Source organism: Protopterus annectens, chromosome 16.part0 (assembly GCF_019279795.1).
Source record: "Protopterus annectens isolate FY-2018-M chromosome 16.part0, PAN1.0, whole genome shotgun sequence".
NCBI lineage: Eukaryota > Metazoa > Chordata > Ceratodontiformes > Protopteridae > Protopterus > Protopterus annectens.
The window spans coordinates 686,518,986-686,591,074 of record NC_056750.1 but is presented as its reverse complement, the minus strand read 5'-3'; positions in this window follow the sequence as shown (position 1 = coordinate 686,591,074).

The following is a 72,089-nucleotide window of genomic DNA, read 5'->3' as shown; positions in this document are numbered from 1 at the left end:
GAGTTTTTCTTCTCAGACCTCCTATAAGAAATCCTCCTTCTCCTTGGGACCTAAATTTAGTACTTGCTTCTTTGATTCTTCCCTTCGAACCTGCAGTCTCCTGTTCTTTAAAATAGCTATCATGGAAGACTCTTTTTCTGGTAGCTATTACTTCAGCTAGAAGAGTTTCAGAGCTTCAAGCACTCAGCTGTCGACCTCCTTATCTATTGTTTCATAAGGACAGAGTATCCTTACGAACTAACCCGTCCTTTTTGCCTAAGGTGGTCTCGACGACAAATCTAAATCAAAGCATTGACCTCCCTGTCTTTTTTTCCAGAATATTCCAATAGGTCTGAACAAAAATTACACTGCCTGGATGTTCATCGTCAATTGAGGTACTACTTGGATAGAACAAAACAATTCAGAAAATCTGATCAGCTGTTTGTCTCCTATGCGGAAAGCAGAAAGGGACTTTCAGTTTCAAAAGTATTATTATCCAGATGGCTAACATCTCTAATTTCCCTTGTATATGAAATTAGACACCAAAAACTGCCTAATAAACCTAAAGCCCATTCCACCAGAGCTTTGGCTACTTCTTTAGCCTTCCAAGACAGACTGCCTATTGACACCATTTGTGCAGCGGCTACTTGGGCTACTCCTCACACTTTCATTTCTCATTACAAGTTGGACTTAGCTTCTAGGCATAGAGCTAACTTTGGTTCCACTGTTCTCAGGAGTCTGTTCCGTTAGGCCACCCGGGACAAGGTGCTAGGGACGCGGTCCCATCCAGCAAGAATGAAGGCGAGATAGACAACTTAACATATAGAAGTTATGTTCTTACCATAACGTTCCATGTTAGTTGTCTTCTTCTCGCTTCTTCTTCCCCACCCTCCTTCCCCTGGCCTGGACAGACCTAGAGGAGTTGTGATTGTGACTTCTCTTTCTACCACCTCTTTCTTAGGCATATGCTGTTGTGCATATTTCCTGGTTCAGGATGTAGGTCACCCTTCTTTCTTCCTGTGGTTAGAGGTGGACTCTGTTTAGAGTTATTCTTTTACTTTTATAAGCTGGGGTTAGCTTACAAACGAGATCTGAGGTAACTCTCGCCTAGCATTGTGGGATATAAGGGGTGCCTCGAGCCGGTGGAACCAACTCTCGAGCTTTTAGAGTGGCCGAGGTCGGCTCCGAACCCATCCAGCAAGAAGAAGGCGAGAAGAAGACAACTAACATGGAACGTTATGGTAAGAACATAACTTCTATTTTCTTCTGACATTCCATAACACTTTGAACCAGTGTCTACTTCAAGCTCTGTGGGTTTACCATTGATCAGGACAGTACAAAATACTTCATTCTTTGCCAACAAATCTACTGCATTGACCTTTTCACCGACCACTGATACACCATCTACACAGAAAGTAGGGCTGCAGCTTTCTGCATGATCAACTTGCTTTTTTGAGTGACTTTTCTAAACAACTGAATGAGGCTTTCTTGATTTACATAACTTGAAAATGGTTCCATTTTTTACACATGTGGCTTTGCTGACTAAATGCTAAGCACTTTTCTCTTTTAGACTCACGGTTGGTACCACAATTACAACAGTTAACAATGAGACTTGGGTTTTGTTGACTCACTCTTGTATTGTACTGAGCATGCCGTTTTCACTGAGCTAGTCTTGTAACTTGCTAGAAAGCTCCAGGTTCTTCCTGCCACACCTACAGGGGTTGCTGCTGCCATGTACTTAGGCCTGCCTCTGCTTGCCATGTGCTGCATGCTGTCTACGCTTGCTCTAGAGCTGTTGAAACCATGCTCTTATCACTTACAAGCATACTTGTGTGTCTTTCTGCGAGCTTATGGATTTGACAAATCTCTATGGCTTTGCTTAACATTAAATCACTGTCGCAAAGCAACATCTTTCTCACTGCATCAATAACACCACAAACAAGCCTGTCCTTTATTAACTCATCTTTCAAGTCACCAAATCTGCATGTTTGGGCTTTGTTTCTCAAGGCGGTGATATAAGCTGCAAAAGTTTCACCTGGCTTTTGATCTCTTGTATAAAATAAGTGCCTCTCTAATGTAACATTTGTGTGGGGTTGCACATTTTTCTAAATTTGTGTTTTAAGCACTCAGAGTCTTCTCTTGATTCAACCAGTGCAACAATATGGCAGTTTACCCCCTCTCTTGCATATACTGCTGATGCACACACAAAGGAACACACACTTTCATTGGTCTCTGACCCAACTATGTTAAGCAAATCAATGCCCTTGTATGTGCATCTTTGTCAGAAAAAGCTGTTTGTATAAAAATATATTCCTGCTTAAATACTCTCCAATTCTCTGCTATATTATGATCAAACACAAGTGGACTGGGTCTGTGAAATGCCTCTGCCATATCAACACACAGTAGTGAAGGTGCTTGAAATTATATATGAACATACACACATAAATATGCCATAGTTGTATGCAAGAACTTGTAATTATGCTCAATAGCATAACAAACTCTTTGAAACAACTGCACTTTGCCAAATAAGTCTCCATAGCATAAGAACACTTTGAAATCACTGTACTTTATGAAACCACTCCTTATCAGTGTAACAAATTCTTCAAAATGACTGTACTTTGCAAATAACTGTGTAGAGTACAAGAAACACTTTGAGATGGTAACCCTCTGCCAATAAATGCACACAGCACAAGAAACTTTTTGAAATTGCTGTACTTTGGCTGCACTTAGCAATATAACTGTACTTTGCACACAGCAAACTCTTGGAAATAATTGCACCTTAATAAAGCACACACTCTGCAAACACTTTGCACATTCAGAGATACTTCGAACAGCTCTAGTTATGCTTTGAATGACTTCAGTCAGTGCGAAATAGTAGTTTGTGCTCAAATACGGTCTTTTAATAAAAAACATGCAGTCTCCTTGCTCTTTAAGCTCAATTTGTCCTTTTGTTGTACTCGTTATGCATTTATAATCTCTATTCATGCTCTTTGTACTTTTCTTGTGCCTGTTTTACTTTAAACATGATCATTATGCAAGCCAAAGGTAATTCTGAACCCCACATGAGTAGTTTTGGTAGTTTTATCAAGCATCATAGTTTCGAACATTTCATTTAATGTGTTTTGTGCCTTTCATTTGATTAATATGTTTTGTGCTACTCATTTGATTAATAATGCGTTTTGTGCCTTAACAAGTGCTCTGTTTCATTTTCTTTGCAAAATAAATCTTTTGTGGAAGTTTTGGTTACCTTAAGTTTGTTTCTGGCCCTTTTTGTTTATCTGAGCTCTGTCTCACTCAACCTGCTCAGTCTGCCCTCACCTTCAACTCTGCACCTCATGGCTTGAAGAAGTTGTTCTCTTAATCCCAGTTCTGACACAGTGTGTCTCGTCTGGTCAGGATAAAACAGACGAACATTTCTGGGTTCTGTTCAAGCAGCTTTATTATACACAAACACATTAGAAATAAGGCTTTGTAACTTAAACTTAAATAAACTTAAACTTATAATAAACTGACTACCACACTCATATATGTTAACACTCTGGCTGTTCTCTCAAAATGGCTCTGCTGCCTGCACGTGCTCAGTATTTAAATGCATGTGCTACATATGGAAATGCTTCTTAAAGGTACATACACACACACACTCTGATCTACAATTTGCAGTTCAGGAAGAGACGGTCTTTCATCCCTCAAACCTTCTACTCCCCCATATTTAAAAGTTCATTCATTAAAGCCACAGTATTGGCATTGCTCATGCTACACTACCATTATCAGCATTAACCAGCAGTATAGCGACCCATGCCCTGTGCCACCATCCCACGCTGTACCTTATTGCCATTTACCACACAAGTGTGACAAGCAGCTGAATAACTATTACCCTCCATTCACCACCAGTGGTTTCTGCCAAATGTGTCCCTAATGCCAGATTCATGCTTGTGCATTGTCAGATAACTTTGGCCATTCCACAGCACAGCCCTTGTTTAGGAACTTTAAGTTAAACTTGTTAACTTTAACATTCAACTTGTTGTTAAACTTGCCATGTTTAGGAAGCTGCTCATTTAACTAACTTTATTTATCACATTACAATCAGTTGAACTGACTTGATTACCTTTTGGTGTTTTAGGTTATACTATATAAATTATTGGATTCAGGCTACAGCCTTTCTCTTATTGTAATAATCAACACACTATTTATTTAACTTTTGTTAACCGGAAAAGTCCGACTTGGAACAAATCCAATTTTCAACAGAGGCTCTGGGAGAAATATTCTAGACACATGTCTTTGTAATATGGGAGGAAACCAGAGCACACAGAGGAAAACCCACATAAATGCAGGGAGGACATGCAGACTCCACACTCAAGGCACCCCAGGCGAGAATCAAACCGGAGAACCTCTTGCTGAGAGGTGACAGCATTACCACTGCACTACTGCGCCATCCATATCCGTGTGTATATCTAGCATGGACAATTTACTGAAAACCAGTGTGATTTAACAATGTGGATGAAGCCTGTATGGGTAAATTTCACAGGAAGTGGGTAAATCCAACATTCAGAGTATTATATAATGAAAAAATTAAAAAGCATGCATGCCTTAATGTTTTTAAATTAATCTTTTGCATATCAGCAAGTTTTGTAGTGTGGATATCTCTACAATGAAAAATTGCAGTGAAGTTTTTTTCTAGCTAAGACATGAATGGGGTTGTGCAAGGTTTATCAATTGGCCTGTCCAACAGCACACACAATTTCACAGAAGAGCTCTTAAATGACTACCTGGAAATTTTCATATCAAAATTCTACACAATTATAATCCTCCATGGCAATCAGTTTAATGAACAGAAAACTATGTTATATTAACATACACTACAAAACCTGTAATTATCATACATAAACTACTAAATGTAAAATTCAGACTTCAAAAGCAATGGCTGCCATGAAATAATGCACTTGTGGATGTGTACGAGCTTTTGCCTACAACAACCCTGGGCATATGGTGAGGTACCATGTACATCTTTGTGCTTTATTGCATGCATATGCCTACCCATGTGCAGTACACAAGAAAATTCCACTCCTGGAAGCCAGAGAGTTCAAATGGTGAAATACACAGAATAAGCGCAAAAGGACCAATAAGTCAACGTTCAACATTTAGAAGTTTTAATCCAAAAGCGAGCAGCTAAAATAATCAAAGCAAGCAGCAAAGCATTCAAGTACAACTCTTTTTTTCATTGTATGATGCAATCAATTGTACGCTTTCCATTTTATACTAAAACCAGTCGATCAAAATAGTCATAAAACACGACATAATTAGTAAAAAATAAAATAAAAAATCCTAACAACATAAAATTGATTCATCACAGAACATAGCCCAACAATAAAGGAAATATATTATGAGTATAAATACTCTAAAATTAAACATGAATTATTAGGGTGAGCATACAATATTCTAAAAAATATGCATCTGTTATTGTTGGGCTCTGTGATGAATCATTTTTTTAATATTTTGTGTGTTATTAGGAGTTTTTTTTTTTTTTTACTAAGTTCTTGGTTCTTTTGTGCTTAATCATGTGCAGTTCTCTGGAAGTAACATGTATTTAATAGTAATAAATTCAACACAGCAAGGTGAACACAGGATACAATAGAGGCAGATGTAGCTTTAGCGCTTTCTTTCACTTTAATTAAAAAACGTGAACTTCTTCAGAAACAAAACATGTGCCCTCCCCAACACATGTCTTATAAACCCTTCAACAGGATATGATGTCATGAAGTTTCCATAATTATTTCATATGTACTTAATACAAAAATATAAAAAGTATATAAAAATATATAAAACATATATAAAAAATATATATATACGTGTGTATATATATATATATATTACAATACAATATACTATCCTAAAGTTTACAAAATAACTTTTTAACATTAAAAATGTTATTATCTGATGTGTTCTTATTGTTCACAGCATCTAAACTGATTTTATATTTGTATAAATGAAAGTTCAAACTATTATAAACCTCCTAATAAATTTCTTATTATCATGAACTGTGTCTAATCAATATTATACATGCTTGTGTAAATTGTAAAGCATTATAATACTGTGATGCTAACAGTTGTCATAATGTTTATAAACTTGAAAACATTTATCCATAACTAAATAAACTGATGTAAACTTGTAAAAATAAAAAACTTGGATACAAGTAATGCACATAAATATATACATATACACATCATTGTCACTTGTATTTCTATTCATTCATACTATTTTACCTATAAATCAAAAAACATTTTATATTAATTACTTCATTTAGGCCTGGATATTGGTCTGCCCCTAATAGTAGTTGCCAAAGTGCCTCCTTTTGCTCTAATTTATTATTCACATCCCCCATGAATGACATTTTTTCTATGTGGTCTAAAACGAAAAATTAGAACTTTTGAATTCACTACAAGACAAAGAATGCCTTGCAAGTGCATTGTTTTATCTTTGTTCTTTATAGCTAATGTGTGTTGTAAATTCTTCGCTTCAGAATTCTAACAGTTTACCCACATAGTAACATTCACAGGAGACACAGGAGGCTAAATAAACCACACACTCACTATTACAATTGAAATATTTCTTTGCCCAGAAGGTTCTTTTAAATGTTTCATAGTGACAAAAGAACTATTACTGAGGAATCTGCACTGTCTGCAGTTGGTACATCGTAAGTACCCTTTTTAATTAAATCTCTGGTCCTAACCACTAAAGATGAGTCAGTTTTTCCAAAACTTTTTTGATATTATTGACCGTTTTATAGGTGAATTGTGGTCTGATTCCCACACAACTAACTAGTTCTTTGTTGCCCAAAATGATCCTCCAATTTCTTTCTATGACGTTTCTGATTTCTTTTAACTCATTAACTATGGGTAGTGGGAATGCTGTATAAAACATATTTAAATCCTTCCATTTTGTTAATGTTTTCTTGTTGGACAATTCTTGGTGCTTCTACAAATATATCTGCAGATAATAGTATAGGTTTTGCTACACCTTCCCTTAGTTTTTTAACTTCCTTTTCTAACTTTTTAATCCAATTTAAGTTGTAACCCCTCACTAGAAACATTTGTCTTAGATGTAATAACTCTTCCTGAAATACCAAGTCCTGTGTAGTGAGTCTGCTGAGCCTAATCATTTGTCCCTTCACAACACTCTTTTTCATGTGTGAAGGATGTAGGCTGGCTTTATGGAGATATTGGTTTGTGAAGCAAGATTTTCTATAGATCTTGCTTGTGATGTTACCAGACGTATCATTAATACTAAGATCTAAATCTAGAAAGTGTATACCTCTACCAAATTCTCCAATTTTGAACGTTAGAAATGTAGTAGTTGTGTTTAAATCATTTACCATGTCGGTAAATTCCCGTTGATCACCTCTCCACAGAAAGAACAAATAGTCAATGTACCTATAGTGCATCAACACCTTTCCAAAACTAGAATGAAGTTTTAGAAATTTCTGTTCCCATCTAGACATCACTATATTAGCAAATGCTGGGGCCACTCTGGCCCCCATTGCTACTCCAGATGTCTGTTTGTAAAGTACGTTGTTGAATCTAAAAAAATTATTCTCAAGTACTATTTCCATGAGGGTACATAGTGTGTTGACCTTGTGACCACTCATGTCTGTATTGTTTACAAGATGTTCCCTCATGTACTCAATGCCTTCTACTTGATCTATGGAGGTATAAAGACTCTTGACATCTAAAGTGGCAAAATTCACATCCTTCTTTGAAATTCTATTCCTTCCCAAAATTTCCAAAAGTTGCCAAGAGTCCCTGAGATAATATTCTGCCTTTTGTGCTACAGGGTTTAGTATGTTGTCAAGCCAAATAGAAATGTTCTCTGTTTTCGAATTTTTAGCTGATACAATCGGCCTAAAAGATAGATCATCAAGACCATACTGTAACTTTGGTATACCGAAAAAGTTTGCCATAGTCCACATCTGGAGTGTTGATCCGCTCTTCAGCCCGATCTGCTCCTGGTGTGGAGTGTATGGTTAAATCCAGTAAGATATCCGAGGAGGATGCCTCAGTAGCCATAGTATCACCAAGCACTGTGTAACCCAAAACGAACAAACTGAACGGACAAGCCACAAACTCGAAATAATAAATTCAACACAGCAAGGTGAACACAGATACAATAGAGGCAGATGTAGCTTTAGCGCTTTCTTTCACTTTAATTAAAAAACGTGAACTTCTTCAGAAACAAAACATGTGCCCTCCCCAACACATGTCTTATAAACCCTTCAACAGGATATGATGTCATGAAGTTTCCATAATTATTTCATATGTACTTAATACAAAAATATAAAAAGTATATAAAAAATATATAAAAAAATATATAAAAAAATATATATATACGTGTGTTATGAATACAATAGATTATAGTAAAAGAGTACTAGGTATGCTAAAAGACACCAATAACTACTGTAAGGTCACAGCAGAATTTGTTCACATTAGTTTCAGAAAGATAGATGTTCTTCTGTTCGATATGTTTTGCCAGGGAGAAATAGAGAAGGTAGATTATGATTTTCTTTTAGTAGAGCATCCGACTATGGCAAACTTTTTCGGTATACCAAAGTTACAGTATGGTCTTGATGATTTATCTTTTAGGCCGATTGTATCAGCTAAAAATTCGAAAACAGAGAACATTTCTATTTGGCTTGACAGCATACTAAACCCTGTAGCACAAATGGCAGAATATTATCTCAGGGACTCTTGGCAACTTTTGGAAATTTTGGGAAGGAATAGAATTTCAAAGAAGGATGTGAATTTTGCCACTTTAGATGTCAAGAGTCTTTATACCTCCATAGATCAAGTAGAAGGCATTGAGTACATGAGGGAACATCTTGTAAACAATACAGACATGAGTGGTCACAAGGTCAACACACTATGTACCCTCATGGAAATAGTACTTGAGAATAATTTTTTTAGATTCAACAACGTACTTTACAAACAGACATCTGGAGTAGCAATGGGGGCCAGAGTGGCCCCAGCATTTGCTAATATAGTGATGTCTAGATGGGAACAGAAATTTCTAAAACTTCATTTTAGTTTTGGAAAGGTGTTGATGTACTATAGGTACATTGACGATTTGTTCTTTCTGTGGAGAGGTGATCAACGGGAATTTACCGACATGGTAAATGATTTAAACACAACTACTACATTTCTAACGTTCAAAATTGGAGAATTTGGTAGAAGTATACACTTTCTAGATTTAGATCTCAGTATTAATGATACGTCTGGTAACATCACAAGCAAGATCTATAGAAAATCTTGCTTCACAAACCAATATCTCCATAAAGCCAGCCTACATCCTTCACACATGAAAAAGAGTGTTGTGAAGGGACAAATGATTAGGCTCAGCAGACTCACTACACAGGACTTGGTATTTCAGGAAGAGTTATTACATCTAAGACAAATGTTTCTAGTGAGGGGTTACAACTTAAATTGGATTAAAAAGTTAGAAAAGGAAGTTAAAAAACTAAGGGAAGGTGTAGCAAAACCTATACTATTATCTGCAGATATATTTGTAGAAGCACCAAGAATTGTCCAACAAGAAAACATTAACAAAATGGAAGGGGATTTAAATATGTTTTATACAGCATTCCCACTACCCATAGTTAATGAGTTAAAAGAAATCAGAAACGTCATAGAAAGAAATTGGAGGATTATTTTGGGCAACAAAGAACTAGTTAGTTGTGTGGGAATCAGACCACAATTCACCTATAAAACGGTCAATAATATCAAAAAAGTTTTGGAAAAAACTGACTCATCTTTAGTGGTTAGGACCAGAGATTTAATTAAAAAGGGTACTTACGCATGTACCAACTGCAGACAGTGCAGATTCCTCAGTAATAGTTCTTTTGTCACTATGAAACATTTAAAAAGAACCTTCTGGGCAAAGAAATATTTCAATTGTAATAGTGAGTGTGTGGTTTATTTAGCCTCCTGTGTCTCCTGTGAATGTTACTATGTGGGTAAAACTGTTAGAATTCTGAAGCGAAGAATTTACGAACACACATTAGCTATAAAGAACAAAGATAAAAACAATGCACTTGCAAGGCATTCTTTGTCTTGTAGTGAATTCAAAAAGTTCTAATTTTTCGTTTTAGACCACATAGAAAAAATGTCATTCATGGGGGATGTGAATAATAAATTAGAGCAAAAGGAGGCACTTTGGCAACTACTATTAGGGGCAGACCAATATCCAGGCCTAAATGAAGTAATTAATATAAAATGTTTTTTGATTTATAGGTAAAATAGTATGAATGAATAGAAATACAAGTGACAATGATGTGTATATGTATATATTTATGTGCATTACTTGTATCCAAGTTTTTTATTTTTACAAGTAAGTTTACATCAGTTTATTTAGTTATGGATAAATGTTTTCAAGTTTATAAACATTATGACAACTGTTAGCATCACAGTATTATAATGCTTTACAATTTACACAAGCATGTATAATATTGATTAGACACAGTTCATGATAATAAGAAATTTATTAGGTTTATAATAGTTTGAACTTTCATTTATACAAATATAAAATCAGTTTAGATGCTGTGAACAATAAGAACACATCAGATAATAACATTTTTAATGTTAAAAAGTTATTTTGTAAACTTTAGGATAGTATATTGTAATATATATATATATATACACACGTATATATATATTTTTTTATATATTTTTTATATACTTTTTATATTTTTGTATTAAGTACATATGAAATAATTATGGAAACTTCATGACATCATATCCTGTTGAAGGGTTTATAAGACATGTGTTGGGGAGGGCACATGTTTTGTTTCTGAAGAAGTTCACGTTTTTTAATTAAAGTGAAAGAAAGCGCTAAAGCTACATCTGCCTCTATTGTATCCTGTGTTCACCTTGCTGTGTTGAATTTATTATTTCGAGTTTGCGGCTTGTCCGTTCAGTTTGTTCGTTATGTATTTAATAGTAACTATGCCTATACATTTGTGCATACACGAAAATGAACAACTAGAATACGGCCATTTAAAGCTTTACTATATTTTGTTTTCATTACTTTTACCATTTTTTTGGAAGTAATACTATGAGAAATCTATTTCAGGGCATCAGAGATCTGGTGAGATAAAATGTTTCAGCCTGTTGATAGTCTAGTAAAGACAGTTTTCAATGGAGCCAGAGATGCAGTGTCTATGCTAGAAAATAGGTTGTAGCTTCTGTAGGAAAAGCACTGGTTTCGCAGAGAGTGATACAGGACTTGGCTTAGGCACTCACCTGAAGACTTAACTCTGGAGCTGTGCCAGTGAGGAGCCTTACTGGGGACCTAGGCAGAGACAGAGTGTGAAACTCAGACCCTGGGCTGAGTGTTGTTTCCTGTGTGCTCTTAAGGAAAATTGTGCTTGATGCAGAGTGGCCTGTATTTGGAAATACTAACTGTATCCATTTGTATTCCAAGTCAATGTCCCTTTCCATTGTCAGTGGTAAGGATTCAGGCTCTTGATTACTGGCCCAGAGTGGGGACATCACATGTTTTACCACTTTTTTGTGTTTTTGTCAAGCCAATCAAGTAGCTGAGTCAGAGAACTTTTTATTTTTAGTATTGTGGATACATTTAGATAATTGGCAGAATGCAAGAACATTTGTCAACTGTACAGGTAATGCCCAGTAAAAAAAAATCCACCATCTCACAGCAATGCAACAAACTACTGTTAAGAATTTGGAGGGGGGGGGGCTGGCTAAACATGTCTGAAATGCCATGGTAAGCTAGTTTGAAGAAAGTAACTACAGTTGCTTTCACAAAGATGTGCTTTTTCCCCATCCTCACACTATGAGCTTCTTAAAAGCCATAGTTAGTGAGCGCGGTAAAAAATGAACAAAGAAAATAACTGATGTAAGTGCCTAGTCAAGTATATGCCAAATGCACATTGTACTCGATTATTGGTCTAATGAGGGCTGAGTATAGCATGACTAATTTCCTTGTATTTGGATGCCATACCTTTACTTATAAGTTGTGCCACATAGAAGGGCTTCCTCACCACTGTAGACACATGTCAGTCAAAGTTCAGGCTATCTGTCAGTGTAACTAGATCTCTCATCTCTGAGTCTACTCTTAGGGGTGTGGTGATGTAATTTGCAAGGGTTTTTGACTTTCCAAAGGGTATGATGATACATTTTTTCAGATTTTTAGAACATGGTCCTGGCACCAATTTTGTATGCCATTCCAGTCTCCACCTATAAGTAATATTCCCTGACAAAAGCTGATTATCTCTCCCAAAATTTTCTTAAGCTCCATAATAGGAATTTTAGTGGAAGATATGCCAATGGTAATCTTCATTTGCCAGTAGCCCTTTACTACCACAAATCTACCATTATCTTTTTTTCTCCTGTATCACTATTAGAGTTCTTCTAGCAATTAATATAATGCTCCTTTTTTCCTTTGTCCATGATATTCTGCTGAATATCGATCCTGAAATCCTTTCTTTATCAATTCATATGCTCAGTTCTTTCCAAATGTGATACCTGAAGTATTACTATTTGCACTTTGCATTTCTTAATATAATTCCGTGTTCTTACCTTTTGGTATATACCTGTGAGACCATTCACATTCTGTGATATGAAAAGTGTCAACATTATGAGAAGAAGTTATTTCTACCCTTTATATATGATGCTTTCCTTCCTTTCTGTTGCCCTACCAACATTTTCAGTATTCTGGACCTATATAGAACAATCTACTTTTACTTTCCACAACTGTCTTCTATCTCTTCTTACTATAATCTAAGGCTACAATTGATATCTTCATCAATCCTCTTCCCAGGCATAACTAAAGTTAGTGGGTATATGCATCAAAAAACCTTTCTTGTACAGCCATATTTCACAAATGTGATTATTGCTTTGTAATCATTCAATAATTTGTGTGCTGCTGTTCATCTCCATCTCCCAGCTCCATACTCTGGTTTAGTCCCATGGTACTACCAACTCTTCTACTCAACTCCTGTGCTTTACTCTCTATCAAGCATTTTCCTTTGGAAAACTGGAAAGGGTTTCACTGGCAAAGTCTCTGTCTGAGATCTATTAGAAAAAAACATGCAGAGTCCCCTTCTGCTTGATGGCTTATGTTTTGCTGGACGGATTTTTATATTTCCTCTTCATCTTTGTCTGCATCAAACGTTTTGATCCTCAAGGAATAGATATTCTAAAGACAGTTGGACATAGCTTGAATCTCGCACCTGCCTTTCAACATTCTCTGATTGCTGAAATAAATTTACTTCTCTTATGCCTGGTATACAGTGAATAATCCTTTCCTTTTTTAAATTTTAATAATTTGCTCTTCTGCCACAGTTTTGTCAGGATCAACACTTTCTGCTGGTAGGATTGCATCTTTAGTAATGCAGGTCTTGGCCGCTTTCTCATGGTTAACTTTAAAGTATGCACACAATGTGCCCTTTCAATTAACAAATCCTGCTGTGGAATACCAGTCCAGTTGCTTATCTGTGCCTTTATAAGATTCATACAATATGTTCCTTCCAGTTTTTCTGTATTGCAGAAAATCACAACTTTTCCCTGTGAGCTATGACCTCATTCTACCATTTTTTGAAACATATCGTCCTGAGCAGTCTCATACCCAGCCAGCCTTTTCTTCATTTTGACCACTGATTTTTGCTATTTTACCATTTTAAAGCTGCTTCCATTTTTTTCATACTTTCATTATCTGAGTTGATGTACTATTTCAGTGTTTCATTTATGTTAATCAGCTCTAAGCATACTTGACTTCTAGTTTCCCTCTAGGTTACTAGAAGCCATGTCTTGCTCCAAAGCTGGAGCTTTATCTGCTTTTTGCTGAACAGCTGCAGGATTCTTCCCAATCTGTGTTTTCTCTTTGCCTTTTCTAATTGATTTTTTTCAGGATCTCTGAGCTGTTTCTTTGCTAACACCCAGACAGTGTACTTAATAGCTAGTAAATGAATTTACTAAAAATGTCAGAGTTCCTGGCCCTTATCTTAGTTTCTTTTCACACTGGGAGAGGTGAAGTTAAGCATCTTTGGAAGTCCAAAACAATTGAATTTCTTGAGCTTTAAGTCCAACAACAGTTACCAAATTGTTCCATACATATCTGTTAGACTCCTATTTTGCTGGTATTACAGTTGGCATTACCTTCTTTTTAAAAAACATTTAACTTTTTTGCTGCTTCACTTTTTTACATGCTGTCACTGCTGCATAAGTTTTAACTTCTGCATTCCCTGTTGCCATATCACCTGGTTACTTCTCCAAATAACTTGTAAGTGTTAAGGATGGTAATGTGCCACCTCACCCTATGATTCAGCAGAACTGACACCTGGATCATCCTTCTCACTCTTCAACAGAACTTCATCTGCAAGCCCTCTTGATGTAAGTTCTGTTATCTCCATGAGTCCAATGGACTTGCTTACTTCATTATCCAATGAGACAGCTGTCTAACTCTGCTTATTTGTATCATCCAGTATGCAGTAATCTTTATCTGTATTTTGATTCTCATTATGAAATAATTTTTTTCTTCAAATTCTCATATTCCTGCCCCAAATGCTACACAGCTTTTATTTAGCTCTCCATGCTGCTGCTTCTGTTAGGCCTCTTCCAACTAGCGTTTCTAAAGAGAGAAGGGTTGGAGAAGTTCATCAGTGCTCAGGCCAAATTTCCCTTAGTATAAATAACCACCCAGTCAATTAAGGATAAATATGAATAAAATACTGTGTTTTATGTACTTCTCCAATCATTTTGTTGCAGTACATCATCTGCAGACTACACAGTCAATGTCTCTGTAATTGCTGCATATGTGTCTGCACTCTGCATCTGTGTGTAAGATTGTGTTTGTTCGTGTGTGTTGTGGGAGTTGTAATTCTTTGCATTGTATTGCTATTAATATGTATATCTTTGCTTATATCAGTATGACTTCTGAGGTGTACACAGTCAACATAGCTGTAATTGTAGGTACACGTGTGTTTGAGTGTGTTTATACATCTAGCTTCTCTGCATTTATCAGTGTATGTATCATGTACATAGACAATATTAAATATATAACTTAGATTTTGAATTTAAAATACTTTTTACAGCAGCAATTGGGTATGCTACAGTAACTTGAAACATTAAACAGAAGAACTTTTATATCAGATATAACAAGTACACACACAAAAATGTAACACGGTTTAACATCCAGTTTTCTAAGCAATCACTAATGACTAACAGGCTGGATGCTTCATGGAAATTGATTTTCTAGGGCTGGTCCATTATTTTCCTATAATATCCCTACTGTATGACATTATTACTTGCTTATAAAATTGGCTTTAAAGAAGTAGAAAGCTAATTGACCAATGAAGGCTCAACACAGAGACATTTAGTGAAATTGAGAGACTATAAAAATTAAGGCACATCCTTGTGCTAAATGCAAGATATGTTTGAAAGTAATGTTCTGTTTTACTCACTAAGCAAAAATCTTAAGTACTGGAAAAAAAAACATGTACTGCTACATCTGTCCGTCTTTTCACTAACACGTTTTATATTGGCCCTAGTGACCTTCTTTAGAGAAGTAACACTATTTCACTTAGTAGAGCTTTTACTCCAAATGTTTTAGGATGTATGAAATCATCATCTTTCAGCTGTTCCTGTTAGGGGTCACCACAGCGGATCATCTGTTTCCATTTCTTCCTGACCTCTGCATCTTGCTCTGTCACACCAACCACATGCATGTCCTCTCTCACCATATCCATAAACCTTATCTTAGGCCTTCCTCTTTTCCTGTTACCTGGTAGCTTCATCCTTAGCATCTTTTTCCCAATATACTCTGCATCCCTCCTGAGCACATGTCCATACCAATGTAATCTTGCCTCTCTGGCTTAGTCTCCAAACCTTCCAACCTGGGCTGACCCTCTAATATACTTATTCCTAATCCTGTCCACCCTCGTCACACCAAGTGCAAATCTTAACATCTTTAACTCTGCCACATCCAGCTCTAACTCCTGCCTTTTTGTCAATGCCACTGTCTCCAACCCATATAACATAGCTGGTCTCACTACCCTCTTGTAGGCCTTCCCTTTCACTCTTACTGGTACTTGTCTGTCACAAATCCCTCCTGACACACTTCTCCACCCACTCCATCCTACCTGTACTCTCTTCCACACTCACCATTACTCTGAACTATTGATCCCAAGTATTTAAACTCATCCAGCTTCGCCACCTCTACTCCTTGCATCCTCACCATTCCTCTGTCCTCCCTCTCATTCACACATATATTCTGTCTTAGTCCTGCTGACCTTCATTCCTCTTCTCTCTAGAGCATATCTCCATCTCTCCAGGGTCTCCTCCACCTGTTCCCTACTCTCACTACAGATCACAATGTCATCTTCAAACATCATAGTCCACAGGGAACTCCTGTCTGATCTTGTCTGTCAACCTGTCCATCACCATTGCAAATAAGAAAGGGTTCAAAGCTGATCCTTGATGCAATCCCACCTCCACCTTAAACACATCCATCACTCCCACCGCAGACCTCACCACTGTCAAACTACCCTCATACATATCTTGTACCACTCTTACTTACTTCTCTGACACTTCTGACTTCCTCATACAATACCACAACTCCTCTCTAGGCATCCTGTCATATGCTTTCTCTAAGTCTACAAAAACACAATGAAACAACTTCTGATCTTCTCTGTACTTCTCCATCAACACTCTCAGAGCAAACATCGCATCTGTATTGCTCTTTCCCAGCATAAAACCCTACTGCTGATCACTAATCATCATGTCCCTTTATAACCTAGCTTCCACTACTTTCTCATAACTTCATGCTGTGACTGATCAATTTAATCCCTCTGTAGTTACTACAGCTCTGCACATCACCCTTATTCTTAAAAATCGGTACCAAAACACTTTTTCTCCATTCCTCAGGCATCCTCTAACTTTCCAAAATGTCATTAAACAATATGGTTAAAAACTCCACTGCCATTTAACCTAAACACCTCCATGCTTCCACAGGTATGTCATCTGGACCAACAGACTTTCCATTCTTCATCCTCTTCATAGCTATCCTTACTTCCTCCTTGCTAATCCATTGCACTTCATGATTCACTATCCCCACATCATCCAACCTTCTCTTCATTCATCAACCCCCTCAAAATACTCTTTCCATCTGCTCAACACACTCTTCTCGCTTGTAAGTATGTTTCCCTCATTATCCTTTATCACCTTTACCTGCTGCACATCTTTACAGCTGCGGTGGTGGTGCTGCAGTAGCATCGCCTCACAGCAAGATGTTGTCCCATTTGATTCTCAGCTAGAGTGTCTTTGGTGGAGACATGCGTGAATGGGCGTACCTTCGTTGAAGGTTGTGCATTAGGGCCAGCAACTCAGCATGTAAAAATCAACTGCCAATCATTAGTGGACCGGAGTTCCGCTGTGGCGACCCCTAACTGGGAAAAGCTGAAAGACACAACAACCTGCTGCACATCCTTCCTAGCTCGGTCCCTCTGTCTAGCCAGTTGGTACAGGTCCTTTTCTCCCTTCTTAGTTTCCAACCCTTCATACAACTCTTCATATGCCTTATCCTTGGCCATCTCTCTCTTTGCCATGCACCTCATCTCCTTATACTCCTGCCTACTTTCTTCATCTCTCTGACAATCTCACTTCTTCTTTGCCAACCTCTGTTTCTGTATACTCTCCTGTACTTCCTCATTCCACCACCATGTCTCCTTGACGTCCTTCCTCTGTCCAGATGTCATACCAAGCACCTTTCTAGCAGTCTCCCTTACTAGCTCTGCTGTAGTTACCCAGCTATTTGGTAACTCTTCGCTGCCACCCAGTGCCTGTCTTAACTCTTCCCTGAACTCCACCTCACAATTACCCTTTTTCAATTTCCACCATTTGATCCTTGGTGCTGCCCTCACACTCCTCTGCCTCTTCTTGCTCACAAAAGTCATCCTGCAAACCACCATCTTATGCTGCTTAACTACACTTTCCCTGGTCACCACTTTACAGTCTCCAATCTCCTTCAAACTCGCCCTCCTATATAAGATATATGAAATTGATGCTACTAAAATGTATCCCTATGTCAAAGCTGCTCCCATGCAATACAGTATAATCACTCCGTTTCTGTGCACTAATGTATAAGCTGTCAGATGACCACACCAAATAGATATAACTATTTCAATTCTATGAAATAGTGGTATTATGCTTTGCAATAATTTCCTACCAACAAACTCCTGTGAAATGTTACAAACTACAGAATAAATGAACAAAAGTAGGTTTAGTAGGTTCACTGAAAATGGCTGACATCATACCATGTTTGAACAAGCTTACAGGAATCTGATTTCACATCAATACAAGGCCAATATGAGGAACAAGGGTAGGAGTTTGGTTGCATGGTAGGTTTGAACTCCTAAGTGTAATATGATTCTTGCAGGTCCTGGAAAGCAAGGCAGTAAACCTACCATTGAAAAATAGTATTGTTTACCAGGAGCTTAAGCTGAAAAGTCAGACATAACTAGAGCTTCAAGAAGCAGGGATTCAAAATATTAACATAGTTAATCCCTGACAACAGATATCCTGGGGTATGCAAACTACATTTGTAAATTTTATTTTCACAAAGTCTTAAAAATGATAATACTTGGTTACATTACATACATTTTTTGAATAATGCAGATGTAAATCAGAAATTTATTTTTTAGTTTATTTCACATTTGTTAACTGGATTAGTCCAACTGAGTTTGCAAACAAACCTATTTTCAGTGGAGACGCAAGGGGAAAGAACACCAGCAAACATAAGCAAAGATAAACATACAAGACAAAAACTATTAAAAACAACACTGCAAATACAAAATTAGTTATAAAGAGAAAAACAAAAGAAAAAAATTATGAACATTAAGGGCTGCATTGATAGTAGTGGTCTAAAATTTACTACATATGAGAATAAAAACAAAAAGATGATCATTGTTCAAAAGAAGGACAATGTCTAGACATTGATAGGAAGTGGGGGGAAAGATAGTGTGGAGAATTTGAGGGGGTTATAGTAGTATAGCTGAGGGTTTAGGAGATTAATTTAAGCAGAAGTTACTAATAAAGAAAGTTAGGAGATGTAACAGGTTATACAGTGGGAGAGACTAACGCTGTGTGTGGTCAATGCAGGCATAAGTTCAAGTTTAGTAGGTGGGATTTAAGCTCCGTTTTAAAACAGGGAAAGGAAAGGTTGAATCTAATATGGAGAGGGAGTTTGCTCCAATTTAGTGAGACAGAGTGTTTGTAAAGTAGTTTGCCAATATTCCTTTTGGGTTTATAAACTGACAGAAGATGCTGATCAGCACTCCAGAGAAATAATTGATAAGCTAATAAATAATTGATATGCTGTACATATAAACTAATCTAAAATAATAAATATATGTATTCTGGTAGTAGCACATCACTTGTACTTACTATGATGAGAAATTGCTGAGTAAACCTAGCAGAAATACAGTTTTAGATCAATACTTTTTGCTGAGCAACAGGATGGCAAAATGATGAGGTCTGTCACTTTCACCTGTGGTCTGTGGAGGTCAGAGTTACCCTCCAGTTACTGAAACTGAGATTTTCACTGAAATATGCTGGTCAGTTGTCTACATTAAAACTGCCCTGCATTACATTTGCCTTTACCCTTGTGTCTGAAAATGGTCTTCAGATTAATGATTTTACTTGGTTAACTGGCTGAAGTCAGTAGAGGCCATAATGTCCTCCTTGTGATGCAGTAGGACTCACGGAAACCTCTAGGCAGTCATGGTATGTGAAACCCAGAAGTAAATATTTTAAATTGTGCAAATACAGTCTGTCTCTCACCCATATTAATGAAAGCTACACTTGCGTGCCAAAAGATGATACAGACATTTGAACAGTTATTTTTCTCTGAAGTCTTTTAAGCAAGTAATTGTATATAAATATACTCAACTTGAAACAGCCATAGATGCTTTAAAAGGATAATGGAGGAGAAACATTGAGAAACAGGTACCAAGAGGCATATTTTAATAAGGCTCAAGTACAGAAAGCAGCAACATGGCTAACAAGGTGACCGAGCAGAACAGCACATGGAGATCATGCAGAAAAGTGCTTGAATGATTGACAATACTGTACCAAGTAGAAACATTTAGTCAGTGCAGGAGAGTGAGTGCTGAGGTATCAGTAGCAGTTTTAGATGCAAACAATCCTACAAGCTGCCAGATGTTAAACATACAGGGCAGCACAATAGTTAGCATTGCCTCCTCATAGCAAAAGGTTGTCTGGTTCCATTCTCAGCTGGGGTGCCTTGTGTGTGGAATGTGCATGTCCTCCCTGCTTTCGCGTGAGTTTCCTCTGGGTACTCCAGTTTCCTCCCACATTCTAAAGACATGTCTGGACTGTTTCTCCCTGGGTCTCCACTGAAAATGGGCTCTGTCCCAGTTGGACTTTCTCAGTAAAAAAACTGTTAAATAATAAAATAAAAGTCCAAAGTTAAATCCTATGAAGTGAGTTTTGTTAAATCTATTTTGTCAGGTTTGTCAGACTTAAACTCCACATATGGAGATAACTTAGGTCTTCCAGCTCCAGAGTATGTTTTGTTTGGGGAATGTAATGGTCCTCTACTCAACCCCCACAAATATTCCCCCACAAACACTCCTCCATACATGCACCCTTAGGGACTTTTTTCATTTTTTTTCTTTTTGGTTCCCTAACCTCTGCAATGTCTGTCGAGCCTCAACCTTGGCTGCCCTATTGACCCATTCAGTCGTCCTAGGGTCAAGAACCATTTGAACCTTTGAAAAATGAATTAATCTCCAAGAAGAGTATTGTCATCCATTGTGGGAGTTATGGCTTTTAGGTTATTCATCTAAGTCCCTCTGCTTGTTAATGTTTGATTTCCCAGAGTGTTTCTTCAGAAGGCACGTGTGTACTTAAATGCATGACTCCCTTCCCACTTTGTAGCAAACTGCTCATATAAATGTAAAGACCATAGTATTTCCAGTGGAGTGACTGTGTCCACCTCCATCTGAGATTAGGGACGTAACAATTGCTGCTCTTCTATCACCTCCCCATGCCAGATCCTTAAGTACCTGGACTGCCAATCCAGTCTGGATCAATGATAGAGAAGTTGGGGCTTGGTTCCTTTTTTTTCAGCAGAGCTGACCAAACTCACTATGGGGCTTTTCATTGTTAGTGTAATTTGTGAAGGGTAACTGTTTGACTTTTATTCTGTCTCATATAAGTTTAAGCATCTGTAGAGGACCTTGTTGGATTTACGTTGATGTATTGTGCTTTCATGTGGATGATAGTTTACTTCCTGTAACATATGGAAGTAAACAGCCTAAAAGTAACAAAGTGCCCATGTATAGTATACTTTCTAATCTCCCTCCACTGTTGCAGAAAACACGAAATGCTAATTCACAAATAAGTTTATTGTATAATGAGCAAGTTTTTATTATTATTATTATTTTTTTTTGCTGTAGCATGGTTATAAGTCGAAGAAATGAGGAAAAAGATTACAGATGTTTGTAGCAGTGACCAGACATGCAAAAAAATGAAACTGCAAAAGTTGAAAAATCAAGGAAACAGGGAAACTCATGGACTACACATGCCATCACCTTACTTAGCAATTTCCCATGAAGTATACCTGCCAAGAAGAGATGTAAGTGGCAACATTGTGCAAATGAGTATTAGATGAGGTGCTCCAAAGTGCATTAGTATCCTGTTATGAAACTTGTGGCATGGTTTGCTAATTTATACTTTAAATGTATGTTAAAAGAAAATGCTAGTAATTTTTCTGCGACAGTGTCATTTCTAGCTTTGAAATTCTTCCTGTATGTCATATATATATATATATATATATATATATATATATATATATATATATATATATATATATATATATATATATATAGTATTTCAAACTAAATGTGAGATTACACGTGACTGTATGAGCAGAGGTTAATAAATTGGCATCATGTTAGACTTGCTGTATAGAGGTTATACAGTTCTCCAAACACTGCAAATGATGTTTGTCAGAATATGAAAGATAATATTGACATTGTTGAAGGTTTAACCGGGGGAAAATTCTTTCATAAATACAGTAAAGGAATCAAAGAAACTTCTGTTTTATGGCATAATACGCTTTTGTATGTGGCATCCATTGCTTTGATGAATTTAGCCTGACTCACCCAGACTTGTTGATTGCCTCTAGATATGTCATGTATATAACTCCATGTAAGTGTGAGGGTCGGACAGAAAGGAATAGTCTGTTTCTCTGAGACAAGTCAGAGACGTAGCTCTTAGACATGTCAGATTAAATACCAAACCTTAGAAGTACTGCACAAAATGTACAAGCATACAATCATAATAAATAGAATATGTATAAAATCTTGTATACATGCACAGGAAAGTAAGTTTGAGTTTATAGATTATATAATATAATTGTGTGACTACATTCAGACATGCACACACCTACTCACAGCATAAAAATACCATCTTACTGCTTGTATTCTTTAGTTCAGAGCTGGATTGTTTTTGCAAAATACTGACCATTTTCCTGCTTATTCATCTATGTGTATTGAGTGCTATTCTATTTTAATAGGCAAGCCTAGTGCTTCTTTACCAAACTTAACTGAAATTCCTGTGTGTGTGTATGTATGTAATGTATATTGCTGATGTGTATGTAGCAAACCCAAGACTTCTAAAGTAGACTTACGTTAGATATGCGCGCACACACACACACACACACACACACACACACACACACACACACACACACACACACACACACACATACACAGTATTAGTATACATCAATATATTACATAAACAGACATTGTTGCCTATGACATCAGTTTACTGCGGAGCATTTGGGGCACTGTATGTCATTAGGCTGTCATTGGATAATGTTATTGTGGTTATAAAGCTGCATTACAAGGGGGCAGTGCATTTATCCTATGATTTCTTAAATTCTGGGCATGTGCACACTGTCTTAGAGCATCACTTGTCAACATTCCCATACAGACATTGTAACAGCCATGTGCTGATTGTGGGGATGCCACAACAAGTTCTGTAGTTTCTGCCTAAGGCACATAAGCATCCAGTGCCTGTGAATGCAAAAAAACTTGAAACTTGGCATGCCTTGTGGGTGTCAACCCCAAGATTTTCTGTGTAAATTTCTGCCTCCTGCTCAGACAAACCAGTAGCTAAGTTTGGGAAATATTGCTGCATAGTGTATTGAACATGAACCCACACCAGACTGTGTCCCAGGAGCACTGGACACTGTCCCTTAGTGACATCATTGAGAGGCTTGGCTCCTCTATCAGCCTTCATAGGTTTCCTGCCATAGACTTATGCAGGTGACAGTATTGCAATGGCTAATTATGTTTACAGGCACCAAACGATTCAAACCAACAGGTGCTTGACCATAGCTCACATTCATCCAGTGAATCATCATTAACTTCAGGTTGCAAAATACACAGCTGAAAATCTTACACTAACATAACTGATAAAATGACAGCATGCAACACCACTATTTCTACTGAAGATGAGGCAGCCCTGTGCTCTACATAAACATCCATCAAACTGGCTAAGAAGAGGCAGGAAGACATCACCTGAAAAGGTGAGACAGTACAGGTAAGATGGAGATAGGCAAGAGCATAGGAAGATATGAGCAGAGGCTATAATAGGAGTACAGGCAAATAAGTCAGCAGCTAGGAAGATGGAGAGAGCAGTTCAGAGAGGTAGCTAGCAAAGGGATGACAGTGCGAAGGAAGCCAGTGTTGGGCGGCAAGAGCTAAGAGCAGTGATAACTGATGACAAAGACTGGGAAGCAGATGCCAGGAATGAGGAAATACCACACAGAGGAGGAAAGCAGACAGGGACAGTCAGCCAAAGGTGAGAAACAGTATGGTAAATGGACACTGAATGGTGCTCAGTGAGGACAGTCCACATAAGATATAAGTGGACAAGGAAAAACAATATGAAAAACAAAAAAAAAAGTGAGTCATGCAAAATAGAAGGCAACTAGCCCCTGTGGCCATTAATGCATTTGCCAGAACCCTCCTCAGACTTTACCTCTGCTTTCACAGAGCAACAGGACAGCCAAACCAAGGATGAATTTGTACATATCCATCCAGTTGTCTAACTCCTTTTCGAAGAAAGACAGTGTTCCATTACTTAATATGGAATAAATGTTTTTTTTTCCTGAGAAGGGATAATCATTGTGTGACAAATCTATCTCACTGATGTTTTATTTGCTGAAGCGGGTTTAGATGCCTGGTTCTACTGTTGCTGTGGACTGTCTGATTTGTGGCGCTATAAGAAATCTTGGACCACTACTGGATTCCTAATAATCTGAAAGGCAAGGCACAGATCACTGCTAAGGAGTCTATAGGACCCTGAATAAAGGGACAGGGCTGCCAGCTTCTCCTGGTAGCACTTGTCTTTTAAGCATGTGTTCTTTAGTTAGGAATATCTGGGGTCATTCCAGTTGCTCAGTATTCCTAGTAAGATGTACCCCAAAAGGGGCATTGTATTCGATAATAGGTCAGACTAATGTGGAATACAGAAGAGAACTTTACTGGATTAGATATAATATATTTTACAATCAGCTGTGCAGGTAAAACTACACTACCTACAACCAATGGCAATGGCTGTACAAACATGATGGCCAATGGCAAGGGAATGATCTACCCATGTTGTAATGTCTCTCACCACACTTATTTTGAAAGCAGGGTGTTGTCTATGCTATAAGGTTGAACAGGGGATCCTTTACCAGGTATTACAATATTGTACTTCTTCACATTTAGGTTTCAACCTGTTTTTAGCAACACTTGCTGATGTGCAAGTTTTAGGTAGACCTTCTGTATATCAGAGGGGAACTGAGTATACTCCGTATGCAGTCATCTGAAAACTTGGTTAGATAAAGATCCCCTTTTGTAATTTGGAGATCAGCAAAGTAGATATTCAATAGTTGAGGTCCTAGCATGGCACCTTGAGGAACCCCACTGATCAGCTTTACTGACGGAACACTTGCCAGCCTCTCTTCATATCCCTTTAACTAAAAGAAACAATCTCAATACTCAAGTAGATGGTGAAATGGTGTTTAGAAAAAGTTATTCATCCTATTGTCCTCGCCTTAACCCATGATATGATAGTAGGGAATGACTTATGAAGACATTTGCAAGGATCTGTCTTTGGTAAATCATTATACCAGAAAGGGAGCGGAGTTAGCAAAGGACAAAGCTTCTAGATACATTTTTGTTTAATGTCAAAAACGCTGGAAGCAACCACCTAATGCCTTAAATTGTATGGGACCTCCAAAGACTTAGAAATACTTTTAGAAAGCCCTAAGTGTACAAAAATATGGCTAAGGACTTTGGAGAGAGAGAGAACTATGCTCGTTAAAAGCATGCCAGCATCAAATGTTAATACAGCAGCACAGACATATACCTTTCAAGGAAAGAGGAAATGACAAATAAGGTAATGTTACTGGAAAATACAACAGAGAAGATAAAAATGAATGTTAGAACCAGTGAAAGGGAGCCATTAACTAAAAAATGATACACCAGGAGCAACAGAGAAAAGGTACCTCCTTAACAGAAACTGAGCTGTGTGTCGAGTCAAAACAGAAAGTCCCCAAGGTGGATAATCGTAACTGATAAATACTGGAAGCAGCAAATTTGTCAAGTAGAAGGATCCTATTAAGGAAGTTGTTCTGGGTCTATATTACTTTCTCGAAGACTGACAATATCGAAGCTGATATTGTTGGCATGAAAACAGCGAAGGTGCAGAACATCGAACGGATAAACGGAAATCTCCGTAAGGGGAGATTTCCACTTACTTCAATGTAGTGCGGTCTTGGAGTTGGTATATTTGCTATATATATTTAAGTAGCAGGGGTGTGGGGGGTGCAAAACCATAAAAATGTATAAACAAAAGTTATAAATACAAAAAACACAAATTAATGTTTAAGTGGACATGCTTTCAAAAATGGTTTGAAGCTAGATACCCCATTTAAACCAGGCGGTTTATCTGCATTGAGACGCAAGATCCATTTCTGTTCTGCTGTCTCTGTTTGGTTAACCACATCACCACCTCTAATCCCCACATCCAGTATCTCAATTCGAATTAACACAATTAGATAATAAATATAAGTAGAGTAGAAAAATTAAATTAAGGAAAGAGAAGACAGTTAAGTGAAACACAATATATACATATTTACATGGGTTCTTGTTTTCAGAAGAGTGGAGAAAAGAAAAAAAGAGAAAGCTAGCAGTAATTCAGGTATAGGAGAGAGTAATTGTTAGGGAATTGATGGTAAGAAAAGATGAGGAAGAGATTAGGTATGGACCTGACAGTGACAAGACCTAGAGGCAAGTAGAAGTTGTTTTAGCCTTTTTTTGAAGAGCAGGGGGATGGAGATGGTTCTTGTGCATAAGGGGACAAACAGCGCTTAACTCGCTTAAAAAAAAAAACAATTTTTTACAGAGGGTACAGTGAGAAAGAAATATATGCCTGTATCAATAATGCCTGGAAAAGGAGATGCAGGCATATTTTACCAATGGATATATACCTGATACTCCACACACACCATCTGGTGTGACTGAAACTTTGAGTTTCCCTACCATATTACAGTTATATTAGCAAATATTGTGATATTATAAAAGAACTGGAATGTTTTACACATGGTAGAATAACTGAAGGGGGTTCTAGATATAACACCACACTTTACGTTCAAGAATAATAAGTCCTTTAAACACCTGTGTTACAGATCACAGCATTGTAACGAGGGGACTCTGTCAAGCAGGCTGGGCACTTTCTCTTGTAGGTCTTGTTCATCCTGCAAATATATTCTTACAGGTTCAGTTTATATACACCCATAGCTCAATTTTAAAATTGAGCTTGACTTTTATATAGGCAAGACTAATAGGTCTTTAAAAGATAAAATCCTTGAGCACTACAGGAACATTAAACTAAGACAGACACTAATGTGCACATCCTATTATTCAGCATGGTTCAGAACATACCTTCAAGTTTTGTGTACTTCAGATACTGGATGTGGGGATTAGAGGTGACTATTTGGTTAACCGAACAGAGACAGCAAAACAGAAATGGATCTTGCTTTTCAATGCAGATAAACCACGTGGTTTAAATAGGGTATCTAGGCTCAAACCATTTCTGAAATCATGTCCACTTAAACATTAATTTGTGTGTTTTGTATTTATACGTTTTGAGGCCCGGGCTAACAATGACCGCCACCAGTACTGTTGGCCAACAGGGTGCTGGCAGAAATTGGGCTACTGTTAGCCGAAGGAGGAGAAGAGGGAGAAGGCAGGTAAAGGCTAGGACTGTGATAGTGAGGGTCGGAACTTTGAAGGTTGGCAGTATGACTGGTATAGGGAGAGAGCTAGCTGATATGATGGACCGAAGGAAGGTTCGTATATTGTGTGTGCAAGAGACCAGATGAAAGGGGAGCAAGGCTAGGTGTATTGGAGGTGGTTTCAAATTGTTTTATCGTGGTGTGGATAGGAGGAGAGATGGCATAGGCATTATCCAGAAGGAACAGTATTCTAAAGAGTGATTTGGAGGTGAAGAGTGTCAGATAGAGTGATGTTTATGAAGCTGGAAATTGAGAGTGTAATGATGAATGTTAGTGCATATGCTACACAGGTTGGGTGCGCGATGGATGAGAAAGAAAAATTTTGGAGTGAGTTGGATGAAGTGGAGATGACTGTACCCAAGGGTGAGAGATGGGTGATTGGAGCAGATTTCAATGGGCATGTTGGTGAAGGGAACAGAGGGGATGAGGAAGTGATGGATAGGTATGGTGTTAAGCAAAGGAATGCAGAAGGTCAGATGGTAGTGGATTTTGCGAAAGGGATGGACATGGCTGTGATGAATACATATTTTAACAAGAGGGAGGAGCATAGGGTGACATCCAAGAGTGGAGGAAGATGCACACAGGTGGATTATATCTTATGTAGAAGGGCCAGTCTGAATGAGATTGGAGACTGTAAAGTGGTGGCAGGGGAAAGTGTAGTTAGGCAACATAGGATGGTGGTTTGTAGGATGACACTGGTGATCAAGAAGAGGAGGATGAGTGTGAGGGCAGCACCAATGATCAAATGGTGGAAATTGAAAAAGGGTAATTGTGAGGCGATGTTCAGGGAAGAGTTAAGGCAGGCACTGTGTGGCAGTGAAGAGTTTCCGAATAGCTGGGTAACTACAGCAGAGCTAGTAAGAGAGATGGCTAGAAAGGTGCTTGGTATGACATCTGGACAGAGGAAGGATGACAAGGAGACCTGGTGGTGGAATGAAGAAGTACAGGAGAGTATACAGAGAAAGAGGTTGGCGAAGAAGTGTGATTATCAGAGAGATGAAGAAAGTAGACAAGAGTATAAGGAGATGAGGCGCATGGCAAAGAGAGAGGTGGCGAAGGCTAAGGATAAGGCGTATGATGAGTTGTATGAAAGGTTGGACACTAAGGAGGGAGAAAAGGACTTGTACCGACCGGCTAGACAGAGGGACCGAGCTAGGAAAGATGTGCAGCAGGTAAAGGTGATAAAGGATAATGAGGGAAACATACTCACAAGCAAGGAGAGTGTGTTGAGGAGATGGAAAGAGTACTTTGAGGGGCTGATGAATGAAGAGAATGAGAGGGAGAGAAAGTTGGATGATGTGTGGATAGTGAATCATGAAGTGCAGTGGATTAGCAAGGAGGAAGTAAGGATAGCTATGGAGAGGATTAAGAACGGAAAGGCTGTTGGTCCAGATGACATACCTGTGGAAGCATGGAGGTGTTTAGGTGAAATGGCAGTGGAGTTTTTAACCAGATTGTTTAATGAAATTTTGGAAAGTTAGAGGATGCCTGAGGAATGGATAAAAAGTGTTTTGGTACCGATTTTTAAGAATAAGGGTGATGTGCAGAGCTGTAGTAACTACAGAGGGATTAAATTGATCAGTCACAGCATGAAGTTATGGGAAAAGAGTAGTGGAAGCTAGGTTAAGAAGGGAGGTGATGATTAGTGATCAGCAGTATGGTTTCATGCCAGGAAAGAGCACTACAGATGCAATGTTTGCTCTGAGAGTGTTGATGGAGAAGTACAGAGAAGGTCAGAAGGAGTTGCATTGTGTCTTTGTGGATTTAGAGAAAGCATATGACAGGGTGCCTAGAGAGGAGGTGGTATTGTATGAGGAAGTCGGGAGTGTCAGAGGACAGGTTTAGGAATAAGTATATTAGAGGGTCAGCCCAGGTTGGAAGGTTTGGAGACAAAGCCAGAGAGGCAAGATTACGTTGGTTTGGACATGTGCTGAGGAAGGATGCAGAGTATATTGGGAAAAATATGCTAAGGATGAAGCTGCGAGGTAACAGGAAAAGAGGAAGGCCTAAGATAAGGTTTATGGATGTGGTGAGAGAGGACATGCAGGTGGTTGGTGTGACAGAGCAAGATGCAGAGGACAGGAAGAAATGGAAACAGTTGATCTGCTGTGGCGACCCCAATGGGAGCAGCCGAAAGAAGAAGAAGAAGATAAGTTTAATTTATACATTTTTTTGGTTTTAGATGCTTGAATATAGTCATATTTATCTTGTGAGTATACCTTTAGTTTTTAATTGGTTTAACTATCTTTTCACAGCTGATTGGTTAGCTTCTCTTTAAATTGAATGTCTTTTATCTTGTAACTAGTCTGATGAAGCGATGTAATTGTGAAAGCTCTTACTTTTTACCTTTATTTGTTTAAATTGTTTTCGGTTTCTAGCTGTGTTGGTGTGGCATTTATTATTTTTGGTTTCACGTATTTTCTTATACCGTACCTTACCCTGGTCCTGAGTTTTTATTTATTTATTCAAAAGTCAACTATATAGGTCATAAATCTGTATAATCCATTTGTTGCTACTCCCCGTCAGTTACTATGCAAATTTTACATCTGCTATCACAATTATTTGGAGGGGTACTGGATTTTTCCTATATGAAATTAAGTGCCAGTATTAAATCTGTGTATGTTTCCTTACAATAAAATAGATTTCATGAAATTAACTTCATAAAAGAAAAATGGAACAAATATACATTAAGCCCACAGATCAAAATAAACTTTTCCACTGTGCTGGGTTCCATCCAGTTCATATTTAGACAAATTCTACTAAAGGGCCACTATTAAAGATTAAAGACTTTTTTTATTTTATAATCTGAAAATCTCAGTACAGCTAAAAAGATGATTAATACATGTTAAAACATGTGGTTACCCAGGGCCTCAGGTCCTCAGTAAACAAAGTGAAACCAGTGATGCTAGTAAACTTTGTCCATGATGATACACCTGTTCTTGTTGCGGAGTTTGATATAGCTGCTCCTGGCATTTGGAGATACCATAGCAAGCACTGGGGGATTTTCTTAGTAGATGATAGTATGTATGCAGGGTGTGTAGCAGAAGGCCTGATGTTATATTTAAAAGGGCTAAACCACCAGCCATTATTACTTCCATGTCAACCATGAACACGAACATTCTTAAAAAACTTAGCATTAGTGGTTTGCCATCAGTGGTTTCACAACCATGTAGCAGATGTTTATAATATCAGTTTATAAATGTATTTTTTAATTTAACAAGGATAGAGCACTTATCCACATGGACAGTTTTCAGGCTCAACCCAGGAGCCAGCTTGATAAAATGAACTTACTTTAAATCATCTGTTCGGTGAATGAAGGCTAAGGGAATCAAACCTGTGGGATAAAGGATGCTTTCAAAGGTCTGGTGACAAAGAGCTATGAGGCCTAAATTTCATGATATACTTTATCAAAATATTGAACAGTGCAATATCTGGGTTATGCTTTTGTTGACTGCCCTTCATCCTGGATTATTTTTTACCTGTTGACACATGAATGGCTAAGGATTGGTAAATTTGAACCAAAAGATGAAAGGCTAACAGAAGCTCAAGATAGGAGGATTATGTATATGCTGGTTTGTGCAAGCTATAATACCCAATGGATTGTGTGTTGACGGGGAATTTATGCCTGCCTCGTGGTGGTCTGAAAGTTGATGGCACAGGCAGAAGGCCTTATTTCCTTCATAATGCCCACCTTGAAGAGCATTAATGCACCTAAAATGAGCTATCTGTTAATTTTTTATTATATGCACCTTTTTATTTTTGATGTAAAATAGTTCCTTTGCCTAATGTTTGACTTGCTGCAGCATATGTAATTGTTACAGGAAGTATTTTACATAGGATTATAGTATCATAGGAAGTTACTAGGCTATTAGCCCAGAGGCCCTTACAAGCCTAGCCAGGTATTTAACCCATGTTATGATAAGTCAGCACCCAATGCCCCTGTCCAGCAGGAACACAGGGGGAATCCCAGGGGTGTATTTTCTGTTTCTCATCCAGTTATCCAGGTTGTGCTTAAGAAGAGTTAATGAGGTACTCTGCTTGACATGGAGAGGGAGTCTATTCCACAAAAGGGGGAGTCTCTGGGACACAAATCTGTCCTGCCAACAAGTCCTATGGATGTCACAGACCAGGTTGCGGTCACACATGGGTTACTCGAGTGGAGCTTGACTTGCGGATATGCAGCAGTCCCATCAAAGTGGGGTCTGAAATTGCTTTGTATGCCAGACAGAGGTCATCTCTGAGGAGTCTGTATGAGGCTGAGTAGAGGGATAGGGCTTTTAGCTCATCTGTGTAGGGTAGATGTTTGAGGCCTTGGATTCTCCTAGTGAGGAACCTCTGTAGTCTCTCCAGCTGTTGCATGTGCTTTGTGAGGTATATGCTGAAAAAGGTATTACACTCAATAATGGGTCTTATAAGGGAAGAATACAGGGATGTTATGACCTCCTTGTCCCTGGATGAGATGCCCTTTCTAATGAGGTGGGCCATGTAGAAAGCTTTCCATACAACTGAGGCAATATGGTGGTCAAAAGTCAGCTTGCTATCAACCTGGGTACCAAAGTCCCTCAAAACTGATTGCATGCTTAGGACCTTGCTATTAATGTGATGATTTGTGGGGACATCACTCTCCCCAATAGGGATGATGATGCATTTTTTTGGCATTCATTTTGAGGCCATGTTTCTGGTACAAGTCATTTGTTTGGGTGAGACCCTCTTGGAGGATGTCCACATCACAAGAAGAACTGATAATAGCACCTAGCTTGCAGTCATCTGCAAACTTGATCAGCCATAACCCTCTGGTTTTGGCTTGCACCTCAAAAAAGTATATCCCAAACAACTGAGGCCCCCAGACAGATCCCTGGGGTACACCACTCATTACGGGTCTTGTGCTTGAGGTGGCTTCCCCTATTTTGACTAGGTGGGTTCTGTCAATGAGCCGATTTGCTACTCATCTGGTAACATAGAGATTGATGAGAGAGTTTATCTGTTATACCTGAGTTGGAGAATAGTATTGAAGGCTTTGGCCAGGTCAAGGTAGGCAGTGTGCACCATCTTCCCCTCCTCCATGGCTTTAGTGACTGTTTCGAAGAAGTCAACCAAATATAACAGGCATGACCTCCTCTTGACAAAATCAAACTGTGTGGGATCGAGTGTTAGGAGGTTGCCAATGTCCTTGTTAATGAGGTCCATGATTCATTCCATGGCCTTGCAGATCAGGCTAGTTAGGCTGATGGGTCTAGAATTTCTGGCATCGGTGGATGCTCCACCTTTGTGCAAAGGGATAACTGTGGCTGTCTTCCACTCAGCTGGAATGAAGCCAGTACTCGGGCGTTAGTTGAATATGGTGCCTAATGGTGCTGCAAGTTTTTGCTTGAGTTCATATAGGATACAGCCTTGGATGTTATTGGTTCCCAAGGAGGCTGTATTTCTTGCCTTTAAGAGGGCAGTGATGACTTGCTCCCTAGAGATAAGGGGAGGAGGGCAGGTGCTGGGGATGTCCTGACTTACTGATAGAGAGAACAGAGGGGTGAAGTTTTCACTGAACCTGTCTGCCAGTGGGTTGGCTATATCTACAGTGTTTGTGTATGTGTTGTCCTTGACCACCAGTTCTGAGCAGATCTGAGTGCTTCCTTTGAGATTGCAGATGTATGTGAAGAGGGCCTTATGATTGTCTTTAGTAGATGTGGCCAGTTTGGACTTGAAGTTAATTTTGGAGGATTTCACTAATGCTCTTATTTGCTTGTTCTGGCTAAGAAGAGATTGCTTCCAATTAGGCACCTGGTGGGACTTGGTCCTGGACAGCATTTTTTTTCCTTTTAGTATAGTTTGTTTATTGCAGATGTCCACCAGAAAGGTTTACTCTTCCTTGAGGAGGATTTTGTCATGTCTGTTAATCCTAATTCCATGCAGCTACATAAATGCTTGTATAGTACTTTGGTGTAAGTTTGGGGGTCTACTTCATTTGCCCGATACCCATTTGCCCGAGACTAAATGACTGACACTTCATTTGACCGACAAGTATTATTGGCAAGAAAATGGGATATGCCCCCTTCCCCACTGTAGTGCGACCATGGAGTTGGAATATATAGTTAGGGGGGTGGGGGGGCACAGTCTCCCACAATGGGGGGTGTGGGGGGAGAAGCCCCCACTTAATTTCATATGATATTGTTTAGTTTTGCTTTAATATTGCTTAGTACAACAAAAGTAAGTTGGGGGCTGTGCCCCCCACACCCCCCCAACTATATATTCTAACTCCAGGGTCGCACTACAGTGGGCATATCCCATTTTCTTGCCAATAATACTTGTCAGTCAAATGAAGTGTCGGTCAAATGGGGTCGGGCAAATGGGTGCCGGGCAATTGGAAGTTCGGGCAAATGAAGTAGACCCAAGTTTGGACATATGTGCCAGTTCCTATGGATGGTGAGGGGGCTGTGAAGATGTTTATACCTTCCCTCAGGAAGTTGCAATCAGTTTTGGAGAAGTTTTTTGTTTGTTTGTCCCTAGCTGGGGAGGTGGGGTCAGGGGAGATGGTGACTTCAAAAGTGACCTCTTTATGGTTGGATCTTACCAGGGAAGTTGACACTGCAGGGATGCTGCAGTGGTTACTTATGTTGGTTAATACCAATCCAAGATATTATCACCTCTTGTGGGGTTGTCGTCCAGCTGGTCCAAGGCATTTGCATTGATGAAATCAAGGAATCTCTAGCCATTTGAGCTTTGGCATGAGTAGTTCTTCCAGTCTATGGTTGGGTAGTTAGTCACCCAAAGCAGGATAAAGGGTTGAATCTCGATAGATTTGAAGAGGTCCAGATAGGTACAGTGGACATCCTGTGTCAAAGCTTGGGGGCCTGTAGCTGGCTATGATTTGTATAGGGGACTTGTCAATGGTTAACTCCACCTGGAGTGTCTTCTTTGCTTCATACTGTTTGACCAGCCTTGGAGGTGTGTATGTCTTTAATATATCTTGCAACTTCACCTCCTTTTACTTTGCTGCCAAGGGTTTGGGGTCTGAATGTATGATAGGATGAGTAACCTGGTATGGCTGGGGTGCTCTCCACAGCTTTGACCCAGGTTTCTGTAACTGCACAAATGTCAGCATCTACCATGGTTAAGAATGCTTGTAATGAGTACGGTTTCATGTTTAGACTCCTAGCGCTTAGTAGCATGACCTTTGGTTTGGGTTTTGATGAAATTTTCATGTTGGTAGTTTTGACCTCATGGTATTGCCTAAAAAAGTACTCTGGGGGTGGCAAGTCCAAAATAGGTTGTGTGCGTATTTAATGCATGTGTGTGTGCATGTGTACACACATGCTAAATAGTTTCTGCAACTTTGTTGACAGAATGCAACTTAAATGTCTCATTGTAATCGTGTTTACAAAAAAGTCATGGAATGTGAGGCATTGCAACTCCTAAATCTCTTAAATGTGCCTGATTTTACAGCATAAATCACTCACTGAGGGTTATAGTCTGTCTCTGCTACCAGACATTAGTTTTATACTACTAAGTGTTTAGACAGGCAATTTGTATTAACGGACTCCCTGTTGCAATGAAAAGAAGCTGGTATGAGCTCTCCTACTCATTCTTTCACTCTCTCACACACACACACACACACACACACACACACACACACACACACACACACACACACACACACACTTCAAAGACTAAAATAGCAAGGCCACATTTAGTGAGTATAAAAAAGTGTCAACCATTTGCTTTTCTTCACTTAGAGCTCCACAGAAGTTTAGTATGATGTTGTAAAGCAGATGACTTAACTGGGCTTTACCTGTACATTGTTTAATATGTACAGTTTACCCATTCTCAAAAAAAAATCCGTAGAAAAACTGGGAGATAGACAAATGCAGGTTCTATTATGCTGAACTAGAAATAGTTGCGCATTTTGTTCCTGGCTACAATATACTCAGAGGAGAGTCTGTAAACTGAAAGGCCTAATACTGTTGCAAGATTGTTACACTGGGGATTATGCAAACACTGCAAAATACAGAGAGCTGAGAAGTACTAGAAACATGACCCTTGAAATATTACTGAAAATGAAAATGTTCTGATAAAGGGGGTTCATCCAGTACAAACAGTCAAGTACAAGCAAGAAAAATAGATATTGTAGTTGAAATAAAAATGGACAATTATTGAAATAACTAATCATGGCTGTTATAGTGCCCTTCATAATGTGAGGCAGTCATACTAAGATATGCAAACAAACTATAGATTAATGTAGAATAAAGATAATGGGTAGCTAATGGAAAAGATTGTCAAGCATGCTTAAAATATGCCACAAATATGTGCATTGTCATAAATATTGAGGGAGCTGGCAATTCTCAGCACTAGCCATGTATTCTGAATGGCATTATTCATGAAAACAGTACTCATTTCATGAACTTTAATAGTACTCTGATGTAGGGATGTGGTCTGTTCCAGTCATGGTATTAGAAACCCAAAACATATTAAACTTAAACAGACAAAAAAAAAAAAATCAATTAAATGAAGCACTGCAGGTACGAGAATTTGTAGCACTTAGAAAAGTTCACACGCAGTGGTGGTGCTGCGGTAGCGTTGTCGCCTCACAGTAAGACTCTGTCCGGTACGATTCTCAGCTAGAGCGTCTTCTGCGTGGAGACATGCATGAATGGGCGTACCTTCGTTGAAGGTTGTGCGTCAGGCTTGGCAAGCTGGTACGTAAAAATCAACTGCCAATCATTAGCGGACCGGAGTTCCGCTGTGGTGACCCCTAACCAGAAAAGCCAAAAGACACAAACAAACATTGAACTTAGAAAAGTTCAACACAAAAAATGGAAGTCCCAGTAAAATCCAGGACAAGACGAAGCAAAGTCCAAAGTCAGCCAACCACTGCTATCTTGGTCTCCAAGATTTACTCCAAAAAACAAGAAATGAGCCAGCAGCAAGTAGACTGATTCAAAAAAGAGTAGTTTAATAAAAACTACCCAAACAGCATAATGGCATCCAAAAACAAACCGGTTTCGGCAATGGTTGAAAACCTAGCCTTCTTCAGTGTACAGCAAGGAGCCAAAACAGAAATGCTGTATTTAAACAGATAAAGCCATGCTGATTGGTTACAAAATTTTAAGCATGTGCTGATTGTCAAACAGCATAAATGACAAAAATTTGTATGAATGAAAATACATTCAAAAAATACATTCAAAAAAATGAATCATTTTAAGGACTTGAATACATTCATATTATGATTGGCTATTTCTATGTATATATATTTTATGGTAAAACATATACATAAGTCTGTATTCCGAATGTTAAGGCACCAATTATACATGATCCTATATTGAACAAAAAATATATAAAAATATATGAATATGCATATATGCAAAGTGCGTTACAAATCAGAGTACATACTACAATATTAGGATTAGCTATGTCAATATATATAATTAATAGACATATGTATGTATTCTGGATATTGAAACACCATTTGTTCAACAAACATGTATAATATATTCAATTATTGTTTATAGACAATCATTTAACCCAGGACTAAATAGTGCACCTAGTTTCGTAATCCATTTCTTTTCTTTAAGGTTGAGTTTATTATGCCAACCACTCTTAATGGTTCTGTCACCAATGATTTTATCAATAATGGTAAAATGAAACTTTGCAGTGCTATGCGTGAGAGTGTGTTTGTATAATGCATTGGTATTCTTATGGCATCTAATATCACTGAGATGCTCAGAGATACGTAATTTAACTGGTCTTGACGTCTGCCCTACATAAAATGAGTGGCAGGTACAACATGCCAAATAAACGGCCCAATCTGTGTTACAGTTAGCAAAGAATCTAATGTCAAAAACTGTATTAGTGTTCCTACTGGTGAACTCCTTAGTTTTCAACATATGCTTACAGTTGACACAGTGGCCACATGGAAAGGAACCAATAAGCTTATCACCCAAGATAGTAGTTTGATATACCTGTGGTAAAGTGGACTCATAGTGATGTTTGTAGTGATTAAAGTGACCAGCCAAATTCTTTCCCTTACGAAAAGAAAAAAGGCATTTGTTAGGGATAATATTTTTAATTCTGACATCAGCCTCCAAAATGTTCCAGTTATCCCTGATAATCTTAATAAAGTTGTTGGTATTTCTACCAAATGTTGTAGTGAGTCTAAGTTTATTTAACTTTGTATGTTTCTTTTTATATGTTAGTAAATTAGGTCTATGTAGACCCAATGCATAATTCTGAGCCATGGTCACATATCCTGAACAATAGCCCGCTCAATGAATCTGTTATGCAAATCCTGAGCATGATTGACAAAAGTGTTATTCTCAGAACAATTCGCTAATCCTAATAAATTGCGATTTAGGGATGTTCTTTGCAATATGTTTTGGATGAAAGCTGGATGCGTGGAGAATCGTATTGTATTGGGGGAATTTTCTATGGGTTTCAGTTGTCAAGGTGTTATCATTATTTCTAGTTACCAAAACATCCAAAAATGTAATGGATTCCCGATCATAGGTAATAGTAAATTGTATTCCCCATATATTATCATTCAGGTATTCCATAAATTCCTGAAGATATAAAATATCCGATCTCCACACCATCCAGCAGTCATCCAAATATCTGCGCCAGATATCAATTTCTGGCAAAAACAAATTATGAGTGTCGTCATAAATCATAATTTGTTCTATATAGGCCATAAACAGATCAGCATAAATGGGGGCAAAGGATGCCCCCATAGCTGTACCTCTGATCTGTAGGTTGCATTCCTGGTTGTAGAAAAAAACATTTTTAGTCAAAACATGCTCAGTCAAATTCAACAGGAGAGTATTAAACCCAGGTTGGTATAATTTAGATTCATTAAGCCAAAATTCAATGGCATCAAGTCCACCCCAATGTGGAATATTGGTATAGAGTGAACTTACATCCAAGGTACAGAGTAACCAATCTGAATCCAACTGCATATCATTTACAATACTCAAAAATTGAGTAGTATCCTGTATTCGTGATCTTACATATAGTAACAACGGCTTTAGATGCATAGTTAGAAATTCAGAAAGAGGTTCAGTTATCGACCCCATACCTGATACAATGGGCCTTCCAGGTGGATGTGAAAGATCCTTATGTATTTTGGTAGAAAGTAAATATGTTGTCTAGTAGGATCAGTAATAGTTAAATGATAAAGTGTTTTCTTATCAATAATACCATTATCAACAGCAGAATTCAAAAAGTCATCAATATCCTTTTTGAAAACCAAGGTGGGGTCCAGTGGCATTTTGGTATAATATTTAGCATCATTAAGTTGTTTATGTGCTTCAATGTCATAGTCACACCAATCTAACACTACCACTGCCCTCCTTTGTCTGCGTTGATAATTACCAAATCTTTATTATTTACAAGTTCCTCTAGACAAGATTTTTCACCATCAGTGATGTTATTAGACATAGGTCTCTCATAATTATGCTTAAAATGTAACTCACTAAGTACACTTCGCAAAAAGAGATTAACAGCTGGATGCATAGGAGGAGTAAATTTAGAGGTATGATATTTGAAACCTTCCATTTGTGAATGTTCAGTGTCCCCTTGTTCCTGAAAAAACAATTTTAAATTAATAAGTCTACAAAATGTAAATAAGTCATTAGTAAATGAGTCTTCTGGAACAAAAAAGCCAGGGATAAAGGATAGACCTTTATTTAGTAGAGATATCTGTTCATCTGTTAGTATAGTACTAGAAATGTTACATACATTATTTATTTTTTGGTCAGTATCTCCAACAAATTTTGCAGACTGGTGACTTTTTCTGTGCTTCCTACCCCCCCTCCTCCTCCTCCCCTGTGTTCCCTAAAGGGGATACATAGTTTTTACGTTTGGGGGTGGGGGAATCCATGATAGACTGTGTGTCAGTATCTGTACCAGACGAGGTCTCAAAATCAGTGGACTCAATATTATTACTGTGCCCTTTTAGTATGGAACGTGGACGTTTCCTTTTAGATTTAGAAACTTGCTTCTTAACATTATGTCCTTCTTGAAATCGGACATGCCTAACATTCTTGAACGGTTGTCCCTTATCATAATCTGAAAGATCACGAGAAAACTTTTTAAGTTTTCTGTCTTTCAAAATGGTATCAAAACTCAACATTTCAGTACTCAATTTTGATAATAAAACAGGAAAAAAAGTTTCATTTTGGTAATGGTTGCATTCCTCAATAGAATTCAAGACTAGAGTAGTTTCACTCTCAATGATTCTAGTGTAATGTTCAGATAAAGCTTTAACAAACTTCATCGAGCATTCCTGTTGTATAAGATTCCATTCTGAGAGTAAATTCTCATCTGGACTAGCCACCAAGGGCTGTATTTTCACTCTGAGACCCCTAGGGCAAATGCCCTTAACCAAATAGGCTTTTAATAATTTGTGGTGCCAAACACTAGATCTCAAAGCCTTCATATTTTTGTTTAGTGAAACAAATTGTTGTTCACATTTTTGTTCAGGTTTTAAAGAAATCATATTTCCTGAGGCAGTGGTATCATTCCCAATGCCAAATGCTGCAATATCATCTTTATCTGATGATAGATCCAAAAGAAGCTTTTGGAGATCCATGATGTAACCCAAATTATTCTTCAATAGAACCACGGCCTGTGTATAAAGATCAAATGATCAAACAATAATCAGACAATAATGGCAATGCACCATAGAACTAAAAATTAGTTCGTAACAGCCACGTCTGATACAGGTCAATAGTGGTACTTGTATAGTAATATATAAAGATAATTAAAGGTCTAATGCTTGGCCCACAAATAACATTTGTTTATTAATATTGAAAGAGGATAGTCCCAGAAGTGAAAAAATATAGCTCAAGAAGCAAAAATACACATTGAATCAATGGAGTGAAAATTATAATGAAATGTTATTGTATATCAAAATTTTCTAGTATTGTTCAAATAACATAAAACATGTCATGGACAGATACTGACTTAGTCTGTCAATCACAAATAAATTGTTAGCTTGTGCTAAATTGAATCAGTCATATGAATCCCAAAATAGTAATGTTATTATATAGAGTCATTTAAACTGAGTTCCTTACTGTGGAGATAAAAAGCAACATAAATCTACAATGTCTGTAGTATAATAACGAAAAGATGATCATAAATCAGCTTAGTTGTTTCAAAAATTTGTTCACATTGACCCTTAAATAGTATATTAAGCTGGCACAAGATAAATTATAAATCTTTTCAAGAATAAAAATAAGATAGTATAGCAAAACATAAACATAAGCCATACATAACTATACATCAAAAAGCACTGTTGTTATTCAAATCATATGAAGTGAGTCATGGACTAATACTAACTTAGTATGCCAAACAATGGTTGGCTTATACTAAAGTTTAAATCAAACATAGAGACTTCAAAATAGTAATATTATTATATGAAGTTATTTAAACTGAATTCCTAACTGTAGAGTTCAAAGGCATAATAAATCTTCAGTGTCTATAATAAGCTATCCGGATGAATAATCATAAATCAACCAGATTTACTAGTGTTCACCCTTAATTAGTATCTTAAACTTGCACAAAATATATATCCAATTAAAGGTAAAAAACCAATAGGATAGTGTTGCATAGCATATGTATATGCCCCAACAACAAAAAGAAGTAATTGTTAGAGTGGGCAAAATAGAAGGGGAACACAGTATAGAATCCAACAGATTAACTCCAGCTAAAAACTGGAAAAATTATCCATTCATATAAACAAAAGATCCTATGCCTTTTGAACATTAACAGATATTATCTCAAAAAATGAGAATAAAATGAGAATAAAATATAGTCCAATCCTTCTTACAACAAGGTGCAAATGGCGCTAAGCCTATATAGGCCGTGACCAATTATACAAAAGATCAAAAACATGACCATGACAAAAGTCCTATGTTAACATGAAGTTGCACCATGTGAAAAATGATCAAAATAACTCACAACCCCTGAATACGGAAAAGTTGTCGGCCAATGTGACAATCATGTATGTGCTGAAAATCAGCCTCAAGAACGGAAAATGTAAATTCCGCCTGCCAGAAAGTATATATAAACTATTAGCATAAAGTTCCAAAAGTCAGTAAGTCCCATCAGTTACATCAAAAATAAAAATGAATCCGATATCTCCAACCGATGAATCAAAATCCCCAGATTTTACAATGGGATTATTTAAACACTGTTCCAATGTCATTCACTGGTGGCAACCCGAAAAAATGAAAAATATGGCTGCTGTCTTTTTAAAGTAGAGTATATTAGTTATTATAAGATGTTGATAAAGTTCCTCAATCGTCGTCAATCCAAACACTACTCACACATAGTATCCACAGCATCAATAATGAATCGCCATGGTGAAAATAAGGCCACACACATATACAGCCGTTGATAATTGAAAAAATATTCGTTAGGTTCCCCTGGTTTTATATCGTATGAAATATATACTTCAGAGAGCCCCAGACCAGATCGCGATTCGCCCAGTCTGTGTATAAATGATCCACTCACCCTAAGGTCTACACAAACAATACCGAAGATGATATCCCTCGTGCTGCATATAGTAAAAATGAAGGAAGTCCAATATGCTTGCGATATTAAATAACAGTATTGTGTGAAAAGCAGTATACACAAATGTACCTTCAAGAATAGAATGTAGAACAGCCCAAAGGAAGTAATACAAACACAAGTTCAAGGGCATAAACCAAACACATGGTCGCAGATACAATAACACAGTCCACCATGGTTTCCCCGAACAGGAGCAGAAGGAAGTGTAGCAAACAAAATGTTCCCCTGCACGTACGGCTCTCAGTGAATAGCTCCAAAAAACAAGGTTTTCCAAATCGTCGTCAATCAATATTCAAACACTACTCACACGTAATGTCCACAGCATCAATACTGAATCGCCATAATGAAAATAAGGCCACACACATGTACAGACATTAATAATTGTGAACAACAATTTGCCTCACTAAACAAAAATATGAAGGCTTTGAGATCTAGTGTTTGGCACCACAAATTATTAAAAGCCTATTTGGTTAAGGGCATTTGCCCTAGGGGTCTCAGAGTGAAAATACAGCCCTTGGTGGCTAGTCCAGATGATAATTTACTCTCAGAATGGAATCTTATACAACAGGAATGCTCGATGAAGTTTGTTAAAGCTTTATCCGAACATTACACTAGAATCATTGAGAGTGAAACTACTCTAGTTTTGAATTCTATTGAGGAATGCAATCATTACCAAAATGAAACTTTTTTTCCTGTTTTATTATCAAAATTGAGTAGTGAACTGTTGAGTTTTGATACCATTTTGAAAGACAGAAAACTTAAAAAGTTTTCTCGTGATCTTTCAGATTATGATAAGGGACAACCGTTCAAGAATGTCAGGCATGTCCGATTTCAAGAAGGACATAATGTTAAGAAGCAAGTTTCTAAATCTAAAAGGAAACGTCCACGTTCCATACTAAAGGGCACAGTAATAATATTGAGTCCACTGATTTTGAGACCTCGTCTGGTACAGATACTGACACACAGTCTATCATGGATTCCCCACCCCAAACGTAAAACTATGTATCCCTTTAGGGAACACAGGGGAGGAGGAGGAGGGGGTAGGAAGCACAGAAAAGTCACCAGTCTGCAAAATTTGTTGGAGATACTGACCAAAAAATAAATAATGTATGTAACATTTCTAGTACTATACTAACAGATGAACAGATATCTCTACTAAATAAAGGTCTATCCTTTATCCCTGGCTTTTTTGTTCCAGAAGACTCATTTACTAATGACTTATTTACATTTTGTAGACTTATTAATTTAAAATTGTTTTTTCAGGAACAAGGGGACACTGAACATTCACAAATGGAAGGTTTCAAATATCATACCTCTAAATTTACTCCTCCTATGCATCCAGCTGTTAATCTCTTTTTGCGAAGTGTACTTAGTGAGTTACATTTTAAGCATAATTATGAGAGACCTATGTCTAATAACATCACTGATGGTGAAAAATCTTGTCTAGAGGAACTTGTAAATAATAAAGATTTGGTAATTATCAACGCAGACAAAGGAGGGGCAGTGGTAGTGTTAGATTGGTGTGACTATGACATTGAAGCACATAAACAACTTAATGATGCTAAATATTATACCAAAATGCCACTGGACCCCACCTTGGTTTTCAAAAAGGATATTGATGACTTTTTGAATTCTGCTGTTGATAATGGTATTATTGATAAGAAAACACTTTATCATTTAACTATTACTGATCCTACTAGACAACATATTTACTTTCTACCAAAAATACATAAGGATCTTTCACATCCACCTGGAAGGCCCATTGTATCAGGTATGGGGTCGATAACTGAACCTCTTTCTGAATTTCTAACTATGCATCTAAAGCCGTTGTTACTATATGTAAGATCACGAATACAGGATACTACTCAATTTTTGAGTATTGTAAATGATATGCAGTTGGATTCAGATTGGTTACTCTGTACCTTGGATGTAAGTTCACTCTATACCAATATTCCACATTGGGGTGGACTTGATGCCATTGAATTTTGGCTTAATGAATCTAAATTATACCAACCTGGGTTTAATACTCTCCTGTTGAATTTGACTGAGCATGTTTTGACTAAAAATGTTTTTTTCTACAACCAGGAATGCTACCTACAGATCAGAGGTACAGCTATGGGGGCATCCTTTGCCCCCATTTATGCTGATCTGTTTATGGCCTATATAGAACAAATTATGATTTATGACGGCACTCATAATTTGTTTTTGCCAGAAATTGATATCTGGCGCAGATATTTGGATGACTGCTGGATGGTGTGGAGATCGGATATTTTATATCTTCAGGAATTTATGGAATACCTGAATGATAATATATGGGGAATACAATTTACTATTACCTATGATCGGGAATCCATTACATTTTTGGATGTTTTGGTAACTAGAAATAATGATAACACCTTGACAACTGAAACCCATAGAAAATTCCCCCAATACAATACGATTCTCCACGCATCCAGCTTTCATCCAAAACATATTGCAAAGAACATCCCTAAATCGCAATTTATTAGGATTAGGCGTAATTGTTCTGAGAATAACACTTTTGTCAATCATGCTCAGGATTTGCATAACAGATTCATTGAGCGGGGCTATTGTTCAGGATATGTGACCATGGCTCAGAATTATGCATTGGGTCTACATAGACCTAATTTACTAACATATAAAAAGAAACATACAAAGTTAAATAAACTTAGACTCACTACAACATTTGGTAGAAATACCAACAACTTTATTAAGATTATCAGGGATAACTGGAACATTTTGGAGGCTGATGTCAGAATTAAAAATATTATCCCTAACAAATGCCTTTTTTCTTTTCGTAAGGGAAAGAATTTGGCTGGTCACTTTAATCACTACAAACATCACTATGAGTCCACTTTACCACAGGTATATCAAACTACTATCTTGGGTGATAAGCTTATTGGTTCCTTTCCATGTGGCCACTGTGTCAACTGTAAGCATATGTTGAAAACTAAGGAGTTCACCAGTAGGAACACTAATACAGTTTTTGACATTAGATTCTTTGCTAACTGTAACACAGATTGGGCGTTTATTTGGCATGTTGTACCTGCCACTCATTTTATGTAGGGCAGACGTCAAGACCAGTTAAATTACGTATCTCTGAGCATCTCAGTGATATTAGATGCCATAAGAATACCAATGCATTATACAAACACACTCTCACGCATAGCACTGCAAAGTTTCATTTTACCATTATTGATAAAATCATTGGTGACAGAACCATTAAGAGTGGTTGGCATAATAAACTCAACCTTAAAGAAAAGAAATGGATTACGAAACTAGGTGCACTATTTAGTCCTGGGTTAAATGATTGTCTATAAATAATAATTGAATATATTATACATGTTTGTTGAACAAATGGTGTTTCAATATCCAGAATACATACATATGTTTATTAATTATATATATTGACATAGCTAATCCTAATATTGTAGTATGTACTCTGATTTGTAACGCATTTTGCATATATGCATATTTATATATTTTTATATATTTTTGTTCAATATTGGATCATGTATAATTGGTGCCTTAACATTCAGAATACAGACTTATGTATATGTTTTACAAAAATATATATACATAGAAACAGCCAATCATAATATGAATGTACTCAAGTCCTTAAAATGATCCATTTTTTTGAATGTAAAATTTTTTGAATGTATTTTCATTCATACCAAATTTTTGTTATTTATGCTGTTTGACAATCAGCACATGCTTAAAATTTTGTAACCAATCAGCATGGCTTTATCTGTTTAAATACAGCATTTCTGCTTTGGCTCCTTGCTGTACACTGAAGAAGGCTAGGTTTTTAACCATTGCCGAAACCGGTTTGTTTTTGGATGCCATTATGCTGTTTGGGTAGTTTTTATTAAACTACTCTTTTTTGACTCAGTCTACTTGCTGCTGGCTCATTTCTTGTTTTTTGGAGTGATTCACTGAGAGCCGTGCAGTTCCTCACGTGCAGGGGAATATTTTGTTTGCTCCAAGATTTACATCATACTCACTGAAAACCCATGCAGATATAGAAAGAATGCTTTATGTACCATGCTAATAGTACATCTGCAGCATTAAGTGCCTGGAATGCTGGATGTCATTAAAGCATGTTAGATTGTTTCACTGTGTATTAAGTGCATTTACATTGCAGTTAGTACAGTGTTGTAACATCATGTGCTACTTTAGTAAGTGGTAGCTTTTATAGTATATCGATTTATTTGAAGCATTTTGCAATTGCTGTAGGAAATTGTCTAAAATAAGCTCTTTAAAAATAATGGTTAACTAAACACTTATAGTTTGTTTACTTATTTATATTATGTATTACTTATATTCTAACAGGGAATTAAATCCCCTTCTCTGTGGAGGCCCAGGTAGAAAAACCCCTTGGTTACATATACAGAGTTATTCTGATGTGTTAAATACCTATTAAAGAAAAAGTATTTATAACATTATTAAAGATGTCAAGAGTTCGACAATGAATTAACTGTACTGTGCTATACACACACATGAAAGTGTATGATTTATAAAAATTCTGCAAATAGTTTTGGATGTAACACTCTAGTAGACCTACATTAATGTGAATCTTGTATACAAAATTAATACAAAGATAGCTTGGATGGTTGCACCATAAAATAAAGGTGCTTTAAAGGTTAATTTTTTATTAAAAAAACTGTATTGGAAATGACCACTCAAGTAGTGAGGGAGTAATGATGGTGTGCCCAGTATGGCTTGATAAATGTATAAAAGTAGAGTGGTAGCTATGTAATAGAAATGAGTGCATTACCCATCCATTGTGAACATTTAAACATGAGAAGCTGTGACAAGTCCGTTATAAAATCTAACTGATTCCATTTTAACATACATATCAGGCATTTCCACTCAGGGCAGTGTTATGGCAAAGTATTCAGATTCCCAGAGCAAATGATATTTGTAGCAAACATCACATTTGCCATCAGTCATATGCTGAACATTTTTTTTTATTTTAATGATAACCTAGTGCAGAGGAAGATGAGTAACTTGTTCTATGTTGTGTATACTGCTTCAATTGCAAAATGAACATAAGTTATTTTCTGAAATGTGGTTTGCAATTCAGTTAAAACAATGCAACCATTATCAGAGGAATTAGTGGATGAATGCAAATGTCACAGTTCACAACCTGAAATATTCTGCTTGTAATTCTCACAGCCTTCGTCACAAATTTTCCAAGGGCAGCCAAGCAAAATGACTGCTGTTTTGCAACTTCTGTGACTTCTGAGCTTCACCTCATAATTTTGCTGAATTACTCTCCCTCATTCTGCTGCTTTCCCCAGCAACCTCATCAGATTGGCAAGGAGCCATTTAAAATGATTAAATCAGATTGTCAAATGGTACTCGTTTCACTTATTTTAAGTAATTACTGCTGTTACCTGACTTTGTGCATTTCACTGTTTTGCTTTTTTTTTTTTAACAGTGCTTGTCCTATCACGGTTGCTGGTGTTAGACTGTCTTGTAAGGGATTTCTAGCTAGTTGTAGGAGCATGACACTTTTGATGGGATTCTTATCAATGTGTTTTTGCAATTAGATTACTAGGATGATTCATTTTGTGGCAGATGTGTTTGCCTGGTCAGTCTTAGTTGGGAAATATACAAAAGGGCTCAAAGTACAGTTGGTTTATTGGTCAGAGGGCCAGTTTTCTGTTATCAGTGCTGGTATAAATTTGGCACATTTGTGAGGATCTGCTCATTTCCACAGAGCTCAGCAAAGTTTGGCATACTAGCCTGTGTTCCACAAATGTTTTACTTGATTTCAGTGCCATCCAGCCAAAGCTAAGCAATTTGGATTGTTAAATTGTGTTTGTATAAATTATTTTGAGTAATCGCTGCTGTATTTTTTAACCTAGTCTGCAACAATATTGCACATTACTAAAATAGCCTTCTGTAAACCCCCAGTATGCCACTCCCTTGTAACTCACCAATTAAAGGACCGAGCAGCATGGATATGCAATTTCCTAATTACTCTGTAGCCAGCTTGGAGGATATGGGTATCTTGAGAAAAAGTTGCCATGTTTGCCAACAGCTAATTAACAGGCTGGACAAACAAATTAAGCATAGTGTGAGACAAGATCAAGAAAAATTTGAAGAAAATGTATATAAAGATATTGAGCATAATAGGAAACCTTTTTATAGATATATAAGATGTGGAAGGAGTAAAGAGACACAAGCTGATAAACTCTGTGCAGGTTCTAAAATGTATTCTCAGACACAACAGATTATAGATATAGTTACAAAATCTTATGCAAAACAGTTTGGCTCCAGAAAAGGGGTGGTAAGTTGTCCTAGTGACATCCAATTAACTCCAGATACTGGAATCAAATTAGATTATATTGAAAAAGAACTGCGCAAACTGGATCGAAACAAAGCGCAGGGAAGAGATGGAGTTAGTAATAATGACTTGAGAACACTTCAGCAAGAACTTACAGTACCATTATATCTATTATTCATTAGGTCATATAAATATGGGGAGATTCCTCAAGATTGGAGATATGTACTTATTAAACCTGTTTTTAAGGGAAAGGAGAGTAGGACGAACCCAGAGTCATATAGACCCTTAAGTCTACTTTCATGTTGTGGAAAAATATTGGAGAATGTAATATTGGATAAGTTATTTTAAGAACTAGATAGGTTAGGACTTGAAACCATATATCAGCATGCATAAGTTGAAAACTGATCTATTACCCCCTGTAACATAATGTTCTATAACAATATAATACATATGAGTGAAAAACTGTGTTGTGATTTATATAGATTTAGCTTCGGCATTTGACAGGGTCATACACAAACACTGAATAATAAATTAGTACAACTAGGTATTGATGTACTCTTGATAAGATGGATAGCTGCATGGCTTACAAATAGGACATGGCAAGTATATACAGCAACTGGACAGGTGAAATCCTTGGTTACAGTCAGGGTGTCCCACAGGGCTCTATCCTAGGCCCTTACTTGTTTAGATTGCATCTTTCAGACCTAACTTTTTTCATCTGAAGTGTTCAGCAGTCTATATGCAGATGACCTGAAATTGGGTAAACTGATTACGTGTTACAGATAAGGCATGTTTGCAAAATAACTTGACTAAATTGACCATTTGGGCACAGGAGAATAATATGCTGATAAATGCATCAAAACTAAGCATATGAGATTTGGTAGGCATAAATTGAAAGGTGAGTATTTAATGCAGCACACAGTGATTGAAACTGTAGATTCGTTTAAGGACCTGGGTATATGGGTAGATTCAGCTATGTGTTTTTTCTAATCATATCAACCAATTGGTTAATGATAGTTATAGAACTATAGGTTGTATAAAAATATTTATAAAGTCTAGGAAATCAAAAATAATGAAGGCATTCTTTGTTAGTTACATTAGACCCAAACTTGAGTATGGAATAAGAGTATGGAAACCTATAAGAAAACAAGCATGAGACAACTGGAAAGAGTACAATAGAAATATACCAAGGGTATCCATGGATGTGAACATTTAAGTTATGAAAGACTAAAATATCTGAACTTGTACAGTGCCTCTTACAGATATCTAAGAGGAGATCTTATTCAGGTATATAGGGCATTTAGTGACAACTACCTCTGGGAATGATTGGGGTTAACAAAAAGTACTGGAGAATCATCAGACAACCTATGTAGGAGAGTCTATAGGAATGAGAAGTGTACTAAGTGGTTCTCTGACAGAGTAGCTAATGCTTGGAACAGACTACCAAATTACATTAAAGCAAGTACTAGTTTAGATATTTTTTAAGAACAGCCTGGATATGTATTATGGGAACAAGTGTTTTGGTATATTGGCAGGCTAGAAGGGCATTAATGCCCGTGCTTGAAATTTGTATGTAATTAAACCTTAAGGTTACAGATACAGTATACTAGGGGGTACTTGCACAATGTCACTGGAGGCTGTACTCTTGCATAGAAGCACACAGATTGTCAAACCTATCCACACAATGTCCACCAGAGACTGCACACACAGACCAACATATGCTGAGGCACTTAAATGCAATCTTTCTAAACAAGAAAGGTCTTCTGAACTGCCATTTGGCAAAGCTATTCCTCAGCAAAAACACCTGACACCACACACACAACCTCCCACAATGGAGGTCCAAATACAAAGCTGTTACGAAAAGTAAACACACTTATCAAGACTCTAGTTAAAGGGGACTCCATTGTAAGACATACTGATACCCCTCTAACCAAGCTGAATAAGAAGGTAACTGTTAGTTGCCTGTCTAGAGCCAGGATCCACCAAACTACACATGCACCCAAGTCAGTACACCACAGGTACCAGTATGATACAATTACAGTCCATGTAGGTGTAAATGACTTGAGACGTACATCCCTGGACTATATGACGATAGACATTATGGAGCACTTGCACTGTGTCTAAGGCTGGTATGAGCCTAGCATTAAGCAGCGTATTACCCTCAGTGAAGATGATGCCACAATATGAACAAAAGATAACTGATTTTAACAATTGGCTGAGTTTCTGGTGTTTTGTCTAAGGGGATCCACTATTTGTCGGCATTGGAGGATGTGGTTAACAACATTGCTTGGCCAGGGATGCTCTGCACCTGTCTTCTCTGGGTTTTCAAATACTGGCTTAAATTTTATCCATCTCCATGCTACCTTTTTTAGGCAATGCCAAGTTGACAAACCTACCAAAATAACAAAATCATCTCAACTGAACCTCAAGGTGTTGACTGCACAATGCCAGGAGCCTAAACAAAAAACTACACTCCCTCCAAGCCCTTCTCACCATTAAGATTACAGATATCTGTGAAGTTGGAGAGACATGGCTTAAAGATGCAGAGAGTACCATGGCAATACAATGTTTCATTGACTTCCACGCTTGTAGATCAGTAGTTCCACAGTCCGGGCTAATGGTGGATGTGTCTCAATGTACATTGGTAACAGGCATACCTCTGAGCTGGTTAAACAGGATGACATGCTGGAGTTTCTTCACAAGCAGATCTCTATAGATAAAATCCTGTACAATATCCTAGCCAGCTATCTGTAGGTCACCTTCCATGTCCAATGAAACTTGTAGCACATACTTGGACATACTGGAGACTCTTACCATCCAACTGAATTCCCTATTCATGGAGGATTTTAATTGCCCCTCTATAGACTGTGAATCTTACACAGCTTCATAAGTTCAGGCAGAGAGATTTCTGGCCTTGGTAAATACAAACACCTTTGAGCAATTAGTGCATAAGCCCACTAGAGACTCCAACATACTGGACATAGTACTCAAATATATGGGAGAGTGCTGCACCCTCTACCTTTATCACATCCTTACTGGTAAGGTCAACCATAAAGCTGTCTCCTATATCAAAATCAACTCTGTAACTCCATTAAACCCAGTTACAGATCTTCCAAGGCAAACTACCTTTTTATCAAATGATAGTTTGTCAAAACTCGATGCCCCTTTAAAGCAGAGAACATGGTAGCCATTGCAGAATTGTTCACAGATACAACCATGTAAATGGCTGCATAGAGGCTGTGGTATCTACCAGAAGTAAGTAAATAACCATCTCCAAAAACAATCTGACCTGGTGGCATACCAAATTAAACTGGATATACAACAAAACATGGCAAGCATCATGAAGTAGAAGTCCCATAATAATAACTGTCTCATCAAAATCAACAGGCAACTTCAAGGTGCATATATGCAGATCTCTATAGATAAAATCCTGTACAATATCCTAGCCAGCTATCTGTAGGTCACCTTCCATGTCCAAGGAAACTTGTAGCACATACTTCTTCTCCTAACTCTAGTATACCACAACTTCCACTTCTTAAGTATTCCTATCTCTCTCTCTATTATTAGACATAAATCTAATTTTGCTTCTCACGTATAATGGAGTAATACTGTAACTAAGTAAAACATCTAATTTTATTTTCCTGCTAAGTCTCATATTGTACTCTTGTGTCTATACATCCTGGAAGAAATTTAAAGAAAATGTTTTCTTTTTATGACATAATTCTGTATATTTTTTTTAACTTGTTAAGTAGTAGTTAGCGGAGCTTTTCTCCTCGGGCCTCCACTGAAAATGGACATGTATCCAGTTGGACTAGCCCGGTTAACAAATGTAAAATAAAATAAAATAAAATAAAATAAAAATATAGACTCCAAGGCAAAAGACAATCATAATGCTGCCTTCAGCTATGTCACAAACTTCAAGGGCTGCACACATCAGTGTGCTGAACTGGTGGTTAGTGGTGCTACAGCCACTGAGACTGGTGGTACAGCAAATCTATTGGCTTTATCCCCACAATCACCCCCAGCCACCCCCCAAGAAATATCCTCTCACACAGCCCCTCCACGTGTCACTAGAGAGCATGTACTGGCTGTGCTTGCCAAGGCCAAGAACACAGCCTCAATGGGGTCTGATAACATCCCAGGATATTTCCTGAATATTCAAAAATATAAGCACTGGAGTTAATATTTACCTAAACTCTCATAACAGCTTTTGTGTCATGAGAATGAAGAACTGTGATGGTCACCTCCCTTCATAAGGGAGGACCATCAACAGATCCTGGAAACTACAGACCCATTAGTCTGACTAGGCTTATTTGTAAAGCCATGGAAAGAAGAATCCATGGAAATGATCAAAAATATGCAGGAGACCTCCAGATACTGGATCCATCCCAGTTTGGCTTTGTCAAAGGAAGGTCCTACCTACTAAACGTGGTGGATTACTTTGAAAAGGATGAGTGTAAAGCTGCGCTTACTGCCTACCTTGAGCTGGCTAAGGCATTTGATACAATACCTCACTCAGGCATTAACAGACTTTGAGATTGAGGCATAAACACCTTATTTATTGACATTTGATTAATGATGAAGTTTGACTAGATAGGAGCCTATTTTCAGCAGAAGCCCAGAGAAAAAAGCTCCAAAGTATTAAAACATTTTAAGAATAATTTTACAGTGTCTAAAATACAAAAACAGCTACAGTTTAAGTAATTACACCAAATTAGACATATGAAAACATTGGTTAAAAGTAGATACAATGTTTATGGCAATGATTTAATAGTTGGAGAAATGTTAACCAGTTTATCAGGAAATTAAAGATAAGTTAACATAATGCAAACAGGAATTGCTATATGAAGTGGGAGAAAAATAAGCTTATGGTATATTTGGAGAGAAAGCCAGGGTAGAGAAATTGATGAAAGTAAGGAAGTGAGTGACGAAGGGAGATTTAGGTATGAATAGTTACTTGTCCACATTTAGGGATAGTTTATCCTAGTGTTGAGCAAGAACAGAGCCAGCTTTTGGCTAGGAAGTCTTTCAGACTGGTTTTGGAGAATGGTAGGGAGTTGATTGACCTGACAAAGATAAGGGGTTCCAGGCCTTAGTAACATAGTATGAGTAAGGATGATCCCCAGCAGATTTGACAGGCTTGTGAACAGAAAGGAGTTTCGGTTATTGGATCATAATGACTAAGAATGTAGTTGTGTAAAATGTTTAGTGGTAGACAGGCAGACTGATTCTGAATAATTTTATAGGTGGTAAGAAACTGTGTATATGTTAGTTGATGGGGTAGCTCTAGACAATTTAATACTATGCAGTGGGGGGTTCTGAATTGGGGTATTTGCTGCAAATTTAGCATCTTTCTTATAGCATTGTTCAAGTTCTGATTTTTGTGATGCTCGAAGGTTCATGAGAATGGAGCACCATAAAGTAGTAGTGTGGGGAGGAGATTACTGGCAAGCATAGCTGTAGTTGTCGATGAGAGTTTTTGGCTCTATAAAGCATACATAGTTTTTAATAAGCTTTTCTTATGCAATTTTGTATCTGCAGGTTGAATTTAAGATTATCCTTTACTGTCATTCCTAACAATTTGCTGTGAGAAGCGACTTCAGTGGTTGTATTATTTATTTATTCATTGACAATTGATTACCGAAGAAAGTCAGACTGGGTGGAAGACCATTTTCAGTGGAGGCCTGGGGAGAAAAGCTCCAAATTATTATAAAACACTTGAGAACAATTTTACAATCTTCAAAAATAAAATGAAAAACATCTGCAGTTTAATTACAATAAATTAGACATAATATAAAAGCATTGGTTAAAAATCGATACAAGGTATATAACAATCGTTTAATATTTAGGGAAAATTTAGACAGTTTGAAGAGAAATTAAAGGCAAGTTAGTCTAATAGGAACTGCAATATGAAGTAAGGGAAAAACAGGCCTGTGGTAACTTTACAGAAAGTCAGCGAAGAGTATTGGATAGCAGTAAGAAAGTAAGTGAAGGAGGGAGAGTAAGGAAGTATATGGAATGAAAAGATACCCGTTCACATTTAGGGATGTATGTTATCCTGGATTTGAGCAAGAACAGAGCCAGATTTTAGCTAGGAAGTATTTGAGTGGATTTGAAAGATGGGAGGGAGGGTATACACCTGATGGATACAGGTAAGGAGTTCCAGGCCTTAGCACCCTTATACAAGTACAGGTAATGCCCATTAGATTTGCTAGGTTTGTAGATGGAAGTTTTTGGTCAGTGCAACACAGTGATAGACTGGGAACATAGTTGTGTAGAATGTTTTTTAGTGCTGGACAGGCAGATGGATGCTGGCTAATTTTATAGGTGGCAAGTGGTTGTGTATATGTTAGTTGATATGGCAGCTCTAACCAGTTTAGGCTTTTCAGTGCTATACAGTGGTGGGTGAAAGGGGTATGTGCTGCAAATTTAGCAACTTTGTCATAGCATTGTTCAAGTTTTAACTTTTGTGAAACCTGGAGGTTAAGGCTTGGAACACCATAAAGAAGTGTTGGGAGGAGATTAGTGGCAAGTGTAGTTTTAGTTGCATCAGTGAGAGAGTTTTTGACTCTGTAAAGTACATTTAGTTTTTGATGAAATTTTGTTATGCAATTTTGTATATGCAGTTCAAATGTAAGATTATCATCCACTATTACCCCTAATAGTTTGCCATGAGAAGTGACTTAAATGGTTGAGAGTGGACTTAAAATTTTGTTTGCTCATGATTGAGGGATTCTTATCTCTCAACCTCTTACAGCAAAAAAATCTGAAAAAAGCCACAAATAATGGGGGGACAAAGGCCCCAAAATAGGGACACTTTTTAAATATTGCTCTTCCATACTTAGAAAGTTGATAGAGTAACAGGTTTTGCATTAGCATACTCCTCAATGATTCCCCAGTGATTTGCCAGGAAACTACAATTTTATGATAAATGGGCCAAAAATATGAGTCAAAAATCTGGACAGTTCAGAGCTATGGAAGGATTTGAGGTAAAGTAGTAGTGGTTTGATCTTTTTTGGGGGGTTGAGCATGAGTTACAAAGCCATGTTTCAGCATCTGATAAAGCTTCCTGAGTAATTTTTTGGAAGTGTACCATGTTGTCAGATGTGCAAATTAAGTTGCAATCAGCTGCATATTGTATTAGCGTGGCCTTTTGAGTGAAATTAGTGTGTTGGTGAAAATGTTAGGGGGGACCAAGGATAAAGACTTGTGGTACACTGGTGGGGACTGGGAGAGTGTGGAGTGCCATTTCACTGATTGATACCTATTGGACAGGTAGCTTTTGAACCAAAGAAGGGTGAGCTGAAAGAGACCTAGTGAGGACATTTGAAGTAGAAGTTTACTGCGACAGTGACGAAGGCTTCAGACAAGTGTAGAAATAAGGAAGAGACTAGTTTGTCATTATCTATAGCTTTATTGACAGTATCTATAAAGGTCAGAAGGGCAGTGCTAGCACTATGGGAAGGATGGAAGCCATGTTGTGCAGGGGATATGAGTCCTTCTTGCAGGAGATAGTCTAGCAATTGTTTTTGAATGCAGTTATCAAGTATTTTGGAGAGGGGAAATAAGATTGCTATAGGTCTAAAGTTATTAATGTCTGTTGAATTTCCTGCTTTGTGCAGAGGGATAATGAGTGACTTCTTCCAGAGAGAGGGAATGCGGGATTCCTGGACTTGACCTATTTATAGGGATTCATTTAGGGTAGGCAATGATATTGGCTGCTATTTCAAGATATTCACTTGGAAGGTCAGCAGTTGAAGTAGACCATGTTTTGAGTAGGGGACGCAAGTTTGAAGGTGAAAGTGCATGTGGTAGTATGTGGCTGCTGGGAGGCATTAGGATTAGATGTTGGGGAATCCCTGGTTAATGTTGCTATACTATCTATAAAATAAGATTTGAAATGTATTGCGGTTTTGAGTAATGAGTTATTAGGAGAATTTTAGAATGGGATGCAAGATTTCTATATTGCCCAGATTTTTTTAGGGTTGTGTACTATTATTCTGAAAGTTGTTATAGTATAGTTTTTGTATTCATTAATTTGCTTTTTAGTTCAGTTGAGACCATTCTAAAGTTTTGAAGATACTGAGGTGTTTTATATTTTGCCTTTCTTTCCATGCTTTTTCTCTATCCTGCATTAGCATTCTTCTCTTTTTGAAAAGCCATACTGCATTATTTGTTTTATTATCTTCCTTCTAGGATGCCCAAGGCTATTTAGGATATTTAGAAAAGCTGTATTGAATTCAATGATAGAAGCTCCAGTTAATAAATGATAGGTTATTAATGAACATTTCTGCTGAGTAGTGTTTTATAAACGTTCTGCTTAAGGAGATGTGTGGTATGTCTGGTTGTATAGACTGGGAGATGATCCCTGAGACAGTCGGACATTGTACCTGAGGTGGTGTATTTGCAAAGGTCCAATACTAGGATCCAGTCTAATAAGGAATTTGATGTGGGCCTATTAGTTGTGTGAAATCAATTAAGTTCATGCTAGATGTAGGAGAGTTAATGTCTGACCAATTGGGATTCATGTCACCTAACCTTGTGGCATTATTATAAATATCCAATGTAAGCTATGTCCCAGTATAGCTGTATTGTTGACAGGATGGATGTAAAGAACAATAATACATATTTGTTTATAATTGTTTAATTTCAGGAAAGTTAGAAGAAGCTCAGTTGAAATGAATGTTGGTACTGGTTTGTTGTAAGTGGAAATGTAGTTATTGGGAAATATTAAAGCAATACCACCACCTTTCCTCTTGAAATAGTCATTACAGATGATATTATAGTCGGGAGGTATAATTTCAGAGTCACTTATGCTGGGTTTAAGCCAAGTCTCAGTTACAGTGAGAATATCAGGCTTATGCTGGGCAATCCAGGCATGTAGTTCATATTATCTCTTATGCTTTTAACGTTTATGGCAGCAGAAGTTAGATTACCAGGGTTGGAGGCTGTCCATTGTGGTGTTAGTGTGTGGAAGAAAATTGTCTTGATATTTATTGTGATAGGTGGGGCCAGGATTAGGTTGAATTGCTCCAAGAAGATTTTTAGAATATTGAGGAATTATTGATGCTTGTTTTATGGAAAGTATTTTCCACTTAATTTTGTTTTGGTTTGAATTGAAATAGAGTTAATCCATCTATATTTGGAGTAAAGATGAGTGGCATCTTAAATTGGTTCTCTGTGGATAGTCCAAAACAATAAAAAGAAATAAAAAGACACCAAAGATGGTGAAAGAAGTTTTAATAACATGAAACAAAGACTTGGTGCCTTTTGTTTATTGTTTTGGAGTTTTGGTTGCTTGACATTCATGGTTGGTTGTGGAGGTTATCTGTGTGACGAGTGTTGGGAGGAAGTAGGAATAGGTGGTTGGGACAGAGCTGGGAGATATGTTGATAGGTATTATAGAGTCATAGTATGAGACGTGGCCTAATAGAAGGAGAAGAGAAGATAAGCCGAGTAGTCATATGACTAAGTAAAGGGGATTTACATATTGTACTTGGCAGGTAGTCAAATTATAATGCAGAGTAAACAGTTCATAGCCAATACAAAGCAATAAGCAGAGAGTTGCCAAGAAGAAAGGGTTTTCTTTTATTTCTTGAATGCAGAAGACCATTAGCCAGGAAGACTAACTGGTATATACCGGTGTAATCTATTGGTCAGGAAAGAGGACACTGTGCAACTTAGTAAGTGGCTGTTAGAGTACAAGGACAACTCTGTTTTGGGGATGTTAAAAGGTAATCTCCAGCATATGCAGGCATGTATTTGACTAAATGAAGTTAATGCACCTGAAAGGTTCTTCTAGTTAAATCACTTACATTGTACAAAGTCAACATTCACAGTGAAAATGTTTGGGAATTGGCCCTTGTGGCAGAGGTTCAGCAGTATCTAGGCTGAATGTAGTAACCCCAGGCTTTGACAGTAAAGAAAAGAGAAAAACTGTCATAATATATTGATGCAATAGAGTTAATACTTTAAAAAGAGATGGAGGAAGGATTATAGAGAGATGGACAACAGGGAGTTAGAGTAAGAGAATATGGGGAAAGTATAAGACTAGAGAGATCGTAAAAAAAAAAAAAGTTTATGAATGTAAACTGAAAGTAGCTTAGCAGGCTATATACTGATAGAGAACCACAGTAATACAGTATATATACAGCCGTATAAAACAAGTTATCATAACATAACACTGAACTGATAACAGGCTCATGAATAGGACCCAAGAGGTTAGAATCAATGAGGTCACCTCTGCAGAGAGGCTGGTCCCCATAAAGTCCCTTAGAGCTTTATGCTAGTCTCACTCCTCTTTAGCATCTACTTCTTGAAGGTCAAAGCCAATGTCAAAGGCCACTGGCTGACCAACTTCAAAAATAATTGCAGACTGCGGGCAGTCATAGAATCCCCCCCCAAGATGAAATCACCTTTACCGGAAGATGTAGTACAAACAAATGACTTGCGCCAAAATCACAGTTTAAAACTCAATGCCAAGAAATGCATTATGGTACCTTTTGGGCAGTCTTCCACCCTGGGATATTACATAAGCAATAAAATACCCTTAAGAGTTGACTCACTAGTCAGGGATCTGGAAACAAATGTAGATGGTAATCTAGCCTTTGACCAACATGTGTCTAAGGTAGTAAGTGAGGCCTTGACATCTAGGTCCAGGGATGGCATCATACCACTGTACCCTACCCTCATCAGACAGCACAGAGAGTATAATGCCCTCTTCAGTATGTACCTGACCAGAGACAAGCAGCAGCTGGAATGACCACAAAGATTCCTTATTTATTTTATTTATTTGTTATTTTTATTTTTATTTTACATTTGTTAACCGGGTTAGTCCAGCTGAGCTTTTGGCTCATTTTCAGTGGAGACACAGGGAGAAAAGCTCCTCAGATAGATTTAAAAAAAAGAATAATATTTACAAATATTTACAAAAAAAACAATTAGCAATATATAATTTACATTCTAGAACATTACATTTGGATGCTGTTAACAAGTAGCTGGTGTTAGCTTAGTTAATGCTAGATTAGGTCATTACAGAATTTGTATAATAAAAGGGAGAAGAATATTGCAAAGGGACAGAGTGGTTATAGCCAGAGAGACAACGGGTTAAGAGCAGGGAATGAGATAGACTGGGGAGTAGAGGGAATGATAGAAGTTATAGCTTAGGAAATAGCATGGAATGGAGATAGTTGAAGATCAATGAATAGGATGTGAGAACTGGAGTAGGGAAAGCTAGCTTACAAGAAGAGTACATGGAGTACACACACTGTCCTATGCAGGCCCTATCTGTACACTGGGACTCGCTCAAACAACTTGGAGGCACCCTATACCTGGCATAAAAAACATCCTTGATCCCTGCTCTGATGAACCTTTTGCGCATCTGCAAGACAAACGGCATCAAAACTGTAAGGTCCCAGGATTTAAATTTTGCTTGTGACATAAATAGGACATGTTGGACAGACAGATGTATGTCACAGAAAATTCCCATCCTTTGGAATAAGCTGTCTATCCAAATGATGGAAATCCCCTCCTACACTAAGTGTAACTTACAGCAATGCATGGGAAATGGGAAATTCACTCTGTCTGCTGCCTATGCTGTCATTGATAGATGGAGCCAGTAAATCATGTTATAACCAAAAATCACCCCTTATATAAATGTTAAAAACAAAATTTGAGGGTCGCATTTAGATTGCACGGCTAGGTTTATAATTGGCATTAGCTAAATTTCCACCAATGAAATTAAGAAGTCACAAAGCACAAAAAAGGAGTCACAGTAGCTAATCACAAATATTACAAAACAAAATAAACACAATTCAGATATTCAATCAAGGAGCAAGTCTGAATCTAATTTTTGGGAGCTGTGCCCCTCAACTTAAAATGACAACTCCAAGAAAATAGCACCTTGGGGATAGGAGGGTGTCATGTTTCCTTTTCCCCATACTCTGAATATATCAAAACTCTGTGTACAGATGCTACTTTTATACTATCTAACATTGTCATCACTGCAGCAGTCCTTTGGCTTGATATTTACTATGCTTAGATTTCTATATTCAGTATGTTGTTTTATAGTAATCCAAATGCATGATTCACTTCACAGAACCGTGATTTATTTTTACCATTTGGATTATGTACCTATACCTGCATACAAGGGTAGGGAGAAGGAGCAATATTTTTGACATTTTATTATATATGCCTTGGTCCATATCAAGATGATATAGCTTTAGGATTTCACCACTTTAGAAAAACAGTGAGTATGAGGAAATACAGCCTGGGATGGGATGTAAGATCAGGGATGTTAGGTGGGTGCACTCTGGAAGTTGACAAAGAAAAGGCTCATCATAGTTAAAGGAAATAAACTGCAATCTAAACTCAAAGCTAGTCAACTTGCCTTACCCATGATTAAATCCCAGAAGCAGCTACCACAGAAACACAACTTTGCAGCAGTTGGCTCAGTCTTTCTGACATTTTGATGAAATCTTACATTTCTATAACTAGTTACAGAAATGTCTCTTTCATAGACTATAAACTCGAAACTCTTCCCATGGAATCATTTCAGCAGTATGTAACTATCTGTTCCTTTGTTTTGTAATCGGTATTTTGTAAATATGCCCCACACCCAACATAAAATCTGTTTGCTCAGGAATGTAGTTGAATGCCCTTCAATTTAATTTACAGTGTTTATTTTAAAACCTAAAACTCAGTAATGCATGCAAGGATTAAGTATCTTTTTTTTTTTTTAGTGGGTGCTTTTAAGGGGAGAAAAACATGTGGTGACGAGCAATAACGAGCTACCAGGCCAATGCTTTACAGAGAGACGCACAGACATGCTCTGATGGAATAAAACAAGGACCTATTCCCATCTGTGCTCAAAAGAAATATTATGCAATCCTTGGAGAATGACAGTTTTTCACTAACTATCTCGTGACTCGTGTTATTGAAGGTTAACACAAAACAGGCATTAAGTTACTACAAATATGTTGCTCCCATAAATAAAAGCTGTCATTTAGAAATGTCCAGCACGATACTATGTTTTTTTAGGTAATGAACTGTTGCTGCCTATAAAATGGGGGAGGTAGGGTATTTTTTTTATTCTGAACTGACAGCCCAGCAAACTTGTTAAGCTGGAACTAGGAAGATTTTGTTTCTTGTGTGAGCCATATGCCTATGATGACACACGGCTCGGGAAAAGCAATGGTCCTAGTAATAAAAAAGAACAAACAAGGGCAAAAGTAAAATGCAACACACTACACTTATGCTGTGATGGATACTGTTTATATTTTGAAATCCAGCAAGTTGTATGAGGGAATGTGTGATTCCTGCTTTATGCAGAACTGCATTTTTTGTTAGACTTCAACTATCCTGTGTTCAGAAACAGAAGAGACCAAAATCACCAACATTGAATCAGTGTGACACTAATGAAACTGGAGAACTTTGTACACAAATGTTAAGCTGCAAGTGAGCTGATTTTGGAAAACGGACCCCCATTCAATTGACCAAACATTTAAATCCCAAAATATATGATGAAAACAGCCACAAGGTTTTAAAAAGGATGAAAATAAACTTAATGTTTTCATAATACAATGGACTCATTATTCCACTTTGTATTTAGGAAAAAAACAACTTAGATGAGTGTCATTCTTACATAAGAAAGGTGCTTAACAAAGTTTTGTTAAACACAAACACTCTGCTAAGCTGTAGTCTTGCGTAAGCACATTACCAGCAGACAATTTAAGCTACCAAAGACCAGCTGCAAGAAGCTGTAACGCTTTAAAATCTGTTGATAAGCTTCACTTCACTGTCATAAATGAGTGACAGAGTTGTCTAACAGCATTTACAGCTATTCATTCACCAGAAGGATACTTAGCCTCTTGGCCAGACAGACCGTGGCCTCAAGGAATCAGGAGGTAGTGGTAGATTTTCAGGCAACTAAGAATGAGAATAGGAGAGAAAATACAGGATTCGGGCAGGAATAATACTTTACAAGTAGCATGTTAACTAGAACAACCAGCATATGAACCTATTACAATATGGATACATGAGGGGAAGGGGAGTGCGGAGTTTAAGTAACCTGAAATTCAATCACTGGAAATGTCAGGAGAGCAAGCATCTCAGGATGGAGAGGATGAGCAGTAGTGAGAATAATACTAGGACAGAGAGCTTCAGTGTGGGCAGGAGATGCAAACAGGTATTAATAGGGATCATAGGAAGTTGGTAGGCTAATGGCCCTAGGGGCCCTTACAAGCCTAGCCAAGTTCTACAATTATTTCCATGATCAGCACCTATGGACCCTGTCCAAGAGGAACACAGATGGAATCCCCAGGTGAATTTATGGTTACCCATCCAATCCTCCAAACTGCATTTGAAGAGGACCAATAAGATGCTCTGACATGAAGTGGGAGTCTGTTCCAAAGGTGCGGTAACCTCTGGGAGACAAATCTGTCTCTGGTCATATAGCAGGTTAAGGTCTTTAGACTGAGAAACTCGTGTACCATTTGACTTGCAGATATGCAACATTTTCAATAAAGCAAGGTCAGAGATGGTCTTGTATGCAAGGCAGCGATCACTTCTGAGTAGTCTGCATGAAGCAGAATAAAGTGACAGTGATTTCAGATGATCCACATAATACAGATGCTGAAGACCTTCAATTTTTCCTTGTGAGGAACCTTTGTAGTGTCTACAGTTGCTGCAGGTGCTTGGAAAGATACATACCAAAAGAGACATTGTACTCAATTATTAACCAAATGGAGGAAATAGTAGAGGGAGGTTCTATTTTTTTTTTCTGGAGGCAACACCCTTACTTATGAGATGAACAATATAGACTGCTCTTGTTACCACTCTGGAGACATGGGGATCAAAGGTAAGGTTGCTGCAAACCTGTGTGCTCAGGTCTCTCACCACTGAGTACATACTTGGAGTGTTATTCATGTGGTTGCAGGAACATTGCTCTTACCAAAAGGGATGATGATACATACATTTTTTTGCATTGAGTTTAAGGCCATGACTTTGGCACCAGTCATTCGTTTAAGACCCTCTTGTAAGATTTTGACATAATTTGGATATTCTATGACTGTTCCCAGTTTGCAGTCATCAGCAAACTTTGTCAGCCACAGACTTTCAATTTTTCATTGTATTTTGGAGAAATAGATTCCAAACAGTAGAGATCCCAGGACTGATCCCTGTAGAACACCACTGGTCACAGGTCTGCTGTTGGAGGTGGATTCCCCTATTTTGACTGTGTTCCATCAGTGAGCCAGTTAGCAACCCATCTAAAAATATAAGGGTTGATACCTAGCTGGGTGAGGGATAGTGTAAAAAAATGTATTCATAGATTTCCCCTCATCCAGGACATTGGTGACTGTCTCAAAGAAGTTTACCAGGTTTAAGAGGCATGACCTCCCTTTGACAAATCCAAACTGAGTATGGTCAAGTGTTTGGAAATTATATCTTTGTTGATAAGGTCCTTTGCAGATAAGGCTAGTCAGGCTAATAGGTCTATAGTTCCTGGAGTCAGTGGAAGCACCACCTTTGTACAAGGGGAAAAATGGTGGCCATTTTCCATTCAGCTGGGACAAAACCGGTCCCAGCTTAATGTCCAAAAAATCACAAATACCTAATGCCCGTACCAGTGTGAACCCAGGAACAAGTGCTAATATGGGTCCTTAAGTGGCTTGAACCCAGGAATGAGTGTTAACAACGGGTCCTTCAGGTGGGCAAGTTTAGTAGTTCAATGTTGTGGCCTTCAACATTTTGGTCTTTCGATGGGATTATGATTTTCAAGATTGTAATAGTAAACCATTTTTTTCTATACATCATAATTGGTCATAATCATTACTTGTTATCAATGGTACATACAGATAGGGATCATGAATACTAAGACCTTCAACATTGTTTGAGAATATGATTTTATTCCATGAAGCCCAAGAGCTGCCTCCATCTCTGGTATACTCTTACATTGTACACTTGACTGCTTTCAAAACATTAGCCACCAGAAATATTCAAAGTACTATAATGAGAACAAAAAACAGAGACTAATCCCTCTGATCCAGCTCTTGTCTCATCATGTTCCTTTTTTGAAAATTACCTTTTAATCTTTTTTTTTTTTTTTAACATATGGCTTAGTAATAAACACTTAACATTTCCTAGCCAGAGCCCTACATATTTTCAATGTTATAAAAACAACTCATAGTCAAGTATATCCTGTTTAATTACAAAACACTCTGGCGCCTCGGCTTATGCTAAGCCTTCAAGGAGTAAATTTACAATGTTACTAGCTCAATTTTATACCCACTGACATCAAGTAAAACATTCAATCAATCAATTAAATTAACTATTAAAATTACCTAAAAATATGCATTTAAACAATTTCATTCAAAGACGCATTTTAAATTATATAACACATTTCAAACACTCAGTGTTAAGACCTTGTGGGACCAAAGTCCCAAACTTCAAAATAAAAACTGTCTCTTTATATAATAACCTATTTACTTTATTATTCACATTTTCTGCATTTATTTGTTCTAATATTGTAGCTGTTAAATCTTTAGGATCACTAGCATGATGCAATTTAAAATGCTGAGCCAAGGGACTTTCTTCTTTCTTAGCTTTAATCTCCCTAATATGTTCCAACAATCTAGTTTTGAACATTCTCTTTGTCTGGCTTATATAAAATTTATTACATCCACATTTTATCGCATAAATTACACTCTCTGTTCGGCAGTTAAATGCTGCCACAGCCTTAAACCTAATATTATTAATAACAGAGAAAGTGCTGACAATATGTTTACAACCCAAACATCTGTCACAAGGTGCAGTACCTATGAATTGAATATGTCGTGTTAACTTTTCTATTGGTCTGCTGAATTTAGTTTGAACTAACATATCTTTGAGACTAGTCCCTCTCTTATAAGAAAATATTAACTTCTGTTCAAACTAAATTCAGCAGACCAATAGAAAACAGATGTTTGTTGTAAACATTATGTCAGCACTTTCTCTGTGTTATTACATATTAGTTTTAAGGCTGTGGCAGCATTTAACTGCCTAACTTTTATATAGGTCAGACAAAGAGAATGTTCAAAACAAGGCATCATGCTAGTGATCAACAAATAAATGTGGATGTCACCCTTGAGATCCACATCACACCCCTATCCCCCCAGTAAAGAAACCTCCTTAAAAAACTTCTCCAAAGCCAACTTCATGCTACTGAAGTCAGAGGTGACAAACTTCACAACACCCATGCAGATGGGATCTGAAAGTTCGACTGCAGAATCCTACACTAAGGCACTGTACGAGCACATCCACACGTGCATGAATCGTGCCATCCCAAATAGAACCAAGATGCTCTTCTCCAAATAAAGAAAGCCAATCTGGTGGTCCCCTGCTATAAACAAACTATACAACAGAAGGAAGAAACTGTTACAGAAAAGGGGAAAATCCCAGGATGCTAAAAACTCCCTCACCAGCCTTAGTAAGAAGCTGAGATCCCTCATAAAATCCTCAAAAGCTAGTTCCGAAAATAAAATTGCCAAAGATTCCAAAGACAACCACAAGGCATTGTATAGTTATGTCAAGAATCTAAATGGCAATGCTCAGATTTGCTCTGAGCTACATCAGAATGACATTAAATATACTGATCCCAAGGATATTGCCAATATCCTGGCAGATCGATTTAGTGCCAACTTCACCCCCCTCTCACCCCCTAAAGGGCCCATCTCAATACCAAAAGATTGCCAAATTCCGGTAATCGGAAGAAACCGCACTCTCCAAAGCTAAGAATACAGCATCCATGAGACCAGATGACATCCCAGGCTGTGTACTACATGAACTACAAAATGAACTGGCACCTCACCTAAGTGTCATGTTTACTCATAGCCTCACCTCAGGCTTCATGCCCACTGAGTGGTGCACAGCTACAATTATCCCACTCCACAACGGGGATCCACCTTGTTTCCCAGGAACTACCGTCCCATCAGTCTGACAAGCCTGATCTGCAAGGGCATGGAATGGATTATCATGGAACTTATAAACAAAGACATTGGCAACCTTCAAACACTGGACCCCACCCAGTCTGGGTTTGTGAAGGGCCAGTCTTGTCTACTGAAACTGATTGACTTCTTTGAATCATTCTCCAGAGCTGTGGATGAGGGTAAGGCAGTCCACACAGCCTATCTGGACCACACCATTCCCCACTCTGGAATCATAGATTAACTTACTAAGCTGGGCATAAATCCCTACATCACTCAATGGGTTGCTAACTGGCTTACTGACAGAACCCAGACTGTAAAAGTAGCCAACTCCAAATCCAGCTCCAGGCAAGTGACAAGTGGAGTAGCTCAGGATTCAGTCCTGGGACCACTCTTGTTTGGCATCTACTTCTCTGAAGTACAGGCCAGCACTAAGGGACTCTGGCTAACAAAGTTCGCAGATGACTGCAAACTGGGAGCCATTATTGAATCCCCGAATTATGTGGATATTCTACAAAAGGGCCTTACAGAAACAGATGCCTGGTGCCAGAGCCATGGGCTCAAGCTTAATGCCAAGAAATGTATAGTTATCCCGTTTGGAAATAAACATGTACCCATGAATTACCACATAGGTGGCAGGACACTAAACACTGAAAGTGTGATGAGAGACTTAGGGACACAGTTGGACAGTGGTCTCACTTTTGATAACCACATTGCCACGACAGTCAGGAAATCCTATGTGGCACATCTCATCACTAAGGGCTTTTCATCCAGAAAAAAGGAGGTCATTGTCCCACTGTACTCATCCCTCAGACCCATTATAGAGTATAATGCCCCGTTTGGTATGTACCTCACAAGACATCTGCAACAGCCAGAAAGGCCACAGAAATACCTCATTAAAAGAATCACAGGCCTAAAGCAGATGCCATATGCTGACCGTCTAAAAAAAACTCCAGCTATACTCTGTGGCATATCGTCTGCTCAGAGGCGATCTCTGCTTAACATACAAAGCCATGTCAAACCCTGAGCTGTTGGACATGCTCCACTTAAAGAAATCCCAATCCATCAGAGCCACACGCTCCAGGGATCTAAACCTTGTCATCATAATGAACAAAACATGCTGCTGGGATAGGTTCCTGACCCAGAGACCCCTCATACTCTGGAATAGACTGCCCATACATGTCAAGCAGAGCGCCTCATTGGCCCTTTTCAAAAGGAACCTTGATGATTGGATGGGAGATAGGAAGGGATCATGTCTGCAAGACAGGGGTCCAGAGAAGTAAATATTGTGGGAAGAAATATCCAGGGAATTGTTATGGCTAGGCTTGCATAGGCCCTAGGCCGATAGCCTAGCACCAACCTATGAACCTATTATATAAAGAGACCGTGTTTATTTTGAAGTTTTGGACTTTGGTCCCACAAGGTCTTAACACGGAGTGTTGTTTGAAATGTGTTATGTCATTTAAAATGTGTCTTTGAATGAAATTGTTTAAATGCATATTTTAGGTAATTTTAATAATTCATTGTTTAATTGATTGATTGAATGTTTTACTTGATGTCAGTGGGTATAAAATTGAGTTAGTAACATTGTAAATTTACTCCTTGAAGGCTTAGCATAAGCCGAGGTGCCAGAGTGTTTTGTAATTAAACAGGATATACTTGACTACGAGTTGTTTTTTATAACATCTGCTCAGCATTTGTTGTATATTTGATATTTTAAATGTTGCTTGCTTGTAATAACTCCTAGTTCTTTAAGGACTGGCCAACATTCTTCATTCTGATAATTGTATAGCTTGTGAACATAGCTGACTGTCTATATCCTGCTGTGGGATTGTGAGCTGCATGAAATCAGAAGCAACAAGGAAGATATCCCTTCAAATCTGAATGCCTCAGTACTAAGGGTTTGAAATTTAAAAGAAACCACGTAGGTAACCATGAACACTTGTGACTCATTCCTCTTGGTAATTTAAAGAGAAAAAACAACTTGCATGAATAAAGTGTTATGAAATGGCCACTGCTAGTTTGACAATTTAATTTGTAAGTTCAAACTCAAGAAGTAGCTGGCTTAAGTAAACCAAGCAATTCTATCACATACTTTCTGCATCAAGACTAAGTCATTAACTTATCTTGTTTTATATGTGCAGTCTTTGCCACAATGACTCTTTCCAAAATATTAACAAAGGTCTATCTTCACACCCAGCAATCCTCAGAGATGATTTTAATTGAAATGGCTAATATATCATGTTAGTCAGTTGGTTATAATAGACGTGAACAATTTGCTATAGTTTAGCACCAAAACAGGCCTGTAGAAAAAAGCCAGTCTTGGAGCCTTTCTTTTGGTAACAGAGATATCACAGATCATTTCCATGATGGAGAATATCCCTAGCCTCCAAACACTTGTTGCCTTTCAAAGAATTAATTTCTTTTTATGGATAATTGAAAGTTCTTTTGAGATATCATCACCCCATGGAGTTTTAATCCTCAATTACTATTGCAAAACTGCTTTTAAGTCTTCCCGTGTTACTGGCTTTATCACTGCTGCTGTCTGTCCTAGTAATTTTCAGTAATTGTAAACATTGTAAGCAATCTTGGATCTCTCTTCTACACTTGCCTCACTCATCTTCTGATATATGTAATTGCTAATAATAGTTGCAGAAAACGTCTGCTATAGCCATAGGTTTTGTACCAAAGTTAGTCCCTCCTCTTTTTAAACTTACAGTAAGTTTTGATGATCTGTTATCTCAGCCTAATTGTAACTGATTAATAATCATGTGAAATATACAAATGTTGACCTTTGATGATTCCCACATGGTCATATTTATTTAATAAACTCTCAGTCTCCTGCTTTTCCTTTCCTACATATTTTATTTAGCAAGTAAATAAAGTGCACTACTGGAACCCCTTTTCAGTCATGACCTAGTTATGAATATTGAAACGTTAACTATGGCAAGAATATGATCCAGACATATAGAATTAAAGAAAAAATTAAATACAGTAAAATTTAGTCAACAAGGAGGTAGGCATCAGTATTGGGCAAAAAAAGACATGCATAACAATGCACTATACTACTAATGACTACTATAACTAGGAAAGTTGTCTAACAGATAAAAAGAAAGCTATAGAGCTACCAGCTGTCCTGGTCTGCATGGATTTTAAGTTCTGTGCCTCATGTCCTGCAGTGAACACAGCTGGGACTTTAATTATCCCATTTTTGAGGCATATTCTGATTTCTGTGCCTCAGGCTCTGTCATTGCATGGCTGTAGAAGTTAGTGCTACTGCATATTTTTTCTATAATCCTCACTCCCCCTCCAACATTGGACTCCACTTCCACAAATCTTCACACTATTGTACTAATGGAGTCATTCAAACTCACATTCAGTCATAACATTAATTCACACACCTAAACCAACCAGATTCATGTTAAAGCTCTCTTTTATTTATAAAATGCTTTACCATTCATGTATTCATTTGCAATATTTTAGGGGTCTTTCTCACACAAGAAAAAAATAAATATTAGCCTGGAAGCCTTGCAGGGAATATAAAAAGAGATTTTTGGAATAATACACCCTGAAATATTCACATTAAAATAAAAGTGCACACAAGTCTAACTCCACTCACAAAATGCAACTTTTACCCCCAGGTGCATAAAGATAATATGCTTTGCTACCCTGGGTATGGACTTATACATTTCACAGAGAAATCTACAGTTACCTTCTGTTTTTAAGTCAGTTATGAAATCATAGACAATATTTCACTGGTAGTTGGCCCAAATGACCTGTGCAAACATAGATAAGAGTTAGATTGTTAACCTACAGAGATAAATGGTAATCCTTCTCTTAGAAAATAAATACATATATAATACAAATACTGCCGGCTTTAAACGTGAATAAACACACTTTAAACAATAAGGCAAATAATATGGTTACAGGTTAAATATTTAATGGCATAAGAAAATGCAAACAGATTGAAATAACATTTAATTTACAGGATCATAGGAATTTCCTAGGCTATTGGCCCTGAGACCCTTACAAGCCTAGCCAAGAATGTAGCCCATGTTCCAGCAAGGAGTTACTCTGGACACAGCATATACAGAAAAGCCTGATTTACAAATAACTAAATATCTCTGCTACTTTTACTAAAAGATATTGGTCTTGACCAATCTGAGTTGGAGAAATGCTAAAAGTGCACAGACACAGCACAAAATTCTATGGATGTAGCTCCCATTTCTTCAAAGCTAAAACAGAACAAAGACCAATCACAAATATTTTTAAATTGTAACAAAAACACTGCAAGATTCATCACCTGGAGCAATGAAAAGCCTCTTCTATTAATTCACAAACGAACTCCTTTATTCATAAATAGACAAGCGCTTTCACGCACCAAAGTGCGCTTCATCAGATCTTAACATATAATGGCAGTTCACTGAAAGTATATATAGTCAGTCAAGTATATTCAATCAATCAATTAAAACTCAAACAATCAATTAAACAATCAATTATTTAAAAACTTCTTTAAAGAAACATAGAATCCAATATGAGACACTGAACCAGAAGAGGTAGTAAATTCGTTCTAAAACCCTCTGAGGCAGACTTATTATATGGCACAAATATATATTATCAAAATTATATATAATCAAATTACATCTGTAGTGTATCTAAAATTATATAAATATATATATATATATATATATATATATATATATATATATATATATATATATATTCAATTTATTTATTTATTTATTAATCCATTCTTAACACATAAAACTAAATATATGAATAAATATTATTATTATAAAATGTATGGAGATTAAAATAATTATTAATATAAAAAATATATCACATAGATATAAATATAAATACAAATATACTATTATATATATTAATGAATAAATAAGTGAATAAATAAATAAATAAGCAAATAGATGAATAAAAATATAAGTCAATGAACATATGAAATGTTAACTCTTTATCTATATAACCTGCCATCCAAAACAGGTTTAATACAGATGCTTTGATTCAATCCTGGATGTAAATGTGCTCCTAGTCTAAGAATCCATGTCAACTCAATATTAGCTAAAATATTCATATTATCACCCCATCTTGTATTTGAATCCACTAACTGAAGTACCCTAAACTTAAAACCATGTTCTTTATACTCATTAACATGTCTAGCCAAGGCATTAAATTCATTATTTTTCTTTATGTTGTAGACGTGATTATAAATTCTCTGTTTAAATTTCCTTTTGGTCATCCCAACATAGAAGGCATCACATTTTGTGCACGTTGCTAAATATATTAAATTCATAGATTCACATGTTGCATAGAATCTAGGTGTAAAAGCAATATTTAGTTTAGGATGTCTATATATCTGTATGTCACTAATATACTGACACATTTTACATTTCCTACAAGGAAAGCTACCCACATTCTTAATATAATTTTGTTCATGAGATATGGCTTTAGTTTCTTTAAAACACAGCAGTTGCTTAAGATTTGGGGAGTTCCTATATGTAAACTTTGGTCTCTCACCCACGATACTTCTGACAGCTTCATCCATAATCAGAACTTTCCAATTATGTGTTATAATATTTTTCAAGTCAAAATTATCATTTGTAAACTGCATAGTGTAAGAAACTCTAATATCTTTCTTGAATGGTTTATAGCTGTTAATATTATAATGATCAATTTCTGTTTTATGATGTTCATATAAATCTCCTATACAATCTTTCCCTTTCAAGACATCATTCTTGATACTACACACTAATTTCTTATTATACCCTCTAGCTAAAAATAGATTTTCCATAGCCTCTGCTTCCCTATCTAATACATCCTTGTTCTCACATAATCTTTTTAGCCTGATGTATTGGCTCTTTATAATGCCTGGGAAGACATGT